Here is a 72,089-nt window from a genome sequence, read left to right as displayed (position 1 = left end):
TTGGATCGAAGAACCCTGGCCCATAATGCATTTTTATTCGTGAGTAGGTTAAAACCCAATTTCAACAGAAAATAACCATTCTGAGTCTTAAAGCTGTGAATACCTAACCTCTCATTTGACAGAGGTTGACAATAGTCCAGCCATTTAAGTAAGGAAAGCTTATGACTGGTTGATGATTTTCCCCAAGCAAAGTTGTGGGCTATTTTTTTATGGTCACGCAAACACTCACAGGAATCTTGACAATTTGCATAGAGTAATTTGGAATGGCTAGAATAATTGACTGAGTAAGAGTAACTCTCCCTGCCAAAGAAAGAAGTTTAGCATTCGGTCCATCCAGTTTCCTTCAAACCTTATCAATCATAAATTTGAAAGTACTAGTTGCCACCCGTTGATGGAACAAAGGCATGCCAAATAAGTTCCCATACTAGTTGTTGCTTTAAACCCAAGAATAATATAGATTTTGACAACAGCATCGGAGGCAACATTTTTGGAAAAGAAAACATTTGTTTTTTTAGTGTTAACCTTATGTCTTGATGCCAAACCAAAAATCTCCAAAACTTCCATAATCGTTCTTGCTTGATCCACATTTGCTTCTGTAAAAAAGAAGAAGAAGAGGTGATCAACAAAAAAAGGTGTGAAATTTTTGGACCATTCTTCCCTAAAGAAATAGGCCTCCAAGATTTATCATCCACCTCTTTATGGATAAGATGTCCCAACCTTTCCATACAAAGAACAAAAAGATATGGTGAAAGTGGATAGCCTTGACGTATACCTCTCAATGGACTGAACACATCTAAAATGTTACCATTCCACACAGCCTGCATAGAAACAGAAGACAAGCATTCCATGATAACTCTCACCAACAACACAGGAAAACTAAGATCTAACAACATGTCTTCAATAAAATCCCATTGGATTTGATCATACACCTTTTCTAGGTCTACTTTTATAGCCATCCAACCCTTTTTTCCTTTCTTGATGCACATCGAATGCACTATCTCTTGAGCCATAATTATGTTGTCTGTAATATATCTTCCAGTAATAAAGCTACTTGATTCTGTGCAATAAGTGAGGGAAAAATAGGCTTGAGTCGATTAGCAATAATCTTTGTCACAATCTTAAATAAAACATTACAGAGAATTATTGGGCGAAATTGAGAAATGGACTCAGGACTCTGGTTTTTTAGAATAAGAACCAAAAGAGTTCTGTTAATATTTCATTCAATAGGCTGGCTCGAGAACACACCCTTGACCCAATTGTACAGATCCTAACCTACTGTCTCCTATTGGTTCTGATAAAATAAGGCATGAAGGCCATCTGGTATTGGAGCCTTCAAGGGCCCTATGCTAAAGATAGAGTTTCAGATTTCCTCTATTGTAACTTCCCTAGTTAAGGATTCCATATCATGTAAATCGATGCGTTGAAAGAAACCATGTAGAGGAAATGTAGCCCAGTTTTAGCCATTCAAAGAATTTAACAATGAGAAAAAACTAACAACTTCTCTCTAGAGTTCCTTATCGTCATAGTAGCAAACACCATCGATCTCCAAATCAGAGATCCTGTTATACTTACGCCTAGAGAGAGTTTTGTTATGAAAAAACTTGGTGTTTTTGTCTCCTTATTGAATCCAATCTACTCAGGAATTTTGCAACCAAATTAACTCTTCTTGATCAAGAACTTTTTCAAATTAAAAGCACATGTCCATTTCAAGATTCAAAAGAAACTTCAAGCATTTACGATCTAGAACAGCTTGGATATTCTCAATACAACGAACCAACGAGTGCTTCCTTATAGTAATACACTTCTTTGTTTCACTTTTTCATATCAGAAACAAGAGAAACAAGATTGGTTGGCAAATCTAAACCTATTTTCCAACCATCCTTAATAAGTTGTGAAAATGAAGGGTGTTTAATAAAAGAAGCCAAAAAACAGAATGACCTATCTTGTTGACTGTGAAGAAATCAGAATGGGTTGATGATCTGAATTTAGCTGGGGCAAGTGAAACAAAACTACATCTGGGAAAGAACAGAACCACTTGCTATTCTCAATCGCCTTATTCAATCTTTCAAAAACTACACCTCTTTGCCAAGTAAATTTCGGACCTTTAAAACCAAGGTCCCGTAATCCATTATCTTGAATGAATTTCTAAAACAACTTGCAACCTGAGATTGCTAGCCAACCTCCTCTCTTTTCATCCAAAGATAACAATGAGTCGAAATCCCTTAACAAAACCCAAGGTTCCTTAATCAATTGAGCCAAATAATCCAACCTCTCCCAAAGAAAACTACGCAATTGCTTTTTCTGGCTCCCATAAACAAATGTCACAAACATCTTTTTAAAAACTGAGTTCTTCTTGATGCAACAATGGATGACCTGTGGTTCATTATTAAGCACATAAACCTGAACACTCTTTTTCCAGCAGGCCCACAAATCTCTAGAGAACCTTCAAGCTTCAATTCTATGCGAATGATCAAACCCAAGCTTGGAAACAATTAACCTTTAGACCACTAATTCTAGTCTCAAGAAAAGTTGCAACCTAAAAATCAAAATCATCCAAATAACTTCTAACAACTCTAACAAATTTTGAACTAGCTCCCCCTTGAAAATTCCACTCAAAAATATTTGGTAACATCATAATCAAAGAGAGAAAGGAAGACCATATCGTTTCAACTAGAAAAATAATCAATTGTGTTAGCCTTTGATAGCCCTCCTTTCGCGGGATAAGTTTATTATTCGACTTATCAACGCCAATGTTTTCCATAATTTTGGACATCGCATTAGATATCGGGATACGAGCAGGAGCCCACACTTTGAATTTGTTACCCTTGCCCTTGAGTAAATTTATATTAGGTGGTTTCCTCATCTTCTTAGAACCCCCTTCCTTCATCGACTCAGGATTATATTTAACAAAGATCAGTGAAGAAGAAAATTTTGGTGTAGCACCAAGCATGATATTCGGGTCTAAATTTTCCATGAATGAGACCACTAAATGGCAATAGTATGAAAAGAAGTTTTCAAAACCCTTTTCACCACAGAATTGTGCCTTCCACTCTCTAATGAATTGTTGGAATTTTGGAAAATTACTTGAGCAGATGGAGTCCTATCTATTCTTGGGCTAGATGAACTTGGGCCAACTTGAATAGGAGATAAATTCACAATTGGATCAACAGATTTATTGCCACTTTTGGAGGAGCTTCCTACAATAACTGTAACATCTCAAAAATTGGGCCTAGTCAGAATAGTTATTTTGGGTCCACAAATCTGATGTTAAAATATTTATTTTATGAATATTATGAGGTCTGGGATATGAAAATAAGCATGTGTTAAAGTTTCAAGAAGAAATTCTAAGTATAAGGTGTCCAATTGGAAATTAGGGATTAAATTAAATAAGTTACAAAACTTGGGTTCTAGAAGCAGTTTGTATGAAATTGCTTTAGATTATTAATTAGAAGGTCTTAAAGAGTAAATTTTCCCAATTTCTAAGTTTTTGGACAAAAATGGGCATGCATGAAAATTTTGAAAGGTTAGCAAGGAAGGGCATTTTGGTCTTTTGGTAATAAATAAAATAAAAAGGGAAAATCAAGTAAAAAAAATTCATTCATCTTCTTCTCCACAACTGTTGAAATTTGCATGCTCTCTATAGCTAGGGTTTTCAACATTTCAAGCTCAACAGTAAGTGCTCTCTAGCCCCGTTTTTAACGTTCTTCGTATTTTTGAGATCCTCGTAACATGCTCTCTCTATTTCTACCCATATTTCAAGCTAAGGTTCATGTTTAAAAATTTACCCATGTATGAGATGCTTGTGTTTTGATAGTTTATGGAGGAATAGGAGAATTTAAAGGATGGTAAACAACTTTTACTAAGTAGTTTTTCATGGAAATGGCTTAAGGGACCATTTTGTAAAAGTTGTGAAAATAGGTAGAAAAATGTGAAATGAAAGAAAATGTAGGCTACTACAAGTATGAAAAATATTCAGCTAGGCTTGGATAGCCAAGAAATTACATGCATTTCATTATACGAGCCTTAGGACTAAATTGTAAAAAGGGTGAAATGGTTAGGGGCAAAATAATCATTTTGCCCTAGGATAATTTTAGACCAGAAATGAACAATGTGAGGTATTGATAATCTATTTTCACTAGTATAGACCCCGAGGAACCAATTTCGGAGGTCGACCGTGGAAAACGAAAGGTTTCGGAATAATCAAGATACAAATCTGGAACGACTATCAGGTAAGTTAGTGTAACTCAACCGGTTATATGTCTAAATGTATTGATTCTATTGTTGTGATGAATTGATTGTGTGATGAATGAAAGATAAATTACATGAAATTTCTCTAAATCCCTAAATTGTTTGGAAGAATGTAAAAATCAATCTGGATTATTGTACCCTGATGGATATGATATATTACACAAGATATGAGATCCTACATGTGTTGCAAAAAGGATTTAGTCTGGGAGGGTAATGCATTGATCTCAGTATAAGAAGGATTTAGCCCGGACCAGTAATCCTGAAACGAACTTTCTGAGTAAATATGATAAAGAAGATTCAGCCCGGATGGGTAAGGTAATCCATTGGTTCTGGTATGGAAAGGATTTAGCTCGGATGGGTAATCCTAATTGACTAGATACATATTGGATTGGCCACCCAGATTGACTCTAAGAGAAATGCTCTGTAATATTGAGGATTTAGCTTGGACTAACAAACCAACAAAGCCTTATGGTACATGGTATAATGAGAAATTAGCCTGGACTGGCAACCCCATTGCATAAATTGTGACTCGAGATGGTACCCAAAAAGGGGGAACTACTGAATATGGATCAATGCAATATCTATCGAGAGGACAATGATTCCATGGACAAATATGTGTGAAAGTGTCGTGAAAGGCATGAACTAGAATGTGTATTTGATATGATGAACTCATTTATGTATTTTGGTATATTTGAGACTAACTTGATGATTGAGTGTATGTGTTAGGAAAAAGTGTAATTATAATTGATGGATGACATGGCATATAATGACTGTGTATTTAAATGTCCGGTAAGTTTACTTTCCGTTATACGAACTTACTAACCATGTTAATGCTTACCCCCTTTCTTTTCCTTGTCTTATAGAGCTCGAGGACTCGTGAAGATCGAAAGATGGTTGGAACATTGTTTACAATATCAACTTGTCTCGCTTGGTATAAGGAAACTTTCATTTTGTTAAAATGGCATGTATAGGGTTATAGTAATTTTGTTATATGTGTCATTTGGCTAGCCAATGAAATGGATTATGATGATATACTTATTCTTTTGTATATGGGCATGAGTTGTGGCTCATATTGATATGTGTTGTAACCCTACTTATTTTGCATGCTTAAGTTTAAGTGTTTCATATGATGTGTTGATGTGGTATCATGGATGGATATATGAAATGAGGCCTAATAACTTGAGAGTGGATATGACATAAAATGGTACATTGTTATGATTTAGCTTAAGTGTAAAATGAGAAATGTGATATGGTAATCCTTAATAAAAAGGATAACCTAACATGTGCTAACCAATGAGATGAGGTTAACATGTAATAGACTTTGCCAAGATGGTTTAAGAATATACTTAGGCCATGTTAAATACCATTGAGGCCTATAAGTTTGTATGGATGTTTAAGGGTGACCAAAGGCTTGGTAAATAGTCTCCAAGCGGTCCACGGGTAGACATACGGGCATGTGTCTAGGCCGTGTGTGAAAGACAGCCTGCCCCTTGGGCGAGTTGCTCAACCGTGTGTCTCATGCACTTAAAATTTTTTTAGGTCAGTATGCAAGGCAGTAAACACACGGGTAGAGACACGGCCGTGTATCTTAACTGTGTGGAGGATACAGTCTTGCACACAGGAGTGTGCCCCTAGATGAATGATGACGTCATAAACAGAATGTCCAGGCTTTTGACACGGCCGATGACACGGGTGTGTCTAAGCCATGTGAGAGACATGGGCTAAGGACACAGATGTGTGCTTGGCCGTGTGAAAACCCCTGTAAGCTCGAAATGAAAAATAAATTCTAATAATTCAACACGGGTAAAGGACACGGGCGTGTCCCGAGCACACGGTTGTGTGTATTGCCTCCACACCAGTGTGTGGGCTTAGACATGAAAATTTTCCTAAAATTTTCTTAAGCTCCCGAATTTGTCCCAAACCGATTTTTAACGCATGTTTTGGACCTCGTAGGTCCGTAATAGGGACAATGTGATTTTATTCGATTGGTTTTAAATTGGAACGAAATTTTATAAACCGTATTTTCCAAATTGTCCATATTTATGTTCAGTAATGCCTTGTACCTTGTCCTGGTCCCGGGTACAGTTTAGGAGTGTTACATTTAGTGGTATTAGAGCTACGATTTAGTCGATTCTCAGACTAATGTAGCATGTATCGAGTTTAGCTATACATGCCATTTTACAAGCTTTGATAGTGTGACATCTCCTAACCTTTTTAATTGTATTTGAATATAGTAATGTCTTCCGATCAAGCTCGAGATGAGTCCGAGGGAGCCAAGAGCCATGCTCCAGCTTCCGTACAGCAAGTTACCTCTAGTAGAGGTAAAAGGTCCATGTTTGAGGGCCGAAAAGAGGTGAGAGCCACCTTTTTTGAGATGATGGATGAGTGGTTTGGTGACTACCCAAGGAACAACCCCAATATACCACGACCTCCTCCTCTCCCTGCTCGACCTGAAGAAGAAATGCCACAAGGTATGACACCCATGAGAATTTGTAAGGCCCCAGTGGATAAACTTAGGAAATACAGAGCTGAAGAGTTTAGGGCTAAGATCAATGATGATGCTGAACGAGTTGAGTTCTGGCTCGAGAACACTGTACGAGTTTTGGACGAGTTATCATGTACACCCAAGAAATGCTTAAAGTGTGTTGTATCTCTTTTGAAGGATACTGTATACCACTGGTGGAAGACTGTATCCTCAGTGGTACGGAAGGAAAATATTACATGGGAGTTTTTCCAAGCTGAGTTTAAAAAGAAGTACGTTAGTTAAAGGTTTCTGGACTAGAAAAGAAAGGAATTTCTAGAACTTAAGAAAGGAAATCGGACTGTGCAGAATACGAAAAGGAATTTGTCCAACTGAGCCAGTATGCTCGAGAGTGGGTCCAAACTAAGGTGAAAATGTGCAAGCACTTCGAGGAAGGACTAAACGAGGATGTTAAACTATTGATTGGAGTACTTGAGATAAGAGAGTTTGCTGTGCTGGCCGGCATGACCAAGAAAGCTGAAGAGTTAAGTAATGAAAGGAAGCAAGCAAAGAGGAAATCCCGAGTTCTCAGTAAAAGATTCATGGATAAGATATACACAACTCCCATAAAGAAGTCGAGAAACCATTAGGAACATTCCAATTCATCAGTGGGATATTCGGGCAGAGCAAGAAGCTCTAAACGCCCAATTCGCGGTCTCCCTCTCTCATGATGGCTAGTGTGGGAAGTGTGGGAAATCAAAAGCCGCGGTGTAACAACTGTTTTAAACTCCATTCCGAAGAGTGTCGAAAGAGGACTGGGGCATGCTTTAGGTGTGGTTCTCTCGACCACTTCCTTAAAGATTGTCCGGAGCAAAATAACAGGGAGATCGAGCCAACTCTGAAACCAAATGTTCCTGCCTCTCAAGGTAAGCCTACAAGATATTCCAGAAGTAGCAGCGGTGGTTGAAATGTTGCAAAGGACTCTATTACCAGATCAGAGGCTCAAGCTCTGGCAAGAACTTATGCTATACATGCTAGAGAGGAAGCCTCAGCTCCTAATGTCATTATGGGTACATTCTCTCTTCATAATGTACATGTTATTACCTTGATTGACCCAGGATCAACCCATTCGTATATTTGCATGAAATTGGCGTCTAGTATGAAAATGTTTGTAAAACCTATGGAGTTTGTGATCAAGGTGTCAAACCCTCTAGGCAAGTCTGTATTAGTAGATAAGGTTTGTAAGAATTGTCTTTTGATGATCCAAGGTCATTGTTTTTCGACTAACCTTATGCTTTTTCCCTTCGATAAGTTTGATGTAATACTTGGCATGGATTGGTTACCTGTGCATGATGTAATTGTAAATTGTGGTAGCAAGTATATTGAATTGAAATACTCAGATGGCACCGGTCGTGATTACCTCAATAATGGCTCAAAGGTATATGAGAAAAGGGTATGAAGCTTACCTTGCTTTTGTACTTAACTCTAAGGAATCTGAGTTGAGCATTGAGTTGGTACCGATAGTATGCAATTACCCAGATGTGTTTCCGGAAGAGTTGCTCGGTTTACCTCTTGTCAGAGAGGTAGAATTTGGTATTGAGCTTGTGCCTGGAACAACGCCTATTTCTATTGCCCTGTATAGGATGGCACCAACCGAGTTGAAAGAATTAAAAGCACAATTGCAAGAATTGACCGATAAAGGTTTCGCAAGACCAAGCTTTTCACCGTGGGGTGCTCCCGTATTATTTGTAAAAAGGAAAGATGGTTCGATAAGACTATGTATAGATTACCAACAACTCAACAAGGTAACTATTAAGAATAAGTATCTGTTGCCAAAGATTGACGACCTGTTTGATCAGTTGATGGGAGCCACTGTGTTTTCTAAAATAGATCTGAGATCTGGCTACTACCAGTTGCGAGTTAAAGAGTCGGACATACCTAAGACCGCTTTTAGAATAAGGTATGGCCATTATGAATTTCTTGTGATGCCTTTTGGGTTGACGAATGCTCCGCCTGTGTTTATAGACTTGATAAACAAGATATTTCGGCCATACTTAGACAAGTTTGTTGTTGTATTTATTGATGACATCCTGATTTATTCCAAGGATGAGACTAAACATGCGGAACATCTGAGAACTGTTTTACAGACTTTACGGGACAAACAGTTATATGCTAAATTCAGCAAGAGCAAGTTTTGGCTCTGAGAGTTTGGATTTTTGGGTCACATTGTGTCGGGTGATGGCATCCGAGTTGATCCAAATAATGTATCTACCATTGTCGAGTGGAAGCCGTCAAAGAATGTAACTAAGGTTAGAAGCTTTTTGGGCTTAGCCAGTTACTACCGACGCTTTGTGAAAGGCTTTTCTATGATCGTCACTCTGATGACTAGACTACTCCAAAAAGATGTTAAGTTTGAATGGTCAGAGAAGAGTCAGCAGAGTTTTGAGAAGCTAAATACACTACTGACCGAAGCTCCAATTCTAGTGCAACCCAAGCCGGGAAAAGAATTCGTGGTCTATAGTGATGCAACCTTAAATGGACTGGGTTGCGTGCTTATGCAAGAGGGCAAGATGATAGCTTATGCTTCGAGGTAACTAAAGCTATACGAGAAAAATTATCCAACACACGACTTGGAGCTAGCTGCTATTGTATTTGCCTTGAAGATTTGGAGACACCATTTGTATGGTGAAACTTGCCGTGTATTCACCAATCATAAAAGTTTGAAGCATTTGATGACTCAAAAGGAATTGAATTTGACACAACAGAGATGGTTAGATTTGATTAAACATTATGAGCTGATCATTGATTACCACCCAACAAAGGCGAATGTGGTCGCCGATGCACTAAGCAGGAAATCCTTGTTCACTTTGAGAGCTTTGAACACGCAGTTGGCGTTGTTGGATGATGGTTCGGTCTTGGTAGAGTTAAGAGCTAGACTGACATTTCTTCAGGAAATCTGTGATGCTCAGATTTATGATAATGACTTATAAGCCAAGAGAACTCAATGTGAGTCAGGCATTGAATCAGATTTTCGGGTTAGTTTCGATGGTTGCTTGATGTTTAGAGATAGGGTCTATGTACCAAGAGACGACAAGCTTATTCGGAAAATTTTACAAGAGGAGCATGATAGTCGTCTGTTTATTCATCCAGGAAGTACCAAGATGTACAATAACTTAAAGAAAATGTACTAGTGGAACGACATGAAAAGGGATATCTCCGAATTTGTATCAAGATGCTTGATATGCCAACAGGTTAAGGCTGAACACCAAGTACCTTCGGGTTTATTACAGCCTATGATGGTCCCCGAATGGAAGTGAGATAGGGTTACCATGGATTTCGTGACTGGATTGCCGTTGAGCCCAAAAAAGAAAGATGTTGTTTGGGTTGTTGTTGATAGATTAACAAAGTCGGTTCACTTTATTCTGGTACGAACATATTATTCTCTTGATAGATTGGCCGACTTGTACATATCCGAGATTGTGAGATTACACGGGGTACCGTTGTTTATCATTTCAGATAGGGACCCGAGATTCACTTCGAGGTTTTGGAAGAAACTACAAGAAGCCATGGGTACAAAGTTGAGTTTTAGTACGGCATTCCACCGGCAGACAGATGGTATATACGAGCGGACGATTTAAATTCTTAAGGACATGTTATGGTGTTGCATCCTCGAATTTCAGGGTAGTTGGGAAAAATACTTACCTTTGGTGGAATTTGCATACAATAACAGTTTCCAGGCGAGTTTAAAAATGGAACCTTATGAGGCATTATATGGTAGAAAGTGTCAGACTCCTTTGTATTGGGTAGAACTTAAAGAAAGTCAAATTCATGGAGTTGATTTAATCAAGGAGACTGAAGAAAAAGTTAAAGCGATACGAGATTGTTTGAAAGCGACATCGGATAAACAAAAGTCATATACTGATTTAAAGAGAACAGAGATTGAGCTTCAAGTTGGAGATAAAGTATTCTTGAAAGTGTCTCCATGGAAAAAGGTCTTGAGATTTGGTCGAAAGGGCAAACTAAGTCCAAGGTTTATTAGACCATATAAGATCACTGAAAGAGTTGGACCATTAGCCTATCGTTTAGCATTGCCACCTGAATTGGAAAAGATTCATGATGTATTTCATGTATCCATGTTATGAAGATATATATCAGACCCCTCCCATATGATTTCAACAATGGAAGTTGAAATTAGACCGGATATGATTTATGGTGAAGAATCGGTCAAGATTTTAGCTCGAGAAGTCAAACAGTTGAGGAACAAGAATATAGGTTTGGTAAAAGTATTTTGGCATAGAAACGGAGTGAAAGAGGCCACTTGGGAACCCGAAGAAGCCATGAGAAGTCAATGTCCAATCTTGTTTACTGGTAAGACTTTCGAGGACGAAAGTCCTTAAGAGGGAGAAATGTAACATTCCAAAAATTGGGCCTAGTCGGAATAGTGGTTTTGAGACAACAAATCTAACGTTAAAATATTTATTTTATGATTATTATGAGGTCTAGGATATGAAAATAAGCTTGTGTTAAAGTTTCATGAAGAAATTCTAAGTATAAGGTGTCCAATTGGAAATTAAGGACTAAATTGAATAAGTTGCAAAACTTGGGTTCTAGAAGCAATTTTTATGAAATTGATTTGGATTATTAATTAGAAGGCCTTAAAGAGTAATTTTCCCAATTCCTAAGTTTTTGGACAAAAATAGGCATGCATGGAAAATTTTGAAAGTTTAGCAAGGAAGGGCATTTTGGTCTTTTAGTAATATATGAAATAAAAAGGGAAAATCAAGCAAAAAAATCATTCATCTTCTTCTCCATAGCTATGGAAATTTGCATGCTCTCCATAGCTAGGGTTTTCAATATTTCAAGCTCAATAGTAGGTGCTCTCTAGCCCCATTTTTAATGTTCTTCGTATTTTTGAGATTCTCGTAACATGCTCTCTCTATTTCAACCCATATTTCAAGCTAGGGTTCATGTTTAGAAATTTACCCATGCATGAGATGCTTGTGTTTTGATAGTTATGGAGCAATAGGAGAGTTTAAAGGATAGTAAACAACTTTTACTGAGTAGTTTTTCATGGAAATGGCTTAAGGGACCATTTTGTAAAAGTTGTGAAAATAGGTAGAAAAATGTGAAATGAAAGAAAATGTGGGTTGCTATAATTATGAAAAATATTTGGCTAGGCTTGTGTATCCAAGAAATTACATGCATTTCATTATACGAGCCTTAGGACTAAATTGTAAAAAGAGAGAAAAAGTTAGGGGTGAAAAATCATTTTTCCCTAGGATAAGTTTTAGGCCGGAAATGAACAACGTGAGGTATTAATAATCTATTTTCACTGATATAGATCCCGAGGAACCAGTTCCAGAGGTCGATCGTGGAAAATGAAAGGTTTTGGAATAACCGAGATACTAATCCGGAACGACTATCAGGTAAGTTAGTGTAACTCAACCGGTTATCTGTATAAATGTATTGATTCTATTGTTGCGATGAACTGATTGTGTGATGAATGAAAGATAAATTACATGAAATTTCTCTAAATCCCTAAATTGTTTGGAAGAAGGTAAAAATCCATCTGGATTATTGTACCCTAATGGATATGATATATTACACGAGAAATGAGATCCTGCATGTGTTACAAAAAAGATTTAGCCCGGAAGGGTATATTTGAGACTAACTTGATGATTGAGTGCATGTGTTAGGAAAAAGTGTAATTATAATTGATGGATGACATGGCATATAATGACTGTGTATTTAAATGTCCGGTTAGTTTACTTTCCGTTATACAAACTTACTAAGCATGTTAATGCTTACCCCCTTTCTTTTCCCTATCTTATAGAGCTGAAAGACTCGTGAAGATTAGAAAACGGTTGGAGCATTGTCTACACTATCAACTTGTCTCGCTTGGTATAAGGAAACTTTCATTTTGTTAAAATGGCATGTATGGGGTTATAGTCATTTTGTTATATGTGTCATTTGGCTAGCCAATGAAATGGCTTATGATGATATACTTATTCTTTTGTATATGGCCATAAGATATGGCTCATATTGATGTGGGTTGTAACCCTACTTATTTTCCATGCTTAAGTTTAAGTGTTTCATATGATGTGTTGATGTGGTATCATGGATGGATATGTAACACTCCTAACCCATATCTGTCGCCGGACTAGGGTTACGAGGCATTACTGAACAAAACCATAATTCTTAACGTTCACATATTCAAACAAATTAATAATCATGTTGCATTTACAAATCATACTTCAAATTTAACAGAATCTATTCCATTCAAATAATCACATTTTCATTAACAAATGTATATATATACACGTATACTTTCATTATAAACCAAACCATTATGGCAAGCTTCATCCGAATACACAACATGTACATATATATATAATAACATCTTATTAAAAATTCATATATCTCCTATAGTGCATTATTACTCAAATCACTATTCATTTGGTAAGTATCTTTATCTCACTTACAATCTATATTCAATAAATAATCACTTTAAATACACATACACTTAACATGCAAACCGAACTAAGTTCTTTTCATAAAACCAAAACATACCCTATATCATGCATATCTAAATATCTTCTAAACAAGCTTAACATATGAACTTATATTTATAATTAACTATACATATTCCAAAATCAAATTATATTTATTCAAAATATAAATACACATCATGATCAAAATATCAACCACAACCAATTCCAACTATCATTTTCAAGCTATTTCCAAAACATATAGCACCATTGACATATATTGTTCTTTCATTTCACATAACATTATAATCAAAATGAGTATAAACCATTACCAAATATAACCAAATCCAAACTTTAAAGATAAGCCATATTCACATGGCTCAATATATATACATATTCAAAGTTGAACAAAATACATATTAGCCTATACATGCCATAAGTTCGAAAATAGACTTTTAAAAGTACCGAAAGTTGACGATAGTGTGGATGACTTCAATAACGATCCCCGAGCTCGTAACTTACGAGCAAAATCTATAAAACAGAGTAACAAAAACACACACAGAGTAAACTACGTAACTTACGAGCAAAATCTATAAAACAGAGTAACAAAAACACACACAGAGTAAACTAACTTAGCTTAGTAAGCCTTAAGCAAAATAAACAACTCACTGAATATCAAAACATTCAAACTAACCAAATTATATCAATAATGTTATACTTTAACATATTAAGATACCTTGGCCGAATGCTCAAAAATTAATTATGTAACATCACATAAATATTTCTTATATAGCCAATTATACAAGATCAATTATATCATCACATAGACACTTACATATAGGGCCGGATACACAAAATTTATTATATCATCACATGTGGCCGAACAGATAAAAGTTAAATAAAATATCACATGTAACTTATAGTTCAAATTCAAAAGAACATCACATATGGCCGAAAATGCATATTTAAGATAACTTTACATATATCCAAGTATACAATTTCAATATAAGTTCACATGTAATATAATACTAAAATTCAATATAACCTTACATGCAGCCGAATATACAAGTTCAATATCAGCTTACATGTACTTACCTATATGGCCGAACATATAGAAGGTAATTTATCTCAATTTCACTTGCTCAATATCCACAATAATTTGAACTTTTATAATCACAGACTTGTAAACAAATCACCGGTATAAAACCTGCTAGGCATAAGCCTGAATCACACACCAGCACAAGGGCTGCTAGACCCAAGGTTTGATATTTATTCACCGGCAATAAGCCTGCTAGGCATAGAGCCCGATCAATGTCACCAGCACAAGGCTTGCTAGGCTCAAAGCCCAAATATCCCAATTATATAATCATTCCACAACATTTCATATATCGAATAGTCCAATATTCCATGTAACACATATACACTTTCAAGAGTTTTGAATCAGTTGAATAAAATTCAACCACATTTAATCTTTGATATATCACATTCGGCTAATGCTAACAAATTATAAAATTTAAATCATCTTAATAGAAATAGTTTATATTCAAAATAAACCATGTTTAATTGCTTAAAGACTTACCTCGGATATCGACGGACGTTACAAATCGGCTATTCGACTATGTTTTCCCCGATCCAAGTCCGATTTCTTTTGTTGTTGATCTATATAATTTCAAATTAACCTTATTTAAACACAATTTCACTCAATTAAAACCAACAACACATAAATGGGCAAATTATCATTTTACCCTTGATATTTCATACTTTTACAAATTAGTTCTAATTGTACAAAACACAAAATACACCAAATCTCACAACAATGTAGTTGGGCCGAATTTTCCATATAACCATACTAATCCATATATTTCTTCTATTTCACATTTTAATCTCTCAATTTATTATTTTTGCAATTTAGTCCTAATAACTCAAAATCATCAAAAACTCCAATACAAAACATGTTAATCTAAAACATATTTTTGATATTTTATCATCAAACATCACAAAACACAAATATTCATCAATGGCATAAAACAAAATATTCATTGAAATCAAAAATTCAAGCATGGGTCGGGTAGTATTCGAAGCAACGATCTCAAAAACATAAAAATGATCAAAAACCGAAACAAAACATACCTTGATCTAGCCAAAACTCTTGCAGAAACCCATCTTGGTGTTTTTCTTTTCTTTTCTTGATATATTTGGCCAAACTAAGCATAAAATGACATTATTTTATGTTTTATTTTAACATATTATAACATTTAATCTAATTACCTTATTAACCTTTGTTAAAATGTTATAATATTATTTATTCCATGACCATTGCCGTCCATTAGCTTAGTAGTGGCCCAATTACAACATAAAAACTTCATATTAAAAAGACATTAACAATTCAGTCCTCACACATTAAACCATCAAGTTTTCATTTTACGCAATTAAGCCCCTTTTTTTTTAATTAAGCACACAAACAATCAAATTTTCATACGAAACTTTCACACATGCTAATTCACATATAATAAACACGGAAAATAATATTTAAAATTTTTTTGACTCGAATTCGTGGTCCTGAAACCACCGTTCCGATTAGGGTCTAAATCGGACTATTACAGGATATATGAAATGGGGCCTAATAACTTGAGAGTGGATACGACATAAAATGGTACATTGTTATGATTTGGCTTAAGTGTAAAATGAGAAATGTGATATGCTAATCCTTAATAAAAATGATAACCTAGCATGTGCTAACCAATGAGATGAGGTTAACATGCAATAGACTTTGCCAAGATGGTTTAAGAATATACTTAGGCCATGTTAAATACCATTGAGGCCTATAAGTATGTATGGATGTTTAAGGGTGACCGAAGGCTTGGTAAATAGTTTCAAAATGGTCCACACGGGTAGACACAATGGCATGTGTCTAGGCCATGTGTGACACACGACCTACCCCTTGGTCGAGTTGCTCAGCCGTGTGTCCCCTGCACTTAAAATTTTTTTAGGTCAATATGCATGGTAGTAAACACACAGGCAGAGACACGGCTGTGTGCCTCAACTGTATGGAGGACACGGCCTTGCACACGGGCGTATGCCTTGGCCGTGTGCCCCTAGATGAATGATGACATCATAAACATAATGTCCAGGCTTTTGGACACAGGCGATGGCACAGGCGTGTCTAGGCCATGTGAGAGACACGGCCCAGGAACACGGGCATGTGCTCAGCTGTGTGAAAACCCCTGTAGGCTTGAAATGAAAAATAAATTCTAATAATTCAACACGAGTAAAGGAAACAGGCGTGTCCCGAGCACACAGTTGTGTGCATTGCCTCCACATGGGCGTGTGAGACATGAAAACTTTCCTAAAATTTTCTTAAGCTCCCGGATTTGTCCCGAACCTATTTTTAACGCATGTTTTGGACCTCGTAGGTCCATAATAGGGACAATATGATTTTATTCGATTGGTTTTAAATTGGAACAAAATTTTATAAATCGTATTTTTTGAATTGTCCATGTTTATGTTCGGTAATGCCTCATACCTTGTCCTGGTCCCGAGTACGGGTAAAGGGTGTTACAATAATATTTGTCCTATTGGGCCTCTTTGATGAAATTATGGATCAATAGATCTTTAGGGCTAGGCTCCCTTTATTCCTTTTTAGCCATCATGAAACAGAACCCCTCATCAACGCCCAATGGGTTGTCATAAATAACAATCCCCTTGCCCTTAATATTAGCTCATTTTGTAGGATTTGTAGCTTGATTTTCAATGGATTCTTTATTCCCAAATTCATGCAAAACCTTAAAGCATGATCCCTAAAAATCCACCTGTTCCTTTACCCCATCTCCGGTAGTTGGCTTTCGAATAGGTTTACGGTTCCAGAGACTCACCAACATCCACTCGCTAAATGCTTTTATCTCAACTTGTTTACTAGTCATTGTCTGGGGACCAACCTCAGCACTATGAACAAGAACACCTTTCACCATACTCAGTATAACACCACCCACCTCTATCGACCCATTTTGCTCAACCTGCATTATACAAATTTCCCTCTTATGGTTGTAATGCCCACAGGAGAAACATACATTGGGATGAGATTCATACTTCCATTGTTGCACACGACTATCTATTTTAATATTATAAACAAAGGGCTTGTTCATATCCAAGAAAATAGCCATGCGAACAAAACATCCATGTTAAGCCTTACATGTGTTACTATCCAGTTTGATAACACGGCCAACCAATTCCTCGATGGTCTCGATAATATTTTTTCTATACATGAATTTAGGAATGCTAGGGAGTCGAATCCAAGCAATCACATAAGACGAGAAAGTTTGGGAAGTAGAAAAATACTCCGACCAAGGTTGAACAGTCAAATAATTCCCATACACAATCCATGGTCCTTTGGTAAGTGCTCTAACATAATTTGCTTTAGATTGGAACTTAACCAAAAATAATCATTTTCTAAATCCATGACACTAATAGGTGTTGACAGCTTGACTATAAATCTTGCTGGTAAGAGTATGATAACTAATCTTCCTTCCAAGCAATTTGACAACTATTGCCCAAGACATGCTATTATATAAGAGATGATGAACTCGTTTATAAAATCTAATTGACGACAAACCATTTTCCGTCCCAACAGATACATCTCCTTCCAGCAATTGCAATTCATCATCTTCCTCTTATGATCGCTGATTCGCTAAATCTATAGATCCAACCAGCATATCCTTGAAGGACCTACGCCCAACAATATTCATGTCAAACCTCAAGGGATTTCCATTACTATCCACCACAATCATCTGATCTCCATCAACAAATTTTTCATTTCGAAAGTGAACTTTTTTAGTTGCTTTCTCCTCCACTATAGGCAGTAGGAGAAGGATTGGGATCGAGTCATTTTCCATCTGTTTTGTATCTTTAATAAAGTTGATTCTTACTAACAATGCTAATAATAAAATTATTAATTAATTCAACCTTTTTTCATCTTTTTTTAATCCATTTAAAAAGGAAAAGTAAAAAAAAAAGTCAATATCCACTTAAAATTGCATGGTTCACATTAATCTCATAAGTTTAATTTAACTAAGGATTCATATTGCTTCCGTACATCCATTATATCTTCATTTAAAATTATACATCCATTATATCTTCATTTAAAATTAAATAATATAGTCCCATGTGAAAAATCCAAAATGTTGAAAATTTTACACTTTAGCCACTTTTTACCTCATCATTTTTCATTTCTCACTGCATTTAACACCTATCATATTTTGGCTTCATAAATCATAATTAGGATCCATGAAATTATTTCCTCACATAAAAATTACACTTGTGTCATTTCTCTGCAAAAATGGAAAAATTACTTTGCACTTCTAACCTTTATTTAATTTAGTCCAAACATTAATTTCTTCACCCTCATTCATACTTCATGTCATTTTCATACCAAATAATTAAAATCAATCCTTTTTTCTTTATTTTTTTTAAATTACACTTTAGTTTTCATACTTTTCCAAATATTCAATTTAGTCCTTTTTTTTCCGAAATGTTGCACTCACGTTTATCTTTACTAATTTCCTTTCCCAACACCAAATTAACTCCATAAAAAATCATTTAATAAACTCATTTTCATATTTTCTTAGAAATTTCACTATAAAATTTCCTAGAATGGTGCCATATATTACACTGAGAATTTTGGGGTGTAACATTAAATCCTTTTAGAACTCTCCTATAAAAATATATGCTCTTTAAAGATTATTTGCTCTTTAAAGATTATTTTTTCTCCCGTTAATTTAAATTAATATGAGATAAATAATAAATAAAATATTTTAATCCTTGTAGACCTCTCAAATAAATAGATTGTAAACTACAAGAACACTTTTTCACTTTACTTAATGGCACTATAAAAAAAGTGTCACTTCCAAGCCATTCAACGCAACTTCACGACTTCACAAGTTTTGAAGTTTAGAAATTTAGAAATCAAAGCTTAAAGAGAAGATTTTTGAAAACTAGAAGTTCTCTTCAAAATACCAAGAACTTGAAGAAATTCTAAACCGCATTGCATCAAGTTTGGAGAAAGTTGCTCTTTGACCTTAAGCAACTAACAAAAAGTAGGCTTTAAGATCAAGTTTAAAAAGGCCCTTGAAATAGAATCATCCATCATATATCAAATCTCAAAGACTCTTTGATCAAAGTACTCCCCAACTTGGTTGCATCAACATAAAGGTAATAACATCAGCTTTCAAGATCAAATCTCAATAACCCTTGAAGTGCATTTCATTGATTCAAGATTAAGTCTCAAACTTTTCAATCAAAATCAAATCAAATTCTCAATCAATCATCTCTTCAAACCCAATTTCAAGATTGATCTACCGTAATTTGATACGTTAAATTATGCTCTCAAAAGCACTCGATAAGCTTATTTTCAAGTAATTTAGGTGTCTTTTCTAATTTTTTATTAATTTTTATTTTTCACTATTAATAATCATTTTTTGTTTATTTTTGTTCCTTTTGAAACCCAAATTGGAAAAATGGTGTCATAGGGACCTAACAGGGCGTTTGAGTTGATGTAAGGAGATGACAATGGCCCAACCTTGAGGAAAACAACATTCAACGTGGGTGTTGCAACACTAATGCTTGAAAGTCCTGACACCAAGTCCCTTTACCCCGAGGGTGCAAAATTGCAACTAGAAATCAATCTAAAGTTGGTTGTCGAGAGAGTCACGACACCGAGGGCATGATGTCTTGACACCTAGCCTCCAAAGTCGTGATATCCCTAAAGGTGTTGAAGTAAAAAAAATCGTGGTCACCACTAGTGATGTTGCGACACATAGAACCTTAGAGCCACACTTGTATCACTGTCGAATGTGTCATAACATCAATGCCTGACAAGAAGAAAATTGTTGTAAGGTAAGTCTTTGTCCTACACAAACCCAAGCTAAAATATAACTTTTAGGGGCATTTTTTTCAAGATGTTGGATTTGATCTCAGTTGATAAAGGCCATTTTTGGCTAAAAACTAAATGAGCCAACTTTATCTTTTCATCTTTTTAGCTTAAGTAGTTGTCTTCTTCTCCATTGTTAGGTTTAGGGTATTTACTTTTTGAACTTAGTTAGTTGGGTTGTTAGTTCAGTTAGTTTTTACTGTAGCTATTTTATTTTCTTTACAATCTAGTCCTTAAACTCACTTTGTATTTGATTTTATTTGAAAACCTTCAATATATTTTAGTTTTATTTACTCTACAAAGCATAAAAATCTGAACATTATTTGTGTTTTCTCCTCCATTGTGTTTGTCATCATCTTTTCCAAGCAACCATCCAAGAAATTCTGAAGCTTTCTCTAAAATTACTCTTATGTTTATTTTAATGAGCTATTTCAGTATGTGTTGGACTGTTTGTTGCATGAAAATGATGTTGGGTAACTAAATCTATGGTGGTTGGTTGATGAAAATGTTGTTTGGTTAGTTTTTGGTACAATGACTAAATTATAAAAATAGGGCTAAATATAATAGGCTTCAAAACTTAGAATTGACACCTTTAGGTGAACATTTAGGTAGGTGAGACCGAGAGGCACCAATTTGGTTGTCCCGAATTAGTTTGGTGAGATCAAGAAATAAATTAGACTAGATCGTCTAAGTTGGTAAAATGGTGACCGAGAGGTAAATTTGAATCAATTAGAAGTTTAAGCCTTTTAGATCCCTAATCCAAAAACTAATCAACAACATGGAAGTCAACCAACCGCTTGTGTTACTTGAATTGTTAATTGCCTTTGTTCCTTCTTAATCTTAGATAGTTAATTTAGATTAATCACCTCTTTGATATGATTTGTCATAATACAATACTTAGCAAGTAGTTAGCTAGACTTCCTATTTGCATGCTTTTTTCACATTAATCACATTGTCTCCAAACTCTCTTGGGTTCGATCCTTAGAATACTCTAGTGTTCCATTGTAACATTTTAAATATTACAATTGATTGTATATGTATTGATTCTTAGCCTTGACACACATGCGTTAGGGCGTTGTCAAAGATCAAATATCAATAGCCTTTGAAGTAGCTAACATCCATCCAATATCAAATCTATACTACCCTTGGATGAAAACTCCATCAAAGGATTTTTCTAAAAATTGTTACTAAAAATTTTAAAAAAAAATTCTTTAATTTGTTCTAGTTCTTCCAGTCTTATATTCGACTTCTAATTTGTGTGTACAATGATTAGTCTATTTTTATGTAAAATTTAAATATTTTATCCTAACAGTATCTTAACAAGAAATTATAAGTGGTACATATAAAACACAAAAAATAAATTTACAATAAACTTATGTGTTACAATAAAAACTTCTAGATTACAGAAAAACATTCATTCATTCTGAAGTGACAAAGAAGCAATTATCTGAAAGATTAAGAGATAGAAAAAGTGATTCAAGAACATCAACGACGTGTTTTTGGTGAATTACAAGAGGAGAATAAAGCCCTAACAGCAACGCGACTAGTGTGACTCGAACCCAGGCAACACTTGAAGTAGTGAACACCTTGATCATCAAGCCAACACACGAGGTTCTCAACCACATGTTTTTAAACATTAGCAACACGAATTTATGCTTTCAAAGAAAATAAATTAAAAGAAAAAAAATCTTTTGTTTGGTGTTACTTATTGCTTGCACATGAAGGTTTATGTTACTACTTGTTAAATCTATAAATAAATCGTCAAATTCTACTATTAATCCCTGTATTATTAGTAAGTTGTGAATTTAATTATTGTATTATAAGTTGGATAGTCATTAAATTCATTAACTAAAATAATGTGACTTTTTTGTGGGTGTTTTGTGGGAATATTAACCAACATGACATTACACATGTGATAATATATTTTCTATATAAGATTTTGAAAACAACATAATTTAACTTAACGAATTTAACTGCTATTATTTGGGTCAATATTAAATTTTTAATATTTGGAAAATACAATAACTAAAAATAATCAAATTAAAAGTGTAAAAATTAAATTAACAATTTACCTAAAATATAGAGAATTAATAACAAAATTTGACCTAAATAAATCAATTTATTAAAAAATTTCAAAATACATGAGATTATTCTTTTTGAGTAATGTACATGCCATGGTGCCTTGTTTCAAATCTGCATCATTGCTCTTGATGATAACGGTTTCTATTTTCTTTGGAAGATGGAAAGATGTTGAGATATAAAAATATCATAAAGGTATTTAATGTTGTATTTACAGTCTTTTGAAATCAATCCACGATTAAAAGATTAAAAAATTACATTATTAATTTCTCATCATTAAAATACTTAAAAAGTTTTAAAATTATTTGGTTTGAATAAAAATATCAAATTTGAAAATTAGCGTTAAAAAAATTAATAAAACCTGAGATTAACCGTGCACTCATATACTACAATTAAATTTTTAGAAAAATTACAATTAAATTTTTAGAAAAATAGGCAGCACTATTTAGAAGAGATAATTACAAACTCTAAATATGAATAATAAAAATCACATTAAAAATGTTAAAAATGAATTTTTAGTTTTGTTGGAAGAATGAATTTAAAGGTATAAAATTTCAACATAGAGATTTTGAGAAGTTTCATTGGGAAAAGATCCAAACAGAGAAATCTTTTCTTCTTTAACTTGATCAAGACACAAGGTGCAGAACTTGTTTCAAGATTTCTTGATTGCTGTGAGTAATTATTAATGATTTGGTGGTGTATGATAGAATTACCAAACTCTTGTAATCCTCAAAAACTTTAATGCCAATCATCCAAATAAACCGTTGCTCATACTCTCGCTTCAAACAATTTCCTTCATTTTCATTTCAACTTTTGACCTCTCTTCCTTCAAACACACAAATAAGCAAATTGCTTCGATTCCATTGTAACTTGTAAGTTCCTTCTTAATTAATTATTTATTTATTTAGTGATTTGATTTGCTATAGGAGCAAATTGTTGGAACCGTTTTGATTCGTGTGCTATTTCCACTTTTGCTGGCTTCAATCCCACATTTTACTGCCCATTATTTTGTTATATGGTAGTGGGTGTACGTGGATGGTGGGATGGTAGTTCTTGATAGGGAACTATCACTATAAATACATTAAGCTTAAGGTCCCTAAGCATCAAAAATACAATTTTTGAAAAAAAATTTCATTAGTGAGATTTTTGAGTGCTTAGAATACTTTGACGTTTTTATATTTTTTAATTTTCGTGTTTTCGATTAACTAAGTACAATGTTCTTATCGGGTCTTTGACGCGTTGGACAAGTGGTGTTACAATGTCTGGTTTTGACATTTGGTTCAGACAACGGTTGGAGGTATTTCTGTTTGATTTTTCAGCAGCTTAAATTTTATTTAAACCATGATTTGTGCTTACATTTGGTATTAGGGCTTGGTTAATTTTTCCTAGTCCCGTTTTAAACTTTTGTTAATTTCTCAAAATAACAATTCCATGTTTCTTGAATTATTTTCAAACATTTTTTTTTGAGAATTTTTATTACAATTTTTGTGTAAAATCGTTAGATTTTATTAAAGTGAAATTTCTAAAATTAATTTTGTTATAAAAATTTAGCGAAAAATTTTAAAAATTTGTTGTTTGAATATTTTTTATGTATCTGAAGTTAATGGTTGTATTTGAATTAGACCTGATCATGGCCCGGCCCGAAGGCCCACCTGAAATTTGGGAGGGTTTGGGCAAAAATATAAGCTCAAAAAATAAGCTTTGACAAAAAAATAAGGCCCGTTTTAAAAATGGGCCGGGCCTCAGGTAAGGCATCTTTGGCCCGAGCCCGGCCCGGCCCAACCCGGCCCGAATACACTAAAATAAAAAATATGCTTTTTTTTAATATTATTTTCTTGTTGTTTTCTATCTATTTTGTTACCATTTTACTATTATGTTGCTACTATTTTGTTGTTATTGTTAGGATATTGTATAAAATTTATGTTTTTATTAATTTTGTTATTATTTTAAAGACATTTGTTAATTTTGTTATTATTTTAGAGACATTTAATTATTAAGTTGCATCTATCTTAGTATTATTTAAGTATATATATTTTTAAAATTTATTTTCAATTTGTTGGAAAATATTTATTTTGATATTTTTAGTATTTTTGATGCACTAGATATATATTTTAAATTATATAAAAAATATAAAAATTAGTATGGGTCGGGCCCGAGTTTTAGTATTTTTATTTGGGTCGGGCTTGGGAAAAATTTTAGGCCCATTTTCAAGCCGGGCCAAGCCCTGGCCTAGCAAACGGGCTTAAAATTTTAATTGAGCTCGGCCCGGCCTAGCCCATGATCACCTCTAATTTGAATTATCTGGTTATTAGTTACATACATTTTTAGGTGCATAAAAATTTTAGACTTATTTCATAAGGTATTTAGCAATAAAACTATAAAATATATGTCTAAGGATCCAAATAGTTTTATTTAATTAGACAATTAGCCACAACAAATTTAATTAAATAAAATTATTTATTATAGTAAGGATCTTATAAGGTTTATAGATATTAGATGTTGCATAATGGCTTAGCAATAATCTTGACTAAAGTTTAAAGATTAATATCTAGCTAAGTGGTTTTTATAATTTTATTTAGTTACAGACAAGCCAAAACATCTTTAGTTAAAAAAAATTATTAAAGTTACAAATCACATACGAAAAACATAGGTATTAAATCTCATTACATAATTTATTAAGATAAATTTATTAAATGATTTTTCATAGTTACCCACAGGAATTATGAAAATGAATTTAATAATTTTTATCGAAAGGATTGTAATTAATTCTATTATAAAATGAATCTAACTGAATTAAAAATTTAGTCTGCGGGCAATTTTTATGTCACTAGATTCATTATTTACTTAATTTACATTGGCAGATTATGATTTATGTTTGCCTCAAATTTCTGTTCAGCATATATGTTGATTTATTTTGCAATTTTACAACCTGTGATTATGTCTGATAATAAAGTAGATATCCTTGAATTAACTCGTGAGAACTTTAAGTTTTGGAAGGAGAGTATTCTTCTCCAATTGGGGTGCTTGGATATTGACTATGCCATAATGAAATCTGAGGCACATATTACAAAAATCAGCACTCAAGTTGACCTTACTCTGTATGAAAAATAGGAGCGATCTAATCGCTTAAGTATCATGTTCATAAAGAGTAAGTTCCTATTGATGTTTGTGGCTCAATTAAACATTATGAGAACGTCCAAGAATTATTGGTGACTATTGGAAAACAATTCAAAACTTCTCAAAAGTCATTAGCTAGCACCATAATCATGAAGTTTACATCAATAAAGCTCATTACCGTGAAAGGTGTATGTGATTACATCAACAAGATGAGAGATTTAGCAGCTCAATTAAAACACTTGAGGTTGAAATGTCTGAATATTTCCTGGTGCACTTTACATTGAACACTCTTCCACCTCAGTTTGGGCCTTTTAAGATCTCTTATAACACATATAAGGATAAGTGGTCTATTGATGAGCTTTTGACCATGTGTGATCAAAAGGAGGCCAGACTCATACTAGAGATGGAAGAAAGTGCACTAACGATTACTCAAGGAAAGAAGACGATCCAAGCTAAGCAAAAAGGGAAGGCTAAAATGCAACCCCAAGATGACATAAAGAAAGAGTCCAAATGTTTCTTTTGTAAAAAGAAGGGACACTTAAAGAAGGACTGTATTAAGTTTAAAAGTTGGCTTGAAAAGAAAGGTAAACCAATCTCACTTGTTTGCTTTGAGTCTACTATGGTTGATTTTAGTTATAACACGCGGTGGATTGATGCTGGTTTTACAATCCATATCTCAAATTCCTTACAGGGATTAAGATACCTAAGGAAACCAATGGGATTTGAGCGACACATCTATCCAGGAAATAAGATGGAGTCGCATGTTGAAGCAATTGGAACATGCAAAGTAGTGCTTAGGAGTGGCTTTGTTTTAATTTTATAAAAGACTTCAAATTTTCAATTTTTCTAGAAATTTAGTTTCTATTTCAAGACTTGCACCATTTGGATATTGTTTTAGTTTTTCAAACACCGGTTTCAGTTTATTTTACAAATCTGAACTTATTGGAAATGGTGTTTTATCTGATGGTCTTTATTCTCTTAATTTGCAAAATAATGTCACTCATAATGTAATACATGTTCAAATCGGTACTAAATGTTGTGTTATAAATGAAGATTCCTCTATTTTATTGCACCAGAGTTTAGGACACATCTCCATTGAAAGGATTAAGAGATTAGTAAATGATGGGGTACTTAGTACTTTAGATTTCACTAATTCCAATACTTGTATAGTTTGCATTAAGGGCAAACAGACTAACAAGTCAAAGAAAGGTTCCAAAAGGAGTTTGATCGTATTAAAAATCATCCATTTTGATATATGTTGCCTAGATATGGATATGCAATGTAACACCCTTAACCCGTATCTATCGTCGAAATAAGGTTATAGAGCTTCACCGTAAAAACATAATTTAAAACATTCATTTACAAACATTTCATAAAACATAGCATAATACAATCAAACACATGCATATCTATCCTTTTTCGAGCCTTCGAGCCCTTAGAAACACTTTAGAAATGATTCAGGACTAAATCAGAAACATATGAAACCTTAAGGAAAAATTTAGAAAAAATTAAAACTATAGGGGTCACACGGCTGAGACACACGTTTGTGTATCAAGCTGTGTAAAAATCAAATTAGGGACACACAGCCGTGTCCCAGCCTGTGCCCATGCCCGTGTAACTCTTTGACTTGGGTCACACGATCGAGCCACGCGCCCGTGTGCTAGGCCATGTAACCTTCGAAATGCAACCTTTAAAACCTACAGGGAACACACAGCCATGTGTGACATATGGCTAAGACACATGCCCGTGTCTTAGGCCGTGTGGACAACAAAATGACCAAAATCAAGCCATTTATCTCACCCTTTAAAACATGACCTACAAGCCATCTGCACATATACATAAGGCCTTAAAACATACCCAAATCATGCATAAAATGGTCAAATCTTTATACCAGGTGTCCATAAAACCAATATTCCAAAAGGCATCTCAATCACAATTAACATACCAAATATGGTCATTCCAAACATGCAGCAATTTAACCATATTAACAACCACCAACAATGCATCAAAATACCATAAGTGCCATAAATCTAAAGTAACATTACATGCCATAAACATCAACTAAATGTTAGACATGCATCTATCTATACATGCCATTATAACCATGACCAAAACATCAAAATCTACCGATATAATCGTTGGATAGTGTGATAGATATCCGATTAGCTTTCAACCCAATCGAACTTCTGATAATTTGTGAAGTAAGAGAAAGATAACCACATAAGCAATGAATGCTTAGTAAGCTCGTATAAACTTTAATCATAATATTCCATTTTAAATATGAACTTTATAAGTCATAAATAAACCTATACCAATGCCTCAAGATTTATCAAACTATATAATTATCAACTCACAAATGAATAGGTTCATTAACATCCCAAATACTTTCCATTTATAACATAATAAGGTCTTATAAGTTGAATTACATAATCATTAACCTTTTCTTAAAATAGTGAATCATTTCATTTGCTTACTTTCCATTCCATTTGCTTAGCATAAGCTTAATTACGTTATCAATTCACGAATTAATGTATTTATTCATGACATAAGTAAACTCACATATATCATAAGTAAATTCCTTCATTACAAGTAAGTCCTGTAACTCAACAATCCTTTTTATTTCATCATATTTTGTCTCATCTATGAACTTATCATTTTAATATCTATTCTTACTCGTTTCATTTGCATAACACACAAGACATAAGCATAAACATTAACCATAACCACAAGCTAGTGCATTTAAACATAACTCTTTCACATTTAACTAATAATCATTCTGTAATTCATCATTCGTCTCAAACTTTCCTATAAACATATCATTCTGGAATCACTTACTTTCACTAAACAAGATTAAAGCTAAATGAATAAATTAATCATACCTGTTATACATTTACGAAGCATTTATAAGCTTAGTCTTAAAAATGATTCATTGTATGCTTCTTGTACTATAATAATTCAATCCAAACTCATTCATATATATACATAAACATATATCTTTAACCAAATAATCATCAATATAATGATACTCACATATGATCAAGTAATTCATTGAACATTTAACATTTAACATTTACTAATATCTTGATTATACATTAGCCTTTAACATTAAAATAATTTTGTAAATTTCATTCACAGTTAGCCCAACGAACTAGTTGTAACAGCCTGGTTTAGACCCTAGTCGGAATAGTGGTTTCAGGACCACAAATTCGAGTTAGAAAATTTATATTAATATTATTTTCTGTGATTATAGTATGTGGTTAAGCATGTGTGAAAGTTTAGTATGAAAATTTAATTGTTTTTGTGCTCAATTTGATAAAAGGACCTAATCGTGTAAAATGTAAAAGTGGCCTTCTATTTGTTTAAGTGCCAAATTACCATATGTTGCATCCTTATGATTCAATTATACCAATGAATTAATGTATGGACAAAATTAGACATGAGTTGTTGGATTTTAAATGAAATGAAAAAAGGTTAATTTAGTAATTAAAATATTATGTTATTATAATTAAAAGAAAACATTTTGGTTCATTATTTGTTTGTTCTTGCCGAAAATATAAAAGAAAAAGAAATGTTGAAGCTCAAATAGGGTCCGACTATATTTAAGCTCAATTAGGTAAGCATTTGAGCTCGGTTTTTTATGATTTTTACGTTTTTTGTGATCGTTGTTAAGTGTTCTAACTAGCCCATGCTTAAATTCATGAAATTATTGATAATTTGATGACATGAAATTGATGAATTCATGAGTTTTGTGATGTTAAATGATGAAATATGAAAGCTTAGTGCTTGATATACATGTTTTGTAAAGTGATTTTGAGTAAAAATGCATATTAGGGATTAAATTATGAAAATGAGAAATTGAGGGACTAAAATGTGAAATAAATAAAATGTGTGGGCTTATATGAACTAGGGTAAAATTCGGCTAGGCAATTGTATAAGGAAATTTTGAATAATTTGTGATTTTATGAATTAGGGGCTAAAGTGTTAAAATGTGCAAATGTGAGGGCTAATTTGTAAAAATGCCCTAAATATGTGTATATTGTAACAACCTGATTTAGACCCTATTCAGAACGGTGGTTTTGACACCACGAATCGGAGTTAGAAAAATATTTTAAAATTATTTTCTGTGTTTATTATGTGTGAATTTATATTTGTGAATTTTTCGTGTTTTAATTTTATCGTTTGAGTGCCAATTTAATAAGAAGGGCTTAACCGCGTAAAATGAAAATTTGATGGTTTAATATGTAAGGGATGAATTGTGATTGTCTTTGTAATTTGATGTGTTTAAGATGCAATTTGCCCATGATAACATTTAGTGAACGGTAGTGACCTTATAATATAATGGTTTTATATTTTATTATAAAAGTTAAACTTGTAAAATGCTAAATTATATATGATATAATAAAGCATAATTAAAAGGCCATGTTAATATGTTCATACTTTTGACCGAAATAACAAAAGAAAGAAAGAAAATAAAGCTTAAGGCATTCGACATTGTTGAAGCTTGATTAAGGTATGTAACTAGCTACGTTTTTGATAATTTTTACGTTTTTAAGATCTTTGCAGTGTAATGTACAAAGCCCATGCTTGAATTTCTGATTTTGATGAATATTTTGAGTTATGCCATTGATGAATAATTGAGCTTTGTGATGTTAGTTGATGAAATATGAAAGATATGTTTTGGATTAACATGTTTTGTATTGGAATTTTTGATGATTTTGAGTAATTAGGATAATAAATTGAGAGACTAAAATATAAAATAAATGAAATATATGAACTTGGATGAACACAAGGAACATTCGGCCTAAGCATGGTGTGTGCAAATTTTGCATGTTTTGTGTTTTGTGCAATTTGGACTAAATTGTAAAAGTGTAAAATGTTAGGGGTAAAATGGTAATTTGCCCATTTATGTATTTTTGGACTAAATTGAGTGAAAATATGTTTGAATGAGTTTAATTTGAATATGTTTAGATCAAGAACCAAATAAATCAGATTTGGATCGGGGGAAAACCAAAGTTGTCGATTAGTCATCCCATTCTAATTAGAGTTGTCTGAGGTAAGTTTATAAGCAAATAGATGTTGTTTATTTTAAATAAATACAAGCTTATTATGCTGAAATGAATTATGTGAAGTATGTCTGTTGTTAGCCAAATGTGTATATGCTAAGGAGCTATATTTACAAATTCGTTTCGACCGAGTTACAACATTTGAAAGCCCCGTACAAACCTTAAGAATAGCTAGGATACATATGTCATGACATAGAATTTTCGATATCGTGTAATACCACGTCTGGGATGTTGGCATCGATATATGTGGAGACCATGCTTGGGACTTTGGCATTGTATTTGATTCGTGTAAGACCCTGTCTGGGATAGTGGCATCGATATGTAATAGCATATAAGACCACGTTTGGGACGTTGGCATTGTATGATATGTGTGATTATCTGAGTATCCTAGTCAATTCCGAATGGTTCAACGGGCAATGATAAGATGTGATCAGATGTGTAAATCGAGCTAAGTGATCAGGTATGACATAGTTGATTACTTATTTGAAAATAAGGTAAGTTGGTTATTTGAAATGTGATGCAAAATTATACCTTATGCTAATGTAAATACATATGTGTATTAGTGAAGTGTACTCGGCCACATGGTATGTAAATAAGTATGAGTTATTAAAACTGGTTTAAGAGTATATGCTTATGAGTGTGTATATTTGGTTATATAATGGTACTATGGTTTTGAAATTGATTGTTACTTTGATAATAGATACATGTATATTCGGCCAAGGTAAAACTTATATGTGAAAGTATATGTTATATATGAAATTGTGAGCTTGAAATTAAGTGTGATTATGAAAGCATAAATTGATTTGGTTAAATTGAGTTGATATTGTTATTAAGTTATTTGTTTGCTTATGACTTACTAAGCTATGATAGCTTATGACTTACTAAGCTATGATAGCTTAATGTGTGTGTTTATGTTTGTCTCTGTTTTATAGATTTTGGAGGCTAGTTACGAGCTCGGGATCATCAGCAAAGTCTATCACACTGTCGTCTGTTTTTGGTATTTTATAAGTTTGAACTTGAACCCATGGCATGTATGGGCTAGATTATATTTGGTTAAGTTTGAAGTTGTATATATATTAAGCCATGCGAAAATAGCTAATATGTTATGTGAGTATATGAAACTTTAGTCAAGTTTATATGTGTTATATTCTTTGGAAATGGTTGGTGATTTTGGATGTGTATTTGGTTGTTTCGGCTATGGTTTATGCATAGATAAAAGTATATGTGAACTTGGTTGGTATGTTTTGTTAAGGTGCTATTATGTGATTTGGTATTAAAGGATATTCGGTCATGAGATGAAGTAGGTATGGATAATATTTGTATGTCTTTGATCATGGAGAGTAAATATGATTTTAGGTGTAATGAAAAGCTTGTGAAATGACCATGTTTTGATTCAACAAATAAGTTAATAATTTTCGGTGGATGTTAGATAATTAGGGTGACATGAATTTGATATTAAAGTTGGATTGTTTTGGCTATATGGATATATATACTTAGCCGAATATGTGATTATTGTATTAGTTTTGAATATGAATTTTGTTAGTTTGCTTGATAAGTGATAATAGCATGTTAAAATTCAGTTTTGGTATGCTAAAAATGTAACACCCCAAACCCAGCCTAGACGTTATGGCTGAATCTGGCTTGTCACATCAAAGCGTCGTTCAAAAATCGAGTTATCGTTAAAAGTTTATTTCTATAATTAAAACCTTTTGCTCAAGGTTAGCAAATCATCTTGTCAAAAATGTTTACTTAATGTCTGGCATTGATACTTTAAATTATTTCAAAACGCGAAAGCTACTAAAGTTTGAAATATAAAATGTCTATTTTTAAATTTTTTGAAAATAGTTATTAATTTTTGAAAATTCATGTTTAGCAGTTTTAAATAAGGAAATCAAAAGCCCAATTAAATATTTAATCCCTCAAAGGCCTTATTACAGAATTAAAACCCCAAAACATAAAATTCAAATAAAAAGTCTATAGTAGAGCATCAATGGTCGTGTGGCCACCTCCGAGTCTCTCGCGGCTCCAAATTGCCTAAGGCTGGGGATTACCTGCACAGTTAAAAAATGGGATGAGTTTATGAAAACTCAGTGTGTAATCCCCTCCTAAATTAATATAGTTAGTAAACAGATAGAATTCAGAATCAGTCTGGGTTGGAGCCCATTACAGTAACAGAACAATGAGTGTGGGCCTAAGCCCAGTACAATTTCACTTGGGTCTCAGCCCTCATCAGAATCAATTGGGCCAGCCCATTGTCAATATCAGTAACAATGGGCCTAGCCCATTAATAGAATCATGTGGGCCTAAGCCCATTACAGAATCAGTATCAGATGCAGATATACAGACAGATAACCAGCCCAGTCCAAGCAACACACCACCCGTACCAACCAGCATACCATGTGGGGATAAAATCAACCCACCCAGCCAACACACCAAGCTTAGTACCGGTTGTGGCACTAAGTCAACAGAACGACTCAACGCTGTAGATAGAACGGCTAAAGGCCGTAAATATCGCAGCAACGCTGCCAGTTAACAAAACAACTATAAGCCATAAGTATTGCAGAAAGGCTAAAAGCCTTGTACAGAATGGCTACTGGCCGTACACTTCCTCCGTCAATAATAACCCAACCCCATGCAGTATTTCATGTCATAAATAATACGTGTATGCAAAGTCATACTCAGTACAATCATATATGTAAATCATAAGCACATTAGTCATACGGAAAATAAGGGCATAATCGTCATTCTACCATACAGGGGTATTATGGTCATTTTATACTACAGGGGTATTTCAGTAATTTTACCAATATTCAGTTTTCAGCTCAGATAATGACCTCTCCGAAGGTCTATAGTCGCCTCACCGACACAGATAACCTAAATGATCATAATAGTGTAAATGGGCATAACGCACATTACTCGGCACAAGTGGGCCTACACGCTCGTATCGCCCATTTAGCCTAAATTCAATTACGGCTATGTGACCTACATAGTGCAGTCCAATATTCATCAATTACCACAAAATCAATCCGTGTGGGGCCCACGAGCCTATTGGGCCCACACAGCCCATTGAGGCCCATTGAGGCCCTTAACGGCCTATGCCATGCACATGACATGACAAGCCCAACTACTTCCCACCTATTAGTTAGATTTACACAAGCGGGCCCATGGGGCCCATTGGGCCCATTTGGCCCATCGAGGCCCAGTGCACGAAAACGCTCGTGGCGGCCTCTACAATCTGTCACCCATAGTTTGTGGCCTCAGTTTACCCCACGAGCGATCGTACACTCGTGAGGCCTCAAATGATGAAGTTTCAACTTTTCGGCTTTTGTCGATTTCCAACAAAGAAAGGCGTGAATACACACCACCAACTTTGGTTAAGCAGGTATGAAATAATCTCTCCTAAAACCAGTGATCACCAACTCATCTTGTTCGCTCTATTTAAAGCCACCTTCTCGCCAATTCTCATGTTAGCTTGCCGATGTGGGATTACTTTCAACCATTAGGTTAAAATTCCTTATTTTTTTATGACCACTTCAACCACAGAGTTCCAGTACAACTCCACCTCCTACACAACTCAAACAACAAAATAAATACTCTATTGCGCATCTCAAGACTTGAACCTTAGACCTCACAGTTACACAACATGCCACCTTGCCACTACACCGCAAGGCTCTTTGTGTCACCATTTTAGCCTCAATTAATTATAAGGTCTATAGGCCAAAGTCTAGGTTCCTTTAAAAGAAAAACCAAAATAAATTGCAAGAGACAAACTTGAACCTAGGCTCCCTTACAACCTTAATGACACCACAACCACTAGACTACAAGCTTCCTTGTGTCATTTCCTTAACACAACAATTTAAAAGGCCTTCATCCAAGAACCCAGGGTTTTATTCACTTAAAACCAAAATTTTTGCTAAATCCCAGGTTTGAAGCCAAGATTTCTCCAACACTTCTCAGGGCCATTATGGAAACACGAAAATTTATATACTTTTTCATACCCTTTTTAACTTAAAACCAGGCTATTCCAGTTAAATTCTTGTCAAAAATAATTAAATATTATAAAATAATTAAATTATGTTAAAAATATGAACATTATGAATTTTAATTAATTTCATAGTTAATTTTGATTAAATTTGGTTATTTTTGACAGAATTACACAATTGGAGAAAAAGGGCCCGGTGAACACTGCGAGAAGAACAAAATCGAGAGTAATTTGAAGTATCGAGGCCAATTAATTTCCAGCCCAAGACGGTCCAGAAATGTGTATTAATTCATAATTAAATTAATTTTAATTTATTTCCTATTTAATTTAGGTTAAATGAAGAAAGGGCCTAGTGAACCGCACTAGTTGAACAGAATCGAGTGAGCCGAACCAGCCACTAATTGGGCTGACCAGAACCGTCTATTGGCTGGCCCAAATCAGAAAATTAGCTGATAAAATATGCTTGCAAAAAGGCCCTTGAAAAACCTCCAAATTACGTTCAAACCCCACCTTTATTTTAGGCTTTGTAGATTTGCCCCAGCCTATTTTTAGCAAGGTTGAAAGCTTCAACCTTGCCATGTGTGTGGCTGGACATGGGAGGGCTCTCTTGGCTGCTGAATTTTCTATTTTTAGCAGCCCTCTTTGGCTATAAAAGCCACCCTATGCTTCCCATTTCAAGGCATCCCTCAACATCCCTCATTCCACAACATTCTCTCAAGTTTCCTCTCTATTTTTCCATCCCATTTTCCCTTCCTCTTGCGCCGATTTCCTCTCTTGAGAAAGAGGTGTTCTTCAGACATCTTGGGAAGCAATCAAGGATTCATAGAAGCCTTGCTCGGCGAAGACAACGGAGACTAAGAACGGAGCAACAGTCGAGCCGCAGAGAAACACAGGATTTGCTTTCTGTTCCCTTTCTTTTTAATTTTTGTTGTTTTTATGATGAACATATCTATGAAAAATATTGTTGTTGAAATGGTTATTTTAATCAATTTAGCTTGAATTTAATTCGTGTTGGGTTGATTATATTTTTCCTACTTGAATTATTAAAATAGTGTTTATGCTGTTATAGGCCTCAGTGAAATGCTTGATTAAGTAAAATCATCCTTAGGTTATCTGGCATTATAATTGTTTAGATAACTAAAGAATTAATTGTTTAAATGGATTGAAATTGAAATTAATGGACTCAGTACTTAATCAGTGCATGTTTAATTCTTCTAAGGTAACTAAAAATTAAATTAGCATTGTATTTGGCGATACATTTGCCTTGCATAACTTGCAACATTGTTGTGATTAAATTGTTTCAAGATATGGCTACTTTGTTACTTCACATAATCTTTTACATGTTTATGAAGTTGAATTAATCGGTTGAATCGACATAGGAATATGAGAGAGATAATTTAATTCAATAAGTATGTATGTGCGATAGCATGTTTACTTTATTAAATCTGTTTAGTCGATTGAATTGGCATAGGGATATGTTCAAGAGATAAATGGAATTTTAATTAGTAAATATGTTCATAAGTTATCAAATTACTGGGTTGCCGTGAAATTTTTCATAACAGCATAAGCACGAATTTAATATTTCTAAGTTAAAAAGGTATAATTAATCCAACACAATTATATCATCTTGATTAAATCTTAATTGAAATCGTGCACTAGAACTCTTTTATTTTATTTAAATTGTTTGCTTAGTTTTAAAATCTTAGTTTATAAATCACTCTTTTCAAACAAAAATCATTTTTACCTCACCAAAGTGTTTTAATTAATTTCATAAATATTACTTTTTACAGTCCCTGCAGGTACGATAACTCGACATTTACTTGTCACTTTATTACTTGTTACGATTGTGTACACTTGCACATTTCCACCGTTCCAAGTTTTTGGCGCCATTGCCGGGGACTGTTTTTTAAAAAAAACATTATTTGTGAATTTATTTTTAAATTTTGGTTCTATTATTTTCCTGTTCAATTTTACTTACCTAATTAATTCTTCCCTGATTATTTCAGGTGTTTATGAGTATTGACCGAAGTATCGACTTACTCCCAGTGGACCCTGAAATAGAACGAACCTTTCGCCAATGAAGAAGACAAGCAAACTAGAGAAGGATCGAAGAAATGAATTTCGAGAATATCAATCAAGGAAACAGAGCAAACCTTGCTCAAAATCCTATCCTTATTGCTGATGATAGGGATAGAGCTTTACGAAAATTTACCGTGCTAGTTTTTAATGACCTTAATCCAGGTATTAGAAGACCTGAGATCGAGGCACAACAATTCGAGCTGAAGCCAGTCATGTTCTAAATGCTTCAGATAGTAGGCCAGTTTAGTGGAATGCCTACTGAAGATCCTCATCTTCATTTAAGACTGTTTATGGAGGTGAGCGACTCTTTCAAGCTAGCCGGAGTACCCGAAGATGCATTACGATTAAAACTGTTCCCGTACTCGCTGAGGGATAGAGTTCGAGCCTGGTTAAACTCACTGCCACCGAACTCGATTTCTACATGGCAAGAGTCAGTAGAGAGATTTCTTGTGAAGTATTTCCCGCCTAGCAAGATTGCTAAGCTAAGAAATGAGATTACTGCTTTCCAACAAATGGATGATGAGTCCTTGTATGAGGGATGGGAAAGATTCAAAGAGTTATTATGAAAGTGCCCTCATCACAGAATTCCGCATTGTATCCAACTTGAGACATTTTACAATGGTCTCAATGCTCACACAAGGATGATAGTAGATGCTTCTGCTAACGGTGCTATCTTATCTAAGTCTTACAATGAGGCTTATGAAATCATCGAGAGGATCGCCAGTAACAATTATCAGTGGCCAACCAATCGAGCAACATCAGGAAGATGAGTTGCTAGAATCCATGAAGTGGATGCTCTCACTTCACTTGTATCCTAGGTATCTTCGATATCTTTAATGTTAAAGAATCTTACCACTAATGGGTCTAACAGTTTTGCAGCTCAACCACCTAACCAATATAAGAATATAGCCTGTGTCTATTGTGGGGAAGGACATGTGTTTGAAGAATGTCCGTCAAACCCAGAATCCATGTACTACATAGGTAATCAGAACCAGAACCGAGGAAGGCAAGGGCTGCAATCCAACTTTTACAACCCATCGTGGCGAAATCACCCCAATCTTTCCTAGAGTAACCAAGGGGCTGGAGGCAGTAACAACTACGCCCAACCTAGACCAACCCAGCCGCCTAGTTTTTCACAGCAAGTTCAGAAACCAGTTCAGGCTAAATCATCCAATAGCTTAGAGAATTTATTGAAGGCATACATGACGAAGAATGACGCCACTCTAAGGAATTTGGAGAATCAAGTGGGCCAGCTTGCTACTGAACTTAGGAACCGTCCACAAGGTGCTCTACCTAGTGATACAGAAAATCCGAGAAATCCAGGGAAGGAGCATTGTAAAGCACTAACATTGAGGAGCGGAAAAACGGTAGAGCCCAACATCATTGAAGTTGAAAAGGAGCATGCTGAAGCTCAAGATTCAGAAGAAGTTCAACCGAGTGTTAAAGTTCCTGTTCCACTAGAACCAGAACCTGCAATACCTGAAAAGGTAACCTCAGAACCAGCCAATTCTGATCAGCCAACCATTCCGTTAGTAGTAGAATTGCCGCCAAAGACAAATCAACCAGTACCAACTCCAGTATATAAACCTCCACCACCTTACCCTCAAAGACTCCAGAAGCAAAAATAGGAGGTCCAATTCAAGAAGTTCCTTGACGTACTCAAGCAACTTCATATCAACATCCCGTTGGTTGAAGTACTTGAACAAATGCCAAATTACGTAAAATTCATGAAAGATATCCTGTCCAGGAAGAGAAGACTTGGAGAATTTGAGACGGTAGCTTTGACGAAGGAATGCAGTGCATATCTTCAAGACAAATTACCCCCTAAGGTGAAGGATCCTGGGTGTTTTACCATTCCATGAAACATTGGAGCAACTTATTGTGGTAAGGCACTATGTGACTACGGCGCAAGTATCAACTTGATGCCTATGTCGATATTTAAGAAGTTGGGGATAGGTGAAGTTCAACCTACTACGGTTACACTTCAGCTAGCAGATCGATCCTTAGCACATCCAGAAGGAAAAATTAAGGACGTATTGGTACGTGTAGATAAGTTTATCTTTCCTACTAATTTTGTAATTTTAGATTTTGAAGCAGACAAAGAAGTACCAATTATCCTGGGGAGACCGTTCTTAGCAACTGGAAGGACACTTATCGATGTGCAGAAGGGCGAACTTACTATGCACGTTCAGGATGATCAGGTAACATTTAACGTTTTCAAGTCAATGCGATTTCCTATCACAATAGATGATTGTTCTGCAACATCCAACTTAGAGGATTTAATAGTAGAGAAGGAACTCAACTCTGTTGAGGATCCTCTGGAAAGAATTTTGACATCAGACCCTCCAAGTGACGAAGAGGAGGATGGAAACTTAGCTTTGCTAGAAGCTAATCAAAATGGATTTAATCCACAATCCCGTTTTGAATCTTTGGATTTAAAGGAAAGAGATTACACACAGTCGAAAGCATCAATCGAGGAGCCACCTAAACTAAAACTCAAGGTATTACCTTCTCATTTAAAATATTTTTATTTAGGTGACGCTTCTACTCTGCCTGTGATTGTTTTAGCAGAGTTAACTACTGAGCAAGAAGAGAAACTTATCTTAGTTCTGAAACAATTTAAGAATGCTATCGGATGGACCATAGCTGATATTCGCGGTATTAGTCCATCTGTATGCATGCACAAGATCATCCTGGAAGATGGTGAAAAAGAGATGATCGATGGACAACAAAGGCTGAACCCCATCATCAAGGACGTAGTGAAAATAGAGATTATCAAGTGGTTAGATGCGGGTATCATTTACCCCATCTCAGACAGTTCATGGGTAAGTCCGGTCCAGTGCGTACCAAAGAAAGGAGGTATCACGATCATAGAGAGTGAGAATAACGAGTTGATACCGACTAGAACAGTTACAGGATGGAGAATCTGCATTGATTACCGGAAGCTAAACAAGGCAACTAGGAAGGATCACTTCCCTTTGGCGTTCTTAGACCAGATAGACTCGCTGGGCGAGATTACTACTGTTTTCTCGATGGATACTCAAGGTACAACCAGATTACGGTAGCACCGGAAGATCAACACAAGACCACATTCACCTGCCCGTACGGTACATTTGCATTTAGACGCATGCCATTTGGTTTATGTAATGCATCTGCTACATTTCAAAGATGTATGATGTCTATTTTCACTGACATGGTAGAGAAATTTTTGGAAGTTTTCATGAACGACTTTTCAGTGTTTAGAGATACATACGATGATTGCTTAGCCAATCTGTCTAAGGTACTTAGGCGATGCGAAGAGACAAACCTAGTCCTTAACTGGGAAAAGTGCCATTTTATGGTATGAGAAGGTATCGTTCTGGGGCATCGGATAACAAGACATGGGATCCAGGTAGACAGAGTAAAAAGTAGATGTTATTGAGAAACTCCCACGTCCAACATCTGCAAAGGGTGTTAGGAGCTTTTTGGGCCACACCGGGTTCTATCGAAGATTTATCAAGGACTTCTCCAAAGTTGCTAAACCTTTATGCAAATTATTGGAGAAGGACACGATATTTAAATTTAATGAAGAATGCTTAAAAGCTTTCAATGACTTGAAGAATCGATTAGTCACAGCACCCATAATTGTCACACCAGACTGGGACTTGCCATTTGAATTGATGTGTGATGCAAGTGACTTCGCAATAGGAGCTGTCATGGGCCAGCGAAGGAACAAAGTTTTTCATCCCATCTACTATGCAAGATGAACTCTGATAGGAGCTCAGTTAAACTATACGGTAATAGAAAAAGAGTTACTTGCTATCGTATTTGCTTTCGACAAGTTTCGATCTTATCTTGTAGGTACCAAGGTAACTGTCTATACAGACCACTCGATAATTAAATATTTACTTTCCAAGAAAGACGCTAAGCCGAGGTTGATCCAATGGGTACTACTACTTCAAGAGTTCGATTTGGAAATTCAATATCGAAAGGGAGTAGAAAACCAAGTAGCAAATCACTTGTCCAGATTGGAGCTGCAAGAAGGGAATTCTCCACTTGTACCGATTTAAGAAACATTTCTAGATGAACAGATACTGAAGGTAAGTCATGTCCATAATACCCCTTGGTTTGCTGATTTTACTAACTTTTTAGCTTGTGGTTTAATGTCGTATGATAAGACATATCAACAAAGGAGAAAGTTTCTTTACGATGTGAAGTACTATTTCTGGGAGGAACCATACATGTTTAAAAAGTATGCAGATTAGATGATTAGGAGATGTGTGGCAGAAGAAGAAATACCGTAGATTCTATACCACTGTCACTCAGCCCCAAGTGGGGGTCATTTCGGAGGAACTCGTACTGCAGCCAAAGTATTGCAAGCCGGATTCTTTTTGCCAACACTATTCAAGGATGCATATGCATATGTAAAGAGTTGTGACCGATGTCAAAGAGTTGGAAATGTCACCAATAGAAATGATATGCCTCGAACAGACATCATTGAGGTCGAATTATTCGATGTTTGGGGTATTGATTTTCTTGGGCCCTTTCCTTCGTCTTTTGGTCACAAGTATATATTGGTCGTAGTAGATTATGTGTCCAAGTGGGTCGAGGCAGAGGCATATCCAACAAACGATGCTAGGGTTGTGATGAAGTTTTTTCAGAAACACGTGTTCACGAGGTTTGAAACCCTGAGAGCCATCATTAGTGATGAAGGGTCCCACTTTGTGAACAAGTGGTTAAAAGGGTTACTAGACAAGCACGGGGTGAAACACAAGGTTGCAACAGCTTACCATCCGCAGACGAATGGACAAGTTGAACTGGCAAATAAAGAAATCAAGGGCATATTGGAGAAGGTAGTTTGCCCGAACTGACGAGACTGGTCCAAAAGAGTAGATGACGCTTTATGGGCCTACAGGACAGCGTACAAGACACCTTTAGGGATGTCACCCTATAGGCTGGTTTTCGGTAAAGCATGTCATCTACCTTTGGAGTTAGAGCACAAAGCTTACTGGGCTCTTCGACGACTCAACTTAGATCCTAAGCTCGCAAAAGAAAGATGGATGTTCCAACTCAATGAGTTAGAAGAATTTCGAATGTTCTCATATGAAAATGCCAAATTACTCAAAGAGAGACTCAAGAAATGGCATGACAAACACATCCGGGTTCTAGAATTTGAAGCAGGTCAGCTCAACTTGAGATTGAAGTTCTTTCCAAGTAAGCTAAAATCACGTTGGTCCGGTCCATTTACAATTCACAGAGTCTATCCATACGGAGTTGTTGAACTCCAAGGTAAGAGAGGTAATTTTCAAGTTAATGCTCAGCGTTTGAAACACTATTGGGGGAATAAAACCGAACGGGATAACGTCTCGTTCATTTTATCAGATATTTAATATTTTTTTCGTGTTTTGTTTAATGAATAATTTAGGGTCTATTTTTCGGGTTTAATATGTTTAAATAAATTCTGTCTAGAAGGTTGGAACTTAAGCGGGACCATTTGTGACCCCTCCAATCTTTCCTGGGAATTTATTTTAACATAATTTTCCAAGAAATTTTTCCCTAATCAACAAAATAAATTTTTGTTTTTTAAATAAAAGGGTCAATTTGATCCATTTTTTAATTTGCAACTCAATTTTTAATTTTCATTGAGTCTAGGGATTTAAATTGAATTATTTTTATAGTTTGATTGCTTTTTTTGTAAATAATGAAAATTAGGTGCCTTTCTTTGTAAATATATTTTTTAAGGCATCTAGAAGAAATATATTTTTTATTTTTTTAACATTATTAATAATTTGATAAACTTTAATATATAATTATATTCATTATAATTTATATATTAATTTTTATCAACTTAGATTAGAATTAGGATTAATTTAATTTCAATTTTTATTTCATGTTTATCTTAGTAATTAATAGCAATTGATAATTCTATATGCTTATATTTAATTATTAATTGCTGTTAAGTTTGAGTAGGATTAGAATTAAACTCTTATCTTTAATTATTAAATTAGACTAAGAGTTCTATTTTAAGTCCTATTACTTATGCTATAAATACCACCTTATACCTCCCATCCATGCATCAACCAAAAACCAGAACACCTTGTGCCGCAACACCCCTAGCTCTAGCAGCCTAGTCGGCAAACACCCAGCAGCATCACGCTGCGCGACCCGATCAACACCCAGCTCCCACTTGTGCGCCTGCTGCTTCAGTCCAGCAGCTGCCCAGGTCGCATTCTACTGCTCTAGCGCCCCACCTGTGCGCCCTTGCTGCTGCTGCACAGGCCACGTCCCAGCTCCAGCACAAGCTCCAGGCCTGCTCGACGAAGTGCCGCGCGCTTCTTGCTGCACACCCTTGCGTGCTGCTGCTTGTTCTCTAGCCTTGTGCGGCACCCTCTTTGCACACCAAGCCTTAAGGAAAAATTCTTCAACCCTCCTCCTTTTAATTTGCCATCTTTTTCTTGCATTAATTTTCTTTGAGTTCTTATATTTTTGCAAAAAGGTCAATTATGCCTCACAAGAGAACTCGCGCCTTTGCTCAAATCAACGAAACACAAAGCAAGTTCCATTGTGTTAAAGCTAAAGTGAGATACGAAAGTACCTACAAAAATCAACAGATGCATTCTGAGAAAGGCTTCACACTGAAGGAGAGCAACTACAGAGATTTCATGGCACGTATTCGTCAAATTGCTGAAGCTCTCAATTGGGAACTGTTTTGTGAAAAGAGACCTAGTGTGGATGAAGAGGTATTTCGTGAGTTTTACGTGAATTTAACTTCAATTGAGATGACAGAAGTCCCTGTTCGTGGAATCAAGGTACCTATAAATTCGAATGCTATTAATGAGTTCATTGAATTGCCTTATTTCGAGAACGACGAGTATTCGTCTTTGATGAACAATATCAAGCCGGAACTTCTGCAAGAAATTCTCGAGGAGCTTACAGTTGAAGGTTCTAGTTAGACTGTGTCGAAACAAGGAACCCACACGTGTTGAAGAGAATACTTAACACCTATTGCAAAGGTATGGTTTTATTTCATCCGTTTCAGCCTTCTGCCTAGCTCACATGGGACTACAATTTCATTAGAGCGAATGGTCTTACTATACTCGATCTTAACGGGTAAGACCATTGATGTGGGAAAGATCATCCTGAAAGAAATTCAAAACTGTGCCGCTAGACATTCTGGCCCTGCTTACTTCCCCTTTATAATAACTATTCTGTGCTTGAAAGCAGAAATTCTTGCTAATGTCAAGAAGACAAGGTACACCCAAGGCACAATTACAGAATGGGACCTCTACTGAGTAGCTGGAGACTCAGTTCTACAACAACGAGTTGAAGAAAGTGAAGAACCTGAGGAACCTGATGAAGAAAAAGATCCCACGATGCAATCATTTGAAGTCCCTGATAAGGTGGACCTAGTAAAGCCAAAAGATGAATCGGATGCTGGAACTCCAATGTTTAGAGCTCATTCGCCTAACCCAGACTTTCGAGATGAGTTGTCAAATTTGATGGACTTAATGTAACATATGCAATGGCAGCAACAAGCATACTGGAGATACTAAAAAATAAGAGATGACTCGATTCGAAGTGCTTTCTAGAGAATATACAATGACCCATTTATTTTTGTGCCTGAATTTCCATATTTCATATTCGAGCCATGGACTCCACTCTCGAAAAAGGAGCGAAGCAGTTCATGCAAAGGCAATAATGATGGAGCAAAAGATGAGTCCAAGTTGGAAGGATCTGCAAATAAATAAAAGGGAGGGATCTTGACTCTATTTTATTTATGTTTTTTAGGTTATTTTAGGATCAAGTTTAAATTAGAAACTTTTATTTCTGCATAATAAAACAAGAGAAGGAAATCCTAAATAAACATGGACAAGTCATAAAGTATAAAGTGTGGCAATAGATATATACATGTCTAGGATTGGATTTCGAAAGAGCTTGGTACTTAAGCAGTCACATTGACTCACCTCCTCTTTTCTGAATTCCTACCTGGTGTATAGTATCTATTCACTTTAAACAATGAGGACATTGTTCATTTTAAGTTGGGGGGACCAAAATTTGAAATTATTTTCATCCAGAATAAATTTTTTCTTTTAATTATGATTAGGGTATATTTTTGTTCAATAAATTTGAATTTTTTTAAGTATGCTAAACTTGAGTATGAATAAAGTTCGATTTTTTTTCAATAAATTATTATGTAGCTTAATGATGACATGAATGTATTTTTAATAAAGCATGCAACTTCATACCATAAAATTTTTATCTCTTTAGGAAAGTTAGGTATGCATGAAAGTTTAAGTCTTTAGAATTGACTTAGTAGTTTCTTAAGGCGAAATCCTAGGAAGCTTGGAACATTGGAAATGATTTAGGCAGCTATTGTTTGGACCGTTTGAGCCTTTCAAGCCTACCATGGTAAATTTTATCCTTTGAAACCCAACTTTGAGACTATATGGCCTAATTTTTGGAACCTATACAAATTTAGCCCATCACGTTTCTCTTAATTATCTTTAAATTACCCCGAACACTAGACTCAGTACTATTTAAGAATATCGTTTGAAAATAAGTTTGGGGGAGTTGAAAAGAAATATCAAAAAATTTGTATGCAGAAAGCAAGTGCTCAATAATTAAAAAAAACACATATATTTGAAAAAGAGCATGTGAAAGTTGGTGATTGAAGGTTCGATTTACACTGAGTTTAGGGTTTTTAGCCAAAAATTTATCTATCTTTTTACCTACCTCTAAGCCCAGCCACATTACAACCTTGTTAAAGACCTATTGATTCGAAGTTCTAAAGTTACCTACATTAGTGGAGAGAAATTGCTTTGTTCAACATATAAAGACATAGGTTAAGCTTAATGATTGCGACTTGGTCTTGAATAAAGGATTAAAAAATTGAATTGTTAGGAATCATCATGTCTTTATTAAGAAACATTTATTCTAATTTTGCTATTGTAATAATTGTTGAGATTAATTTGAATAATATGAACACTTGAGTAGCAGAATGATCAAATTTCTTATTCTTTGAGCATAAGTATATCAAATTCATAATTTCGAGAAAACTGTTGTTCTGAAGAAGGTTTTCAAAGTGTTTCTGAGAAATTCTTTTCAAAATTTGTGCATTACTCGGGACGAGCAATGAATTAAGTTTGGGAGTGTGGAAACACGAAAATTTATATACTTTTTCATACCCTTTTTAACTTAAAACCAGGCTATTTCGGTTAAATTCTTGTCGAAAAATAATTAAATAATATAAAATATTTAAATTATCTTAAAAATATGAACATTATGAATTTTAATTAATTTCATAGTTAATTTTGATTAAATTTGGTTATTTTTGACAGAATTACACAATTGGAGAAAAAAGGGCCTGGTGAACACTGCGAGAAGAACAAAATTGATAGTAATTTGAAGTATCAAGGCCAATTAATTTCCAGCCCAAGACGGTCCAGAAATGTGTATTAATTCATAATTAAATTAATTTTAATTTATTTCCTATTTAATTTAGGTTAAATGGATTAATTTTAATTAATTATGAAGAAAGGGCCTAGTGAACCGCATTGGTTGAACCGAATGGACTGAGCCGAACCAGCCACTAATTGGGCTGACCAGAACCGTCCATTGGCTGGCCCAAATCAAAAAATTAGCTGATAAAATATGCTTGCAAAAAGGCCCTTGAGAAACCTCCAAATTACGTTCAAACCCCACCTTTATTTTAGGCTTTGTAGATTTGCCCCAGCCTATTTTTAGCAAGGTTGAAAGCTTCAACCTTGCCATGTGTGTGGCCGGCCATGGGAGGGCTCTCTTGGCTGCTGAATTTGATATTTTTAGCAGCCCTCTTCAGCTATAAAATCCACCCTATGCTGCCCATTTCAAGGCATCCCTTAACATCCCTCATTCCACAACATTCTCTCATTCTCTCATCCTCTCTTCACTTCTATCAAGTTTCCTCTCTATTTTTCCATCCCATTTTCCCTTCCTCTTGTGCCGATTTCCTCTCTTGAGAAAGAGGTGTTCTTCAGCCATCTTGGACAGCAATCAAGGATTCATAGAAGCCTTGCTCGGCGAAGACAACGGAGACTAAGAACGGAGCAACAGTCGAGCCGCAGAGAAACACTGGATTTGCTTTCTGTTCCCTTTCTTTTTAATTTCTGTTGTTTTTATGATGAACATATCTATGAAAAATATTATTGTTGAAATGGTTATTTTAATCAATTTAGCTTGAATTTAATTCGTTTTGGGTTGATTATTTTTTGCCTACTTGAATTATTAAAATAGTGTTTATGCTGTTCTAGGCCTCAGTGAAATGCTTGATTAAGTAAAATCATGCTTAGGTTATCTGGCATTATAATTGTTTAGATAACTAAAGAATTAATTGTTTAAACGGATTGAAATTGCAATTAATGGACTCAGTACTTAATCAGTGCATGTTTAATTCTTCTAAGGTAACTGAAAATTAAATTAGAATTGTATTTTGAGATACATATGCCTTGCATAACTTGCAAGATTGTTGTGATTAAATTGTTTCAAGGTATGGCTACTTTGTTACTTCACATAATCTTTTACATGTTTATTAAGTTGAATTAATCGGTTGAATTGACATAGGAATATGCGAGAGATAATTTAATTCAATAAGTATGTATGTGCGAAATCTGTTTAGTCGGTTGAATTGGCATAGGGATATGTTCAAGAGATAAATGGAATTTTAATTAGTAAATATGTTCATAAGTTATCAAATTACTGGGTTGCCGTGAATTTATTCATAACAGCATAAGAACGAATTTAATATTTCTAAGTTAAAAAGGTATAATTAATCCAACACAATTATATCATCTTGATTAAATCTTAATTGAAATCGTGCACTAGAACTCTTTTATTTTATTGAAATTGTTTGCTTAGTTTTAAAATCTTAGTTTATAAATCACTCTTTTCAAACCAAAATCATTTTTACCTCTCCAAAATGTTTTAATTAATTTCATAAATATTACTTTTTACAGTCCCTGTGGGTACAATAACTCGACATTTACTTGTCACTTTATTACTTGTTACGATTGTGTACACTTGCACATTTCCACCATTCCACATTAACCACCAAAGTAGACATTTAATTGTGTCATTTCCTTGCACAATTAAATACTTATATACAACCTCCTTACGGACCCATACTCAAGGCCCAATACTTCTAGGCCCAAATTCGGGGCATTACAAAAAATGTTGGACGAATAGTTATTATGTATTGTACCTATATATATAATTGATGTGTTGGTGTGAAAGGTACAATAATATGTTTGATTATTCGGTTTAGTTCTTGGAAATGTTCCATGCGTGTAAAGTGATAGAGCATAATGGAAGTTGACATCAGATAAGGCATATGTATTTAGCATGTTATATATATTCAGCTAAAGTCTTAGTAAATGACCATATGAATAGCAACTTAGGTTTTTAATAAACAAGATGATTTGATGCAAGTTTAATATGTAGCTTTATTATTGTGCTTTACTTATTAAGTAAATCTTATCTGACATTTTGTGTGTATTAACGGAACATCAAATAAGTAAGTTGGTTTAGATAAAATTTATAATAAGGTTGCATGTATATTTGGTCTTAAGTAATGAGTAATGAGATGTTTTAATCCATATGCTTATATCCGGCCATTTGATAACGAATATGGTTGAATGTTATTTAATTTATGTGTAACCTGTAATACTTGGTTTGATTTAGTATATGTTCAGATGTGATGTATTAAGATGATTAATTTCTATCCATGAATGTCCGAAAGTTTTGTTTCATTTGGTAATACCTCATAACCCCTTTCTGGCGACGAATACGGGTTAAGGGTGTTACATATATCGATTGAATTGAATGATATGTTGAATAAAAGGGTTAATTTTGAATACATATAGATCAAGAAAAGATGAATTCGGATTTAGATCGACGGAAGTCAAAGATTATTGAGTAAATGATTTGAATTGTCAATTTTGAGTACAAGATAAGTTCGTACATGATAAATGATGTTATAGTTATGTTTTAATGCTTTCATAATGCATAAATTGTATAAATATTTGATTACGGTTTAAGCATGATGATAATTGACTATGTTCGGCACCAAGTGTGCGGTTCGAAATAGCTTCAGCTATATGAGGCACTAAGTGTGCGAGTTTGTTACTACTTCAGCAAATCACTAATGCACTAAGTGTACGATTTCTTAAAGCATGGAAAGACTTCCGAATGAATTAAGGTATTTGAACAAGAGGTGAGAATAAAATGAATAAATACGGGAAATTTTAGGTATGTTAGATACCTATGTGGTAGATGATATTATGTGTATGAAGCTTGATGAATTCGTATGAACATATTAAATGAGATGGAATAGAATTAATGGATGAATTGTGAATTATTAAGTGTTTATTAGTTGATGTTTTTTATATTATAAACTGTTGATTATTTATGGTACGAACTTACTAAGCTGTAAAGCTTACTGTGTGAAATGTTCTCTGTTTTATAGTGTTATAAAGCTAGCTCGGATCTGAGAATCGTCAGTGACATCAATCACACTATCGGACATTTATTTTGGTACCATTTTGAGAGTTGCATATGTATATGGCATGTATAGGCTACTGTCATTTTGGTATTTTTTGTGTTGTGATTAGCCATGAGACTTGGCTTGTAAATATTGGTATGTATGGCCTCTTAAGTTGGCCTAAATGGTGTGTTTGATAAGTAATGTGATGTTTATAATGTTTATGTGATGGTTTATTATGGGATATTGAATTAATGAGTTTATGCATTTAGAACTTTGGTAAATTGTGATGATTTTGGCATATTGAATTGGTCGAGGTTATATAGTTTGATTTATGATTGAATTGGCATTTTTTTGTTTTCTTTAAATGTATGCAAATGATGTAAAAATGTTGTGGTTTTAGTGTGCTTGAGATAGGTGGGAAATGTGGTTTAAATCAAGCCTAATTTTGCCCCACACGGATGAGCACATGGACGTGTGTCTCGACCGTGTGTCTATTATAACTTAGTTAAGAAAGTTAGTCTTGAGCACGGCCTAGACACACGAGCGTGTTTGGTGGCCGTGTGAGGCACACAGCCTTGGCATATGGGCGTGTGTAGCCATTTTGAAAGGTACACGGGCTAGACACACGGGCGTGTGGTTGGCCGTGTGACCCAAGTTAGTTTCGACCATGGCCAAGGCACACGAGCGTGTCTTGTGGCCATGTGGTTAAGTCAGTATGTATGCTCTATTTTGCCACGGTTAAGACACACGGGCGTGTCTAAAGCCGTGTAAGGCACACGGCCAATTCACACGGGCGTGTGACCTTTGAAACTTTAAAAATTTTGTTAAGTTTCTGAGAAAATTTGTATGTGCTCAGTTTAGTCCCAACCCCTTTCTAAAGCATGTTTAAAGTCACATTGACCTATGTAAGGGAGTTTGTAATGATGTGTGATGATGATGCTATAATGATTTGAAATGAATGCAAGATGTTTAGATTTTTCCGGTAATGCCTTTAACCCTAGTTCGGCGACGGATACAGGTTAGGGGTGTTACACTAGTAACTTAACTCAGATACTCGGGTAACTACACCGTACCAAAGGCATCATAAATGCATAACAGGGGTACTGACGTGCAGACAGGGGCATCGAAGTGTAGATAGGGGCACAAATGTGCAAACAGGGGCACCGTAGTGCGAATAGGGACATCGAAGTGTAAACAGGGGCACCGAAGTGCAAATCTCGTACAAGCGCACATTCTAACCTTATTGGCATTCCAATCGTAACCTAGTGATTACTACGTTCAACCGAGCATTCCATGTAATCCATTTGCTTTAAACATATTTATCATTCGATGGCACTTCATTGTTTCTGTACACATAATATAATATCAATACATATATTCATACTATCAATGTACCATCACAAAGATTGATCTCATCCATTAATCACTTTCATATTTCTCAATACACATGCTATAACAATTCATAATAATTCTGAAATCGTATATCTCATATTTCATCAATATTCAATAGTTTTCTAATAAATCCTTTCTCACCTTATATTCAATTATAATATTTCGAGTTCCAACTCACAGTTTAAACATCATATATAAGTATATACATTCATAAATAAACAAAACGTTATATATATAGGTATGTACAACTCTATACATACGAACTTACCTGGCTAAATTGTAAAAATAACTAAGTATAAGGGCTATTTGGTAATTTTCTCTTCTCCTCAATTTTCCACTCATTCTTGATCTAAATTAATAATTTCACTCAATTTATTAATTTAGATAGTAAGACAATTTATTTTATGCAATTTAGTCATTTTTGAAATTTTTAGGAAAATACCTTTAATATTTTACTTTTATTCAATTTAGTCCCCAAGCCTAAAACACGCAAATTAACCATTTTTATTACAAACTCATGCCAACCAAATATTGATAGAATCCATTTCAGCCCTTTTTTGCAAAAATTTCATATCAAGTCCTTGAACATTACTATTTTAACAATTTAGTCCCTAATTAGCAAATTCATCAAAAATCATTTAAAAAATACTTTTAAATACTAACCAACACTTCAAATTTATCATTTAACATCTAAATTAACAAATATTTGTCAATGGAAATATTCAAAATATTTAACAATTTCTGTAACACCCCTTACCCATACCTGAGACCGGGATAAGGTACGAGACGTTACCAGACACATACTCTGACACTTTCAGAAAATACGGGTTTAAAATTTCGTTCTATTTTAAAACTGATCAAAAACATCATAGTATCCCCTATTACGGACCTACAAGGTCCAAAACATCATTAAAAGTGATCCGGGACTAAACCAAGAACTATAGAAAATTTTAGTAAAATTCCTAGGGTTATGCCTCACATGCCCGTGTAGAGGCAAAGCACACGCTCGTGTGCCCCACTTGTGTTGAATTATTTGGATTTATTTTCATTTCAATCCTATAGGGGTTTTCACACGGCCAAGCACACGTCCGTGTCCCTCACATGGCCCAGGCACGTCCGTGTCATTACCCATGTCTGAAAACCCGGACATTCTGTTTATGACGTCATCATTCATTTTGAGGCACACGGTACACACGGCCGTGTCTCTGCCCGTGTGTTTATTACCATGCAAACTGACCTAAAATTTTAGGTGCAGGGGACACACGGCCAAATAACACGCCTATAGGGGCTGACCGTGTGTCACACACGGCCTAGACACGTGCTCGTGTGTCTACCCGTGTGGACCTTTTTATGGCTATTTTCCAAGTCTTTGGTCACCCTCTATCATCCATGCACACTTATAGACTTCAATGGTATTTAACATGGCCTAATTATACTCTTAAACAACCTTAGCATAACTCATTGCATGTTAACCTCATCTCATCGGTTTAGTACATGCTAAATTATTCTTTTTGTATTCGGGATTAACATAGCACATTTTACATTTTACACTTAGGCCATATTATAACCATGTACCATTATATGCTATGTCCACTCTCAAATTATTAGGTCCCATTTCAAGCATCCATCCATGATAAACCTCTTATCATATCTCATGAAACATTTAAACATAAACATGCATCATTAGTAGGTTTACAACCTACATCAATATGAGCCATATCTCATGGCTATATACAAAAGAATGAGTATACCATTTAAGCCCTTACATTGGCTAGCTAAATGACATATATAAAAAAATAACCAAAAACCCTATACATGCCATTAAACAAAATAAAAGTATCTATATACCAAAGTGGGACAAGTCGATAGTGTGTTGATTCTCCAACAGTCTTCCAATCTTCACGAGTCCACAAGCTCTGTAAGAGTAAGAAAAGAGAAGGGGGTAAGCATTTATATGCTTAGTGAGTCTGGATATCTGGAAAGTAAACTTACCGGTTTATTTAACATACAACAATATTAGGCAATAATTCCAACAAGTATGAAATAGTTTCCCTATCACATGCACTCAATCATCAAGTTAGTCTCATAACAATGCTTCATATCATTAGTCTTAGATGAGCTCATCAATTTAATATTTCCATTTCTATTTCTCATGTTAGTCCCGTTGAATTTCTCAGAAATCTCAATGGATAGTCCATTTACCGTTAAGTCATACAAGTGATCATCTCAAGTACGCACTCCCGTGAACCTTACATCTTATGGCGGGATTATCAGTCCAAGCTAAATCCCCCGTAGTAATAACTCATAGAGCAATATTGGGACCATTCCAAGCTAAACCTTTTAACTCCAATTGCTCTCATAAGCCCAGATCTGAATTGCTAGTCCAGGCTAAATTCAGTCCTCAATCGGATTACCCGTTCGGGCTAAATCCTTAATACACCCATATTCTTTGGGAGGCTCGATCACTCAAGGAACACCCATTCGGGCTAAATCATTTCTATTTTGAGACCATCGGATTACCTGTCTGGGCTAAATCCTTTTCTGCAACACATGCAAGATCTCATGTCATGTAAGCCATAATTTATCCATCGGATTTCCCTTTCTATTTCAACTGGGATATTTATCGTCTTTTCATTTATACTATCATATTTCATGGATTATCATGCAATGAATATAAAAAGTTATCATACATTCAAGAATATGCATTTTAAGTATATTAAAAGTTTACTTTAGGTTATACGAACTTACTTGGTAGTTATTTCAGATTCGTGTCTCGACTATTCTGAAACCTTTTGTTTTCCATGGTCGACCTCCGGAATTGGTTCCTCGGGGTCTATATAAGTAAAAATGAATTATTAATACCTCACATTGTTCATTTCCAGCCTAAAACTCATCCTAGGGCAAATTGACCATTTTGGCCCTAACCTTTCACACTTTTACAAATTAGTCCCTAGGCTCGTATAATGAAATGCATGAAATTTCTTGAATACCCAAGCCTAGAAAAATACTTTTCATGCTTATGCCAGCCCATATTTTCTTCTATTTCACATTTCTACCCCACATTTTATGCCTTTTACAATTAGGTCCCTTTTTGGTGTTTTTATGAGAAATCACTTAGAAAAAGATATTTATCTAACATCTAGCTTTCATAACCCTCCATAAATCATCAAAGAACAACCATATCATGCATGGGTCAAATTTATAACATGAACCGTAGCTTGAAATATGGGTAGAAATGGATAGAGCATGTTACGAGGGTTTCAAAAATACGAAGAACATTAAAAACGGGGCTAGGGAACACTTACTATTGAGCTTGAAATGTTGGAAAACCCTAGCTATGAAGACCCCTTCAAATTTGGTAGCATGGAGAAGAAAATGATTGGATTTTTGCTTGAATTTCCCTTTTTATTATATTAATTAACCAAATAACCAAAATGCCTTTCCTTACTAACCTTTCCAAATTTTCCATGCATGCCCATTTTTGTCCAAAAACTTAGAAATTACGTAAATTACTCTTTAAGGACCTCTAATTAAAATTCCAAAGCAATTTCATACAAATTTCTTCTAGAATCCAAGTTTTCCAATTTATTCAAGTTGGTCCCTAATTTCCAATTGGACACCTTACACATAGAATTTCTTCATGAAACTTTAACACATGCTTATCTTTATATCCTAAACCTCATAGTGATCATAAAATAATTATTTTAATGTCAGATTTGTGGTCCTAAAATGACTATTCTGACTAGGCCCTAATTCGGGATGTTACAATTTCAAAAATAAAGGCACGGTTTAGCTGGACCTAGTTACAACGATTTCAAAAACATAAAATTTATTAAAAACGGGTGAAAATGGCTTACCATGCATGAATTGAAGCATAACCAAACCTTGGTTCCTCTTGCCATGATGTTTCGGTGATGAACATATCAAATGGAGAATAAAACCTTTTGTTTTCTTATTTTATTAACTTATATTTCTTTATTTTATCTTTATCTTTTAATAATAATGTTATAACATATAAATCACATATAAAATTAAAATAAAATAAAGCTTTAATCGTCCACCAACTTAAGAATGGGTAATTTACACATTAAGGCCATCTAATTACAATTCTTTAATCAATTAACACCTTTAAACTAATAGTGATTGACATTTTCAACTTTTTCAATTTAGTCCATTTTACTTAATTAACTATCGAAACATTAATATTTCTTAATGAAAATTTAATACAACTTTAATAACACTCTTGTTTTATAGAAATGAGGTCCCGATACCTTATTTTTTAAAATCACTTAACTTTAGGTCCACCATTTTGATTGAAGACGTTGAAAATTTCTCGTCTTCGGATTCGGAATCCATTGAGCTGAGCATTTCAGGCATGAGTTTTTTTGTATTCCTTCTTGGTCTTGGCTTGAGCTACCATTCCACTAGCTGTTAATTTTGCTTGAAGGAATTTTGTTGTGGTGTAACACCCTTAAACCGTATCTGACGTCAGACGTCAGAATAGGGTTTCAAAGTATTATCAAAACATTCAAAACATTATTCAGATAATTCCTATAAATTACTATTCATCTACCGAGATCATTCAAAATGTCCCTTAATTGGACCCTCGAGGCTTAATACGAGCACTAGAATCAAGTTGGGACTTAATCAGAAACTCATAAAACTATTTGCAATATTTCAAAAATTTTCCATGGTGTAGGGCTCACATGCCCGTGTAGAATAAGGACACGCTTGTGTGGTCGGCCCGTGTACTACATACGCCCATGTCCCTAAATTTTAAGGCATGAAGAAAATAAAGCCATTTCCTAGCCTCATTTGTCACCCAAAACTTACCATTTTCCTACACCAAAACTCACAAGCATATATCCACCAATCCAACATCATATTCACATAAATTAATCCATTAATCATGTGGTATTATCTCATTAATCAAAGGATATAAACTTACTCTTATCATAAACTTACATGCTAACATAATTCCAACAAACTAACACATAATAAGCACTTATGTGATTACCAAAATATTACTTCAAAACTAGTCAAACTTAGACCACCACTAGCCACTCCAACGGCTAGATTACAAAACAAAAGTTAGAAGCCATCATCGGCCAAAAAATCTTATACATGCCATTATACAAAAACGAGATTTCTATTTCTCCCAAAATGAGATAGTGGATAGTGTGATGATTGCTTCGATCGACTTCCAATCTTCGCAAGCTTTGAGCACTATAAAACAGGGAAAATTAAACGAAGTAAGCATTTTATGCTTAGTAAGTTCGTATAACAAAAAATAAACTTATCGACCATATTTATTAAAACAAGCATACATAAATTTACATTCCATCATTTTTGGGTAAGTTACCTAAACACATACACTTACTCAACAAGTTAGTCACATAGTCTCATATGAATATCAAATGAACATAGATGAGCTCATCACATTACAAGCTTCCATTAATTTCACCTTTTCACACTTCAAGAGTCATTTCTATTGAACTATTGAAATCTTGACGGATGTTCAGGTAATATACACATGTGCAAAAGTACCCATTAGGGTACATAATAAAAAGGCACACTCTTGACCTGTACATTTTACAGTAGGATTACCAGTCGAGGCTGAATCCTATCCGTAGCATATGCTCTAGAGAGCTTAATATGGATTACCCATATGGGCTAAATCCAATTTATAACCTAAGCTCAAGAGGGCTTACATTAGAATTACCTATCCGGGCTAAATTCTATCTGCAACATATGCACTATTATTCTTAACCCATCGAAATTCAACATTCAACCGGAACATGACAATTTGTCCATTTCTCATAACTTATGACTATTTCATTACGTATATCATCTCATACATATCAACACAATCATACAATTCAATTCAAGCATATTAATATACATATTTAAGTTACACGAACTTATCTTGAAAATGGTTCGTATTTGAATTTCAATTAATCCAAAACCTTTTTCTTTCCTCGATCTAGCTTCGTGGTTGGTCTTTCCGGATATATATGGCTAAATTTAACTATTAATCTATCACATTTCATATACATTTGCACCCTATTACATCTTAGGAAAAATTACCATTTTGCCCATATAATTTTTCATAAATTTCAATTTCGTCCCTAGGCCGAGAAGATGAAATTATGAAATTTAACCCTCTTTCCAAGCCTAGCCAAAATTTATGTATTACACTTACAGCACATACAGTTCACAAAATTCAAATTTTTCCATGCGTTTTACCACTTTTTCATTTTAGTCCCTAAATCAAGTTTTCATCAAAAATTGCTTTGTAAAAGTTGTTTATCTATGAATAACTTTTCATTTTCTACTATAAATTTCAAATTTTCAGCATATTCATCCATGACCCGTATTTCATACCTTGATAACTTATCAAATAAATCTCTTAAATAGGAAGATTAGGCTATCCTGATTCCAAAAATATAGAAACTACTAAAAAAAGGGACTTGATTTCATACCTTATTGAGCTTGAAAATTTTTCTTCCTCTCTCCTAGGGTTTCCATAGAAAAATTTGGGAAGATGATATGAAATTGGATGATTTTTTTCTTTTTAATTAATTATCATCTATTAATTTTATTGATTTCCAATTTAGTCCTTACCCTTTCCTAATTTTTCCATGGATGAGTCATTAAAATATCTACTAAATACTCTTCAATGGTCTAATTACCATATAAGGACCTTAAGATTTTTGGTCACACCCAAAATGGGCTGTTACAACTCTTCCTCATAGTATCCTCCAACTCCCAAGTAGCTTCTTCTAATCCATGCCGTTGCCAGAGAACTTTTACCAATGCCACCTTTTTAGTTCTTAGCTCTTTCATTTCATATGCTAGTAATTTAATTGGTTCCTCATTGTAAGTCATATCAAGCTGAATCTCAACTTTCGTTGGAGTAATAACATGTGAAGGATGCGATCGATATCTTCGTAGCATGGGCACATGAAATAAATTATGAATTTTATCAAGCTCCGGTGGTAATGCTAACTGATATGCAACAGGCCCGATTCTTTCAATGATCTCATATGGCCCGATGAATCGTGGACTTAGTTTTTTTTACGGTCAAATCAAAAAACTTTCTTCCAAGGTGACACTTTCAAGAATACTTTATCACCAACCTAAAATTCTATCTCTTTCCGCTTTAAATAGACATAAGTGTAACAGCCCGGTTTAGACCCTAGTCGGAACAGTGATTTTGGGACCACAAATCTGAGTCAAAAAATATTTTAATATCATTTTCTGTGTTTACAACATTATATGTGATATGTATGAAAATTTCGTGTGAAAATTTTATCGTTTGTGTGCTCGATATTATCAAAAGACTTAATTGCGCAAAATACAAAAGTTGCATTCTAATTGATAAAGGTGTCTATTTGTTATGGCTTATTAAATGAAAAGTTCTGATGTTGTAATTAGACCCTTATTTGTGATTATGGACATTTATGGACATCCATTATAAGTTTTTAAGGTTTATTCATGAAGGTTATAATAGTAATTTGGTTATTATTGTATATTAAACAAAACAAAATGAAATTAAATTCCATTATCATCATCCATAACCAATTAGTGAAGAGAAAAGAAAGCTTTTTCATTCAACTAGGGTTCGGCTATTATTCATCTTAATTAAGGTATGATTTTTTTTATCAATTTTTGATGATTTCTATGTTTTTGAGATCGTTGCTTCGTGTTTTAGCTAGCCTATGCTTTAATTTTTGAAATTGATGATGAATTTGGGACTTTCCATTGTTGATAGCTTGATTATTTTTGTGTTTGATGATGAAAAATAAATATATGTTGTTAGATTGTCATGTTTAATTAAGTTATTTTTAGTAAAAATGCCTATTAGGATTAAATTGTGAATTTTGTAAATTGAGGGGTCAAAATATGAAATAAATGGGCTGCTAGGCACCTTAGTAAAATCCAGCTATGCTTGGGTGTGGTGAAATTCTGAATATTTTATGTTTTGTGAAATAGGGACTAAATTGTGAAAAATGTGAAATCTTTGGGGCAAAAGTGTAATTGGCCCATTTATGTGTTTATGGATGAATTTGAATGAATATATGATTAAAAAAGTAAAATTTATATTAAGTTATATCAAGAAAAGAGGAAATCAGATTTGAATCGGGGGAAATCAAAAGTTGAATAGCCGTTCTGGTCCGTTCAACTCTGTACGAGGTAAGTTCATAAGTAAATAATTGTTGTTAAATTCATATGAAAGTGTATTTAATTGTGCTGAATTAAATTTTAGTAATTATATATGTGTATGCCGAATTGATATAAGTATATGAGAAGTAACTATAAGCTTGAAACGATCGAATTACAACATCCGAATTTCCCGTACGAACCATAGGAATAGTTAGGATACATATGTCATGACATAGGAATCCAATATGTGATTTCGTGTAAGACCACGTCTGGGACATTGGCATCAATTTGAGATTTATGTGTAAGACCATGTTTGGGATATTGGCATTGTATATGATTTCGTGTAAGACCCTGTCTGGGATAGTGGCATCGATATTTGATTACATGTAAGACCTCGTCTGGGATGTTGGCATTTTACAAGCTTTTCGAGCTATCCGAGTATCCTTATTGATTCTAAATGGTTCAATGGGCAATGTTGAGTTAGGATCAAATGTGAAATCGAGCTAAAGGATTCAAGTACGTGCGAAGTTAAATGTTCATAAAAACAAGGTAAGTATAGCATTTGAGATGATGATATGAATTATGCATGTTAAAAGTGTGATCATTATGTACATGAGATTGTTCATATTCGACCATGTTGAAATAATGATGCTAATGTTCATTTGATAATTTATTTGCTTATGACTTACTAAGCTTTTAAAGCTTACTTTGTGTGTTCTTTCCATGTTTTTAGATCATCAAAGCTAGCTCGAACTCTGGGATCATCGGGAAATGTCATTGCACTATCGATCATTTCATTGGTATTTTTGGAAGCTTTGTATATATGGTTTATGGCATGTATAGGCTAGTGTCATCTTGATATGTTTTGAGTTGTGGTTTTAGCCATGTGATTTGGCTTGTAAATGTTGATGTGAATTTGGCTATTTAATTTGGCTTAAGTTATGTGTTTGATAAGTTAAATATATGATGTATATAATGCCTTATATGTTGGCTTATTTGGTGTGATGATGTGTTGGTTAGTTTAATTAGTTTTTAATTGATGTGCTTATGTTTGAAAGCTAGCATATTGTGGTTTGATTTTAGATGACTATAAGGTATATATTGAATTATAAAATAGGTAATAAGTTGATGGATAAATACATTTAGTAGTTATATATGTTTGATGTTTTTGGTATAGTTAAATGGTATGTTTTGGTTGTGGAATTGAGTAATTGAAATAGTTGATATTAGATGGTATAATATGTGGTAAATTGGCATGTTTTGGTTGTATATATATGTTTAGAAATGATGCAATTTTATGTGGTTTAGGTATACTTGAGGAGGGTGAGAAATGTGACTTAAACCAAGTCTATTTTCACTCCACACGGCTGAGCACACAGGCGTGTAGCTCGATCGTGTATAACACATGGCCTTGCTACATAGTCGTGTGTCCCCTGGGATACCCTACGATTTAAAGTCAGTATACCCTACAGTTTTGACACGGTCTAGATGCACGAGCATGTTTATTGGTCGTGTGTGGCACACGGGCTGGCATATGGGCTTGTTGTCGGCAGTGTGAACCAAGTCAGTAACTTCCCTAATTTTTGCATGGCCATGGCACACGGGCATGTCCTCAGCCATGTGGTGCAAGTCAGTATGTATCCTTTGTTTTTACACGGCCTGTGACACGGGTGTGTCTAGTAGCCGTGTAAGGCACATGGCCTATTTCACACGGGCATGTGACCCTTATGTCTTTCAAAATTTTCTATGTTTCCCAAAATTTTTGAATCTTTTCGGTTTAGTCTTGAACCCCTTCTAAGCAATTTTGAAGGTCTCGTAGAGCCTTATAAGGGACATTGTGAATGTTTTGAATGAATTTCAATTATGAATGCTTAGGTGTATGTGAATAAATTGTGTTAACCGTTAATGCCCTGTAACCCTATTCTGGTGACGGATATGGGTTAGAGGTGTTACAATAAGACTTTTGACGGTCTGAGGCCGCTTTCAAACTGTCTCTAATTATCTTTACCTTTTCTTCGATTTCCTGTATCAAGTCAACTCTGTGTATCTTTTTCTCACTTAACTCTGTCTAATACAATTGAGTTCTACATTTACGACCATACAGAGCCTCATACGACGCCATTCTAATGCTGCATTGATAATTGTTCTTGTAAGTAAATTCAATCAAAGGCAAGTATTTTTCCCAGTTACCTCCAAATTTAAGTATATAACATTGAAGCATGTCTTCTAAAATCTGTATCACACGCTCAGATTGTTCATTTGTTTGAGGATAGAATGCAGTACTAAAGTGTAAATGAGTGCCCAGATCTTCTTGCAACTTAATCCAAAATCGGGATGTAAACTGGGGATCTCTATCTAAAATAATGGTGATTGGCACTCCGTGTAGCCTTACAATCTTAGATACATACAATTCAGCCAATCTATCCAATGAAAAATCCATACGTACTGGGATAAAGTGTGCAGACTTTGTTAAATGATTGACAATTACCCAGACGACATCTTTTTTTTTTGTGATAAAAGAAATCTCGTTACAAAGTCCATGGTAATTCTTTCCCATTTCCATTCCGGCATTGTAATTGGTTGTAGTAATCCCGAAGGTACTTGGTGTTTAGCCTTCACTTACTGACATATCAAACACTTCGATACAAATTTAGAAATATCCCAGTTCATTCCTGCCCACCAGTATATCTTTTTCAGATCATTATACATATTATTACTACCAGGATGAATAGACATGTTACTATTATGAGCTTCATTCAAAATCTTTTGTATTAGTTCTGAACTTTTCAGTACACATACTCTGCCTCTAAATAACAAACAACCATTGCTCCTGATTTGAAATTCTAAGTCAGGAGTTGGTTCACTTTATATCCGCTTTGCTTGCAACTTACTATCATTTTTCTAAGCTTCAGAAATCTATTGAAAAAAACATCAATCTAACTTTTAACTCACCTATTATTGAACCGTGATTAGATAAAGACAACTGGGTGTTCAATGCCTGTAAGGAAAATAAGGATTTTTGGCTCAAGGCATCCGCCACTACATTAGCTTTCCCCAGATGGTAATCAATAACGAGATCATAATCTTTCAATAATTCCAACCACCTACATTGTCTCAAATTTAGTTCTTTCTGTGTCGTTAAATACTTCAGGCTTTTGTGATCAGTAAAGATGTGACATTTTTTACCAAAAAGATAATGCCGCCATATTTTCAATGCAAAAACAATAGCTGCTAATTTAAGATCATGTACCAAGTAATTTCTTTCATGCGGTTTTAGCTGCCTAGATGCATAAGCCACTACTTTACCATCTTGCATCAATACACATCCTAAACCATTCAATGAGGCATTGCTATAAACTATAAATTCCTTACCCGATTCAGGTTGAATTAATACGAGCGCTTCCGTCAATAAAGCTTTCAATCTATCAAAACTCTACTGGCACTTATCAGTCCACTCGAATTTCAGTTCTTTTTGCAACATCGAGTCATTGGAGAAGCTATCATTGAAAACCCTTTGACAAATCTCTGATAATATCCTAGTAGTCCCAGGAAACTTCTGACTTCTGAAACATTCTTCGGTGGCTTCCAACTTACAGTAGCTAAAATTTTGTTCGAATCCACCCGAATACCCTCTGCAGATGCAACATGTCCAAGGAAACTAACTTTTCATAGCTTGAATTCACATTTATTGAATTTAGCATACAGTTGTTTCTCACACAGAGTTTGCAATACAATTCTCAAATGCTCAGTATGCTCATTCACATCCCGAGATTAAATCAAAATATCATCAATAAAAACAATCACAAACCTATCCAGGTATGGTCTGAAAATTTTGTTCATTAAATCCATAAATACCGCTGGGGCATTAGTTAATTCGAATGGCATCACCAAAAACTCATAGTGCCCATATTTGGTTCTGAAAGATGTCTTTCACATATTCGAGTCCTTTACCCGTAGCTGATAGTAACCAGATCGTAGATCAATTTTTGAAAATATAGTGGCACCTTTTAAGTGATTAAACAAGTCATCTATACGAGGCAACGGGTACTTATTATTTACTGTGACTTTATTAAGTTGTCTGTAATCAATGCATAATCTCAATGATCCATCTTTCTTCTTTACAAACAATACCTGTGCATCCTATGGCAAAAAGCTGGGTTGGGCAAACCCTTTATCAATTAACTCTTGCAACTGTACCTTCAGCTCTTTCAATTTAATAGGAGCCATTCTATGCGGTGCTATAGATATTGGCGTCGTCCTTGGTACAAGGTCTATGGAAAATTCCACCTCTCTAGTTGGAGGTAAACCGTGTAGTTCTTCTGGAAATACCTCAGGAAACTCACAAATAATCGGCATCAACTGAATTTTCAACTTTGATACTTTGGCATCCAGTTCAATAGCAAGGTGAGCCTCATACTCCTTTTAAAGATATATCTTTGTTGATATTGCTGAAATCACATTAGAGAACCCTTCCAGTTTCTCATATTCAACCCAAACTAACTCACCATTCTGACACTTCAATACAATGTATTTTTGCTTACAATTTACCACTGTATCATGTTGGGTTAACCAATCCAATCCCAATATTACCTTAAATTCATCAAAGGGTAACAACATCAAATTAGCCAGAAAATAATAACCCTCTATCATCAATGGAAAATTTTTACAAATTTTATCCACTATAACATACTGACCCAAGGGGTTTGAAACTTTAAACACAAATTTGGTGAATTCAACGATCATATTTTTAATAGACACAAATTTGGTACATATATATGAATGCATGGAACCAGGATCAATCAAAGCAATAATATTAGTATCAAGTAGAGAGAATGTACTAGTGATAACATCTAGTGTTGAAGCATCTTCCCTTGCACGTATTGCATATGTTATTGCCGGAGCCCGAGCCTTGGATTTAGCTATTAAAATATTTTTTTAGTACTACGACTACCACTGACATTTCCAGAATACCGTGGTGGTCTACCCCTCGAGACAGGATTACTCGGATTTGGAATCTGTTCAATGTCTTCCTCAACCCTTTTCGGATAGTCTTCAAGAAAATGGTCGAGAGAACCACACTTAAAGCAAGCCCCACTTCTCATTCGGCACTCTCCAAAATGCAACTTATTACAGACATTGCATCGTAGTTTGGGGTTTCCAACACTTCCAACACTGGTTGTTAAAGGAGACGAAGACCTCGGGTTAGTGTGCTTAGAACTTCATTCTTTTCTCGAATATTCCCTTGATGTAGCAAAACGCTCATGATAATTCTTTGATTTCTTTGAAGGAGATGATTGCGTCTTGTTCATAAATCTCTTGCTCGTAGCCCGATCTTCCCTTTTCGCTTGCTTTTTTCTTTGCTTAATTCCTCAGCCTTGTGTGCTCGTTCAGGCAACACCATGAATTCTCTTCATTCTAGAATTCCAATTAACAACTTGGCCCTTCTTCAAATCATTTGCACATTTAGACTTCAGTCTGAACCCATTCACTAGCATACTTGCTCAATCTAACAAATTCTCGTTCATACTCGGTCACTGTAATATTTCCCTGTTTAGGCTCTAGAAATTCCTTCTTTTTCTGGTCTAGGAATCTCTGACTAATATACTTCTTTTTAAACTCTGTTTGGAAAAATTCCCATGTAATATTTTGAAACAGTCTGATTTTGGGCCTAGTCGAAACAGTGGTTTTGTGACCACAAATTCGATGCAAAAAAAATTATTTTTTTATATTTTTATGGTCTATAGTTTTATGGAATGATTCTGTGAAAATTTCGTTTGAAAATTTTGACGTTTGAGCACTCAATTTAACAAAAGGGACTAAATTGAAAAAAGTGCAAAACTTGAGTTCTATAAGCTAGAGGTGTCTAATTGCTATGAAATTTTAAAATAGAAGTCCTTAGATGGTAATTAGACCATTACTTAAGTTAGTGGACAAAAATGGACATGGAGTAAGAGAAGTTTTAGTGTTTTTAAAAAAGGGCATTTTGGTTATTTGGTAATTAAATGAATTGAAAAGCAAAAATCAAGCCAAAATCTTTGTCCATCTTCTCTCCCATGGCTGAATATCCCTAAGGAACACATAGCTAGGTTTTGTTCATCTTCCAAGCTCGATTGTAAGTCTGTTCTTGCCCTGTTTTTAATGCTCTTTACATTTTTGAAGTCGTTGTAACTCGATCTACCTATTTCTAGCACTAATTTGAGGTTTGATTAAGGTCTAGGGTCTGACCCATGTTAGACAGGTGTGTATTTTGATGGCTAATGTTAGAAATGCATGTTTGTTGTTAAAAAAATAACTTTTGCTAAGTGATTTTCGGTAAAAATGTTAAAAATGACCTATTTGTAAAAGTTATAAAATAAGTAGTAAAAGTGTGATTAAGTGGAAAATGTGGGTTGGTATAAGTATGAAAATGATTCGGCTAGGCTTGGTTTTTGAACAAATTGAATACATTTCAATTTACGAGCCTAGGGACTAAATTGTAAAAAGGTGAAACATTAAGGGAAAAAGTGTAATTTTTCCATAATATGATTCTTGGACTGAATTGAACAATGTGAGTATTAAATAAGCTAAATTTCTTATTATAGATCAAGAAAAATGAGGTTCAGACCTAGATTGGGGGAAAAACAAAGTGTTTGACAATTAGGTCTCATTCCTACTATTTTTGTACTGAGGTAAGTTCGTATGTAAATAATGCATTGTTATATTTATGTTTTACACGCTTTAATATTGTATGAATTGTGATTGAATCTTAGACGTATTCGAAAAAGTTTCGACAAGCGAGAATTCCCTATTGAGCATTAGGAATAGAATATGATACAGTGATATATCACTAGGAACCCATGTGTTTATGTGATCCGGGTGCTGGTCTCATACATCCTACCAGTGGATGGGTATGCCGACATATGTTGCCAATACCTGACAACTTGTGTGAGTAGGCCCGTGAATAGCTCGAAAACGAGCATATATGTATTATGAGATGTGAAGTAGCTTTGGCTACATATATGGCACTTAAGTGCAAGATTTCTGAGTATCTGTTAATATTCCGAGTGTTCAATAGGAATGTCAAAATTGTGAAAGAATATGGTTATGTTGTGAGTTGGTACAGTGTCACCAAGCTAGCTTGAGATTCAGAGATCGTCAGAGATCCACTCACACTATCAACAATTATTTTGGTATCAATGATTTCAACATTTTGAGTTATTGCATGTATAGGGGACTTGGTCATTTTGTTATGTGTCATAATTGATTTGGCCAAATGTGTTGGCTTATATTGGTTGAAAGCTCATTTTTTTATAAGGCCATTTCATGAATGTGATGCCTTTCATGAATGTGAGAATTACATGATTTGAATTGATGAGTATGTGATGTTTCGTGAATGGCAGATGGTAACATGTGAATGATGTGTTGATATCTTGGTTGTGGCTGATTTGGTTGTATGTAAATGCTTGAATTAGTGCTATGGTGTGTTGTGTAGGTGTGTGCATCAAAGGGTGGCAAAATGGCTGGGTAAATAGCCTTATTTTTGTCCATACGGGTAGACACACGGGCGTGTGTCTAGGTCGTATGTGACATACGGGCGTCTGTCTAGGTCGTGTGTGACACACGGCTTACCCTATGGGCATGCATTTCGGCTGTCTGTCCCCTGCACCTTACTTTTTAGAAACAGAATCCTTAGAATTGAGCACATGGATAGAAACACGAGCGTGTGTCCCGGGCGTGTGAAGTCTGCATCTATTTTGTGAAAAATCATAAATTTTAATTCAACCAATGGCCTAGCATACGGGCGTGTGACTTGGCCGTGTGTCTTCAATTTTTTCTTGGGTGTCAAATAGAGGGTTACACGGGTTGGGACACAGGCGTCTGTGACCACACGGCATACCCACATGGGCGTGTCCCATATCCACACGGGTTTGTGAGCCCGTTTAGTGAAAAAATTTTAAGTTTTCTGATACATTCAATCAATTCATACAATCATCATTCAATCTCAACCAATTTGTCCCTTATAATAGCCTATGAGGCCTAAAACATGCTTTAGGAGCAGTTCGGGACTAAACCGATAACTTATAAAACTTTCACGAAAATTTGAAAATTTTTCTCAAAATAGAGATCACACGCCCGTGTGGGCAGGCCGTGTGTCTCACACGACCACCAGACACGCCCGTGTCACAGGCCGTGTGAAAGCAGGGGGTACATACTGACTTGGGTCACATGGCCAACCACACGTTCGTGTGTCTAGCCCATGTACCTTTTGAAGTGGCCACACGCCCGTGTGCCAGGCCGTGTGCTAGGCCGTGTGCCAATTAAGGGGTATACTGGCTTGTACCACACTGCCAGTCACACGGCCGTGTGTGAAACCATGTGGAGTATATTGACTTCATTTTCATATCAACACCAAGGGACACACGGCCGTGTAACATGACCATGTGTCACACCCGGCCGAGACACACACCCGTGTCTTTGCCCGTGTGGACAAAAATAGGTTATTTGCAAAGCCATTTTTCCACCCTATTTGTACATACCTGCACAAACATAATTTGCAACATTTTATAACTTAATAGGCAGCCAATCCACAACATTTCATATGCATTTTATACCAATTCGACATAGTATTCAACTACCTAATTGATATCATGCATTTTCCATTCATATGCCTAATACATATCAAGACAACATTTGCATATTTCCATTCCATCTACTACTTGTCAAAACATACCATATTTGAATACTTATACACAAACGAAACATTATACCAAGTTAAGCCAAATCACATAACTTTATCATATACCACAATATGTACCAAAATCACCATCTCAAGTAACCATAATTATCATCTTTATAACTAGCTTATACATGCCATGTTTACATATATCCATAAGTTCATGTTGGAACATCGGTACCCCCATGGCACAGCGGAAAAAAAAATATATATATACATTCCGACGATCCAAACCATGGATCCATGTGCGAGGAACAAATCGGGGTGAAAAAGTTTTGAAATTACCAAAATTTCAATTTGAGTAGACAGTGAAGCGTCATCAATGAGAATACTATTTTGATTTCGAATCCAAGCCACAATCCTTATGATCCTGACCTCTACGCAATCCACACAGTTGACAAAGAATGGAAGAAATCCCCAAAAACTATTTTCAGAGATATTTTGCTTGACGACTGCTAGACCTAATAGCAAAGCTTTGGGTTTTTATATATATATATATATTCACTTTTTAGGGTTTTTCTCCCTATCTAAATATAACTCCATTTATAATTGGTATGTATATATCGAATTAAATTTTAATCCAAACATAATAATCATAATTAAAATAAATAAATATAATAATGTTTTAACCGAAAATTATAATTACATTAATTATAATAAAGATTTTGGTAAACTATATTTATTTAAATTTATATACGAACCAAATTCATATATTAATAGAATTATGTTCTCCTTATGTGTACAACATCCTTGTAAATATAATATGCTCGATATTTGATTGTCCAATTAAATTAATTCTATAATTAATTTAATTCATGTGACAACCAAACACAGTACCAACTATGTTTTATTCCATTCATTTCAACCATAGGGTGTGACCCTGCAGGTTCTTGTAACGTTAGCAGTAATACTAGAATGATTCTAATGTTACAAACAATGAGTGGCATCTAGCAATGCATCATTGTTACCTAAGTTACAAGAAGTCATGATTCGACATAACCTTTTGTGATTAATCTTTTATGCATTAATCCTTAAGTCCTTTATCTCTGGAATGGACACAAGTCATGGAATAGTCACACTTGCATAGTCCATCCCATGTTTCTTGATACCCTGAGTAGACTATGATATCAAATAAGTATGACATCTCATATCAACTTATTTGAGCATGGCCATGCATTTCTAGTCTCACTCAATCAAGTGGCCTAAGATATTACTCATATTATGTAGGAGGGACTTATCCTATATTGATCAACCATATCCCTCTACATAGATTGTGATATATCCAACATCAGCCTTTATAAATCAACCAGTTATGGTGTATGTTTGACTGTATCAAAATATACAACTCACGATGTTGGAATAATGATGATCTCAAGTCTGAGGATCATATACATATTAATCACTATGAGTAATGTTGTGAAAATTACATAATAATCCAAGAAACATACTCATAGCGGGTCAGTCCAATATGTTATTCTCTAGCACACATATTCATGCATTGATTCTGACACTCCATATCAATGACAACTCTTTATCATCAATCAACTACATGTTAGTTTTAATGCATTATTGTTGTCCTAGTCAACAATAATACTTGACTAAGGACCTTTTAAGAATAATCATATTATTCTTAAGACATTATTATAAAACAGTTTATTTATACACACAGAAAAGAAACTGAAATAATAATGGCAACGCCTTATATTAATAAACATGGTAAATCAAGTATGTTATTACAATCATTTCATGATTGATCTTTGGGCATACTCTTACAATCTCCCACTAGCACTAAGACCAATCATTCATATATCTAATACCAAGTGACTTAGTGTGATGATCATGCTTCTGCTGTGTCAGAGACTTGGTCAGGGGATCAGCAATGTTATCATCTGTAGGTACTCTGCATATCTCTACATCCCCTTGATCGATAATCTCTCGAATAAAATGGTATCGCCTAAGTATATGTTTGGATTGCTAGTGAGATCTGGGTTCTTTAGCTTGTGCAATGGCTCCATTGTTATCACATCGGAGTTCTATAGCAGCTGATATGCTAGGCACAACCCCTAGTCTAGTGATGAAATTCTTGATCCAAACCGCTTCTTTTGTTGTCTCACTAGCTGCAATATACTCGGCCTCTTTTGTAGAATCGACTACTGTACTTTTCTTTGAACTCTTCCAGCTCACAGCACCACCATTAAGGCAAAACACAATACCTAATTGCGATCGAGAATTATCCTTGTCGGTTTGGAAGCTGGCATCAGTGTAACCTTTTACACTTAACTCTTCCTCACCTCCATATATTAGGAATGTATCCTTAGTTCTTCTCAAGTACTTAAGGATATTCTTGACTGTGGTCCAGTGACCTTCACCGGGATTTACTTGGTACCTACTCGTCATACTTAAGGCATATGAGACATCTAGACGGGTACATAACATGGCATACATGATAGATCCAATAGCAGAAGCATATGGAATTTTACTCATGCGTTTTCTCTCTTGTGGAGTTGAAGGACACATTTCCTTCGAGAGTGAAATACCATGTCTCATAGGTAGGAATCCTCTCTTAGATTCTTCCATGTTGAACCTTTTCAATACTTTATCTATGTATGTACTTTGGCTTAGACCTAGTAGTCGTCTTGATCTATCTCTATAGATCTTGACTCCTAATATGTAAGTGGCTTCGCCCAAGTCCTTCATAGAAACACAACTTCCTAACCAAGTCTTAATAGACTGCAAGGTAAGTATGTCATTTCCCATGATAAGTATGTCATCCACATATAGTACCAACAATGTGATAGTGCTCCCACTAACTTTCTTGTAAACACATGGCTCATCTTCATTTTTGATAAAACCAAACTCTTTGATTGCATTGTTAAAACGAAAATTCCAACTTCGAGAAGCTTGCTTTAATCCATAAATGGATCTTTGTAGCTTACATATCTTTCTAGCATCTTTTGGATTGAAAAAACCTTCAGGTTGTGTCATGTACACATCCTCTTCAAGTTTCTCGTTAAGGAAAGCTGTTTTGACATCCATCTGCCAAATTTCATAATCATGAAATGTAGTTATGGCGAGCAAGATCCTGATGGATTTAAACATAGCTACAGGAGAAAAGGTTTCATCATAGTCAACACCATGAATTTGTTGAAAACCTTTAGTGACTAATCACCCCTTGTATGTTTGTACATTACCATCCATGTCGATTTTCTTTTTGAAAACCCATTTGCACCCTATGGGTTTAACCCCTTCGGGTGGGTCAATCAAAGTCCATACTTGGTTTTCATACATGGAATCCATCTCAGATCTCATGGCCTCAAGCCATTTATTAGAATCTAGGCCTGTCACCACTTCTTGATAAGTTCTAGGCTTATCTTGATCTATAAGAAGAACGTCACCATGCGTTGTAATGAGAAATCCATATCTCTCAGGTGTATGGCGTTCTCTTAAAGATCTGTACGGTGGTTGTGTTTCTACAACAGTTTCTTGTTCCTCAATTTCTTGTGGAATTTTTTGTTGTTCTATCTTTGGTTCAGTGGTATCTTGTGATTCTCGAATTTCTTCAAGTTCAATCTTTCTCCCACTTCCTTTTCTAGAAACAAATTCTCTCTCTAGGAAGACACCAGTCTGAGCAACAAACATTTTGTTCTCAGTGGGATTAAAAAAATAATATCCTTTGGTTTCTTTCGGATACCCCACAAAAATACACCTTTCAAATTTGGGTTCAAGCTTAGTAGACGTCTGACGTTTAACATAAGCTTCGCAACCCTAAATTTTCATAAAAGACATACTGGGACGTTTCCCAGTCCACATCTCATATGGCGTCTTTTAAACCGATTTAGATGGAACACGATTTAGTGTGAAAGCAGCTGTTTCAAGTGCATGTCCCTAAAAGAAAGTCGGTAGATCAGCATGACTCATCATGGATCGAACCATGTCTAACAGAGTTCGATTTCTTCTCTCAGAAACTCCATTCCATTGAGGAGTACCAGGAGGAGTAAGTTGTGAGACAATCCCACATTCCTTCAATAGATCATCAAACTCTAGGATCAAATACTCTCCACCTCGATCAGATTGAAGTGTCTTGATAGTTTTACCTAGTTGATTTTGTACTTCATTTTTGAATTTCTTGAACTTTTCAAGGGCCTCTGACTTATGGCGCATGAGATAAACATACCCATATCTACTGAAATCATCAGTGAAAGTAATGAAGTAGTGAAATCCACCTCTGGCCTGTGTATTTATTGGTTCACATACATCAGAATGTATTAAGCCCAATAAATCACTAGCTCGTTCACTTTTACCAGTAAAAGGAGATTTAGTCATTTTTCCCAGTAAGCAAGATTTACATACTTCAAATTGTTCAAAAACAAATGAATCCAAGAGACCATCTTTATGGAGTTTGGATATGCATTTCTCACTTATGTGGCCCAAATGACAATGCCAAAGATAAGTTTGATTTGAGTCATTTATTTTAGATCTTTTAGTATTTATGTTGTAAATGGGATTCATTTGATCTAAAATATAGAGGCCATTAATCAATTGTGCCGAACCATAGAAAACATTATTGAGATAAAAGGAACAACAATTATTCTTAATAATTATCTCAAAACCAATTTTGTCTAAACAAGAAATTGAAATAATGTTTTTAGTCAAACTGGGCACAAAATAACAATCCTCTAAACATAAATCAAGTCCACTAGGCAAAGATAAAGTATATGTTCCCACAGCTAATGCAGCAACTCTTGCTCCATTTCCAACTTGCAGGTCCACATCTCCTCTAGCCAAAGTCCTACTCCTTTGTAGTCCCTGTACAGAAGTACAAATATGAGAACCACAACCAGTATCTAATACCCAATAAGTAGTAATTGATAAATTAATATCAA

At 34.8% G+C, this 72,089-nt stretch overlaps 1 non-coding gene and 1 pseudogene across 1 annotated transcript; one reads left to right on the top strand and one right to left on the bottom strand.

Annotated features, from left to right (window-relative positions):
• Nucleotides 1–36,918: 36,918 nt before the first annotated feature.
• Nucleotides 36,919–37,025, bottom strand: LOC121207540 (small nucleolar RNA R71). Its single transcript, XR_005902614.1, has one exon. It is a non-coding gene; the product is annotated as a small nucleolar RNA R71 (small nucleolar RNA).
• A 1,342-nt stretch (nucleotides 37,026–38,367) lies between these two features.
• LOC121216403 (uncharacterized) lies at nucleotides 38,368–43,932 on the top strand (annotated as a pseudogene).
• Nucleotides 43,933–72,089: the final 28,157 nt, after the last annotated feature.

The sequence above is a fragment of the Gossypium hirsutum genome, chromosome A01 (genome assembly GCF_007990345.1).
Source record: "Gossypium hirsutum isolate 1008001.06 chromosome A01, Gossypium_hirsutum_v2.1, whole genome shotgun sequence".
Lineage (NCBI taxonomy): Eukaryota > Viridiplantae > Streptophyta > Magnoliopsida > Malvales > Malvaceae > Gossypium > Gossypium hirsutum.
Note: the sequence above shows the minus strand (reverse complement) of the source record. Positions and strands in the feature narration are given on the sequence as shown.